The sequence below is a fragment of the Urocampus carinirostris genome, chromosome 3 (genome assembly GCF_059441175.1).
Source record: "Urocampus carinirostris isolate Australia breed hairy pipefish chromosome 3, RoL_Ucar_1.0, whole genome shotgun sequence".
NCBI classification, from domain to species: domain Eukaryota; kingdom Metazoa; phylum Chordata; class Actinopteri; order Syngnathiformes; family Syngnathidae; genus Urocampus; species Urocampus carinirostris.
Genome location: NC_142351.1, coordinates 53,364,616 through 53,415,908, shown reverse-complemented (window position 1 = coordinate 53,415,908; position 51,293 = coordinate 53,364,616). Strand labels below are relative to the sequence as shown.

At 41.0% G+C, this 51,293-nt stretch overlaps 2 protein-coding genes and 1 pseudogene across 3 annotated transcripts; 1 reads left to right on the top strand and 2 right to left on the bottom strand.

Moving 5' to 3' along the window:
• Nucleotides 1-22,777: 22,777 nt before the first annotated feature.
• LOC148370116 (putative G protein-coupled receptor 173) lies at nt 22,778-32,686 on the top strand. The gene is made up of 2 exons (XM_088332461.1): nt 22,778-23,714; nt 28,221-32,686. Exon 2 carries the CDS (start codon nt 28,358-28,360, stop codon nt 29,555-29,557), a length of 1,200 nt encoding a protein of 399 aa, XP_088188587.1. The 5' UTR covers nt 22,778-23,714; nt 28,221-28,357; the 3' UTR covers nt 29,558-32,686.
• A 1,701-nt stretch (nt 32,687-34,387) lies between these two features.
• Nucleotides 34,388-49,129, bottom strand: wdr13 (WD repeat domain 13). Of its 2 annotated transcripts, none has more exons than XM_088332459.1 (10): nt 49,068-49,129; nt 48,524-48,623; nt 46,261-46,492; nt 45,954-46,066; nt 45,568-45,698; nt 44,578-44,885; nt 38,816-38,996; nt 38,225-38,366; nt 37,752-37,870; nt 34,388-35,034 (listed from the first exon to the last, which is right to left on the bottom strand). In XM_088332459.1, exons 2-10 carry the CDS (start codon nt 48,562-48,564, stop codon nt 34,850-34,852), a joined length of 1,452 nt encoding a protein of 483 aa, XP_088188585.1. In that variant the 5' UTR covers nt 48,565-48,623; nt 49,068-49,129; the 3' UTR covers nt 34,388-34,849. The 2 variants fall into 2 exon arrangements, with proteins under 2 accessions (XP_088188585.1, XP_088188586.1); XM_088332460.1 differs by having other exon boundaries at nt 45,954-46,063.
• LOC148370115 (5.8S ribosomal RNA) lies at nt 39,213-39,375 on the bottom strand (annotated as a pseudogene).
• Nucleotides 49,130-51,293: the final 2,164 nt, after the last annotated feature.

Genomic DNA, 51,293 nt, shown 5'->3' with positions numbered 1-51,293 from the left:
GGAGTGCCGGTAGATCCAGGCTTCAAATCTACATGCTGAGCCGGACTTGTCCACCTTGGTGAACCACGTTCTTAGTTGTTGACCAGACTCCTTGATGGCAGCAGATTGTCTTAGAGTGGTGTCAAAAAGCTTCTCCAGGCTCTTAACTGGTTGTTTTGAGATTGTTAGCATCTATTTCAGAGTTTGAAGACCGGACAGAAATCATGTATACAGTGGGACCTCGCTACTTCGCGGTTCCACGTTTGCGGGTTCAGAGCTTCGCGGGTCTAAAAAATAATAATAATAGAATATATATTATATATATATATATATATATATATATATATATTTTTTTTTTTTAATATATTTTTTAAAGCATTTTAAAGGGGCGTCGCTCCTTTGCAGATTTTCGCTTTTCGCGGGTGGTTTTGGTCCCCATTAACCAGGTCTAAAAATAATAATAATAAAATAAAATAATTTAATTTTTTTTTTTCCTAAGCATTTTTGGTGGGGCGTCACTACTTCGCGGATTTTCGCTTTTCGCGGGTGGTTTTGGTCCCCATTAACTGCGATAACAGAGGGATTACTGTATGACAAATTATGCAACAAAATAAAATTTATTTTTATTGTCATTCTTTGTAACCATGCACACAGAACGAAATGTCGATACACCTGACCCGTACAGTTAAACTGTAGCGAGCCGATGCAGCCGCAGCCAAACAGGGCGCCGCCATTTTAGACTGCTGTGTTGGGAGTCATTAGGTGACCAAACCCCCCAATTCAAACCCTTAATGCCGAGCGCCAGGCAGGGAGGCAATGAGTACCAATGTTGTAAGTCTTAGGCATGACTCGGCCGAGGCGTGAACCAGCGACCTCCCAGTCTCGGAGCGGGTGCCCCACCATCTAGGCTACCAAGCTGGTATAACTACATGCACATGACAAAATACATTACAAAATACATAGGCAAATATACGACAAAATACAAGACAATATACAAAACAGCTTACATGACAAACTATATGACAAAATAAATTATAAAATACACAACATAATATGCAACGAAATGCAAGACGAATTACATGACAAAATGGACGACAAAATACATGACAAAATAATGACAACATTTACAACAAAATCCTCAACATAATACACAATAAAACACAACACAATACAGAACAATGCAAAACAGAATACACAGCAACATGACAAAATACATGAAAAAAATACTCAACAAAATTAAAAGCAAAGTAAGTATGTGACATAATACACGTCAAAATATGCAAACAAATAAATTACAAAATACATGACTGAATACCGTACACCACAAAATAAATACTGAAATAAATAGAAGACAAAAAGCATAAATGTATGAATACATTGCTATCGGGTCATATATTTAGGTATTTTGTTTATTTACATGGCGTATATTTGTAGGTATTTTTACATTTATTCATACATACGGAAAGATGGGTCCTCCATACCAAGTGGGATTCCGTCCCTCTTTCCGGTGCTGGAGCATTTTTTTCCAGTGGTTTTCGCTGTCACAGGTGCCTTGCTCCCCATGTTGTGGGCTGTCGTACCGGGTTTTGGGGGCTCAAACAGGGTCACAATTGATTCAGGGCTGATTGTCTTCAATGTTTAAACCCGTGACGAGCGTTCTGCCATGTACAGTTTTTCGAAGCCATACAGAAAGCGGCGCCTCGAACAAGTCTCCCAGCTGGAAACTTTTGGAGGTTTTCAAAGAGCTTGCATTCAGTGCTGCCTCGTCACAATAACACCGGAACCCCAAAGATCGTTTTGACCTCTCTCGCTCAGCATTCACGCAAACCTTTATTGATTAAGGGCACTTACAGTATTTCACTGGAGAAATTTCTTACAGGACACTTCCACACATGTCAACAGGAATACAGTAAACCCCAACCTCTGTTGTAGTTTTTGTACAGTAATTCATTCATTTTAATTGTGTAATTCACTTTATCAGCCGATGGATGCTGTGCATTGATGATATCACGGATATAGTTGCTGTCGTGAAGGAAAAACAACACGTCTCTATTTTGTTGTAAAATTACATTTTTGCCTTTCTGATCATGTGAAAAAGCATGTGCAACATAAACAATGTATAAGATATTCCTTATAATAAGAGTTTTTTTTCCAATTATATTTCCAATGATATATTGTAAGAATTATTATTTATTATAATTCTTGTTTTAAAGAATATTGTCACATTTCATATATATATATATATATATATATATATATATATATATATATATATATATATATATATAATGTTATTATTATTATACACATACTATCTAGTAATCAACACGGAAGAGTGCAGTCTTAGGGACAGCTAAGATGCAGTGTAGAACCCTCAAACTTCCAGAGGACCCTAGTCTGAGGAGCTATTTTTGTTTTTTCTATTTTAAAATTTTATTTTAATTTTACTTTTTATTTTAACCCCATAGTAATTTGGAAAATACATTTAAAAAAAAATTACCTGCCAACAATTTACTCAGATTGTATTGATCATTTTGCCACATTTCTTTTTCTAATATTCCATTACATTTTGCAGTTTACTCTTTTGACAAATTAGAGTGTAAAGATTACCAGAAGGCAAAATTGTAAAGAATTAACCCCAAAATTAGATGCTTTTTTTCACATGACAGCAACATGTATGTATGAATATATTTTGCTCCATTGGCAGATAATTATGCTCATTTTATACTTATATGTTGTATTTTAACATGTTGTCAAAAATAAAATAATACTCATTATATACATCTTTTGTAGCATTAATATAATGTATCTGATTATAATATATTTTAAATGTGTTTTTATGTAAAACACACACACACACACACAAAGGATACTTGCTACATGCAAGATTGTCTGATTAAAAAACTGGAGGTATGTTTTATTTTTAATTTTATTTTACCAAAAAAAATGCAAACATTTAGAAGAAAAAAAGATTCTGAGCAAAATTTTCTGTAAATGGTGCAAAAATGTTGCTTTTTGTACTGTCAGTTTGAAAGAACAAAATATATACAAGTATTCCATGTAATACTGTGCTTGAATTGAATGTCATCCTGCTTTTTTGCCTAGAGAAAGTGAGAGCTGATGCTTTGTCATATAATGCAAATATTTGGTAATGATTATTGATATATTATAAGATAACAGGTTGATTTATTATAATATATAATATATTATAATAAAAAAGTCTATTGCTCCTGCCCGGTCTTATTCCATACCATACATTTTTGTTATATTATGGTAATATAAAAGTGGGATTAAATACTTTAAAAGGAAGTGCCATATGTGATGGAAAAAAATATGCCTGGAAAATATAGGCTACTGCAATCCCTTGGTTATCCCGTTTAATGCGGACATGAACCCTGCGCTCACAGCAATAGTCGACCGGGGATAGTGGAACACGGCTGTTCCTGTGCTGTTCATTTTAGGCGGGAAGAACAAATAAAAGCTGCCTTGCACGACACAAATTTCCTCTCGGCCCCTGCTCTCAGAAATAGTCCACTACGGATACTGGATTACAGCTAAACCAGTGCAGATCACTTTTCCCAGCCCCTGCTCTCGGGAAAAGTTGACTTGGGATAATGGACCTCGCACATACCTGTGCTGTTCATGGGTGGAAAGAATGGAATAAAGAGCTGCCACGCATGACACAAATTTGTTCTCTCTGCCCTTGCTATCAGCAATAGTCGACTGGCGAAAATGAATTGCAGCAAAAGCTGAGCAGTTTATTCTAGGCGTGATACAATTGCATCAGCGACCGGACAAAAAAGTCCTTTGTCAGCCCCTGCTCTGAGCAAAAGTCGACTAGAGATAATGGATAGAGGCCACAACCATTCATTGCGTTGTAGGTCGGCCAGAACAGCATACCATCCAACAAGAATGCCTTCTGCCGGTCCCCGCTTGCAGCAATGTGAGATTGGGGATAATGTACTGCGGTCAAACGAGTACAATTACTTTTAGCCAAACATACAGTGATGCCAAAAGAAAGACAAGCCGGGCCTAATAAAAGTGCGCAATGCCGGTTCCCGCTCGCAGCAATATGTACTCGGAGATAATGGACCATTATCATACCAGTGCAGTTCACTTTTTGGAGGACAGAACAACAAAAGACAGCTGTCAGGCCCAGCAAAAATGCGCTCAGAGCAATATGTAACAAGGGGTTACAGTATTTCTTAAATCTGGACTTTACCAATAACATGGAGTGATTTGGAACGTAACGCTTATAAGTGGAGTGATGATGGTCTAATTATTCTTTACTAGGTTGCTTCGTTATTTATAGTTTTGCTTTTTGAATGGCAGCAGTTAAAGTTGTCTGGCAGCCTTTGAGGGAAGTATCATTTTGTTTTGTCACTGGCGTAGCTTGACTAGCTTGATAAAAAAGACTGCATTATTTGAAGTGAAGCAAAAATGCTTTTCACATGAATGCAGTGAAAACTGATTGATGCAGTTGGGAAGCGCTGCGAAAACTTCCAACATTCTGTAAAGCGAGTTTTATTTGATCATTTTCATATTCTGTTGCAAAAGCGGCATGATAACGTGAACAGACAGAGGAAGCTGAGGATTCTTTCAGATGGACAGTCTGTACTATTTCACCCCTAGATGTGGCTGTATTGTGCTGTGCAACTGAAAAAGAGTGCTAAAAAGCACAAGGAAGAATTGAAAAGAGTAAAAACTATGGAGAATTGAATATGAGCAAACTCCGACAATTTTTTTTTTTTTTGGGTCAGCCTTTTGCATTTTTTTTTTTTTTTAGAAATTTGGGTACCCTCTAGGTGAGGCTCATGTTACGTAAAAAAAAATACAAATTTCTTGACCTACACCTTTTTTTAATGCACATTTATTTGATAAGGCATGAAAATATCTCACCTTCTGAGAAAATTTGCCATTTTGAAGTAAAAAAGGTGACCTAAATTATGTAGATCTGAGCAGAAAAGGTTTTGGGTAGGAAAGGGGGTCAACGTGAGATTTTACAGAGAGTGGATCAGCCGTTTGAGGTGGTGCGTTTGAATTCAAATCCACGTAGTTAGTGCAGGCGGGAGTACTGTATTTATTTGTGTATGACACCAAAAAAAGAACTTTGAGAGCGCGTTAAACATGAGGTTTTACAGTTGCATATTACCATATTTGTGCAATGGTTTAACCGTCAAAATATATCGCCGATCACAACCACGAATCAACAGGAATAGAAACCGTGTCTCAGCGATGAGCATGCCAACACCTAACCACAAAACCACCACATAGCCAAAGGCATTAGATTTGATCCCATTATGACACTATTTTTACTATGTTTCCAGGGACGAATGTTGAAGGATGTAGAAAACAGAATGTCGTCCTGGAAGATACAAATAAAAGCAAAAAAATTACGACAAGGGAAACCACCCCTTCTGTCTATCTGATGATGAATCGGACTTTGAGGGACATGAAATGAATACTCTGTTGTTATTGTGTTCATAATTTACGTTGTCAACATTTGTCACTTACGATGCTTAATTTGAGCTGAGAAAAAGTAAAACTGTTAGTGCGTGTTATTGACGAAGAAAAATGATAATACCTCCACGCCTTTCTCACCGTTTCAACCCCTGAACCATTTCCATGCCTGTATGATAGCTACTGAATGTTTGCTTATTTTTAATCGTATTTTTCTTACATATGCTGGTTTTTTTTACCATTAAGAGGTGCTAAGTAATACACATTTTCATTTTACATAACATGAGTCTCACTTACACGGAGATGCCATCTTGCTGCTACCGGAACCCCAAATCCTCAAAAAGGCTAGGCAAAATAAGACAAAGAAAAATGGTGCGCTTTGGTCACTTTGGCTAGGGTCACACTGCAGGGAAATCCATTTTTTTCCTAAATCTGATACAGTACATATCCAACCTTTAGGAATGCGATTGCTGTGTGAACGGTCAAGACGCATTCATGCGACCTGCACGTCATCAACAAGTGACAGACTACACTATTCTGTGTTCAACAAGGCGGGAGGAAGAGGAGGATTCAACAACCACGGCGGACAAAAACACCGAGTTTTATTAAATGACACATTCATTGAAGATGAACACTCGTTTATTTTGTGACTCATGGTACAGCCATTATCTTATAACGGTTTCACAACATGTCGCTCGAGTTCATTCTTAAAGTTATTGTATCGTCTAGTGTTAGGTAAAAATATTTGCATTCAAATCCCGCCTCATGGACAGCATTCAATGGGGGAAAATGAGGTTTTGGATTTAATTAATATTTTGGAGGGGGGACAACGCTCCGCTGTTAACATCCATGAGTACTTCCACAAATATAACTGTGTTGCGTGTGACGTCATGTGTCCTCATACGTGACAGTTGTAGCGTTCACACAGGATGATTATGTCCGGTACAAGTCGCATTCAGTTGGAAACAGGAACGATCTCACAAAAACATCGTATTTCACAAAAAATCGGAATTGACCATTTAGCTCTGCAATGCCAACCTGGCCTTTGAGTCTCAGTCGTTTGTATTCTACCTTGTGTTTTTATCGCATGTTTTCAGCTACGCAATTCAATACAGTGACATTGGTTGGTCAAATACTAAACACCGTCCATTACATGGCAACAACTCTTGCAAACAAAAAAAAAAAAAACACGGTTTTGAAAAAGCGAGGAGTTAATGTATGAGGTGTTTGCATGAGCCCCTCGCCCTTTATAGTGTCTCCCTTTTACCCTCAAACGTGACCGATTCAAATCCTTCGTCCTCCCCACACAACAACACCTTTATCTGCTCCGATTGTTTACTCTCGATAAGATGTTCTCAGACTTGTCTGTATTTGTAGAAATACTGTGTAGATGAAAAAAAGCATTGCTACATGCACAAACACGTTGATAATAAAGGCTGGTGATTTGGATCACATCTCCCCAGTATAGTTGAGTTTCTGCTTTGTTTTTTGTTGAATTTATATACATTTTCGAGCTCTTTTTACAAGAATGCTCGGTAAAAGAAAATAGGAGCTGCTGTTACCTGTTTATACATGCTATTTGTTCTTACCTTGGCTTATCTCTCCACATCCACCTTGATGAGGATGACTTCTGCTTTAATAGTAGGGACACTAAAACAGCAGTTAAACCTTTTCTGTACTATGGACCATTTTAATGGCATTAAAGGGACAGTATGTAGGATTAAGTGACTCCTAGTGGTAAAAAACTTAATTTAAATTAGATTTAAGGTTCAAAGCTTTGGGGGGCTGAGAATGTCAAATTGTCTTAATGGTTATTTTTTTCATTTCACTTAAAGGGATTTAGGAGAATGTATCACCATGCAGGAGTGTCACCATATAAAGTATATATTAGGAGGATGCTTTGTGTATTTCTTTATAGTTACTGTGGGTGATAGACTCTCAGCTGAGCATGGCGCTTCTTTACAGAAAAAAAACAGCTCATGACAACAGTCATGATATCCAGTGGTAAAATAGTTGTTCACATAACCACTGGATAACGCACTCTCACCGTAAAACTCCTGATCCCCCACGGACTCTTTAGCTATGCCGCAAGTGACATTAGCCGAGCGAAAGAGGAGCGAGGGGGAGAGGGTTGTAGTAGCTGTGCTAGGAATCAAATACCGTATTTTCCGCACTATAAGGCGCACCGGGTTATAGGGCGCACCCCGAAAAAATAGTTTTTGGTCCTATTTTTGACATACATAAGACGCACCGGATTATAAGGCGCTACAATGGGAACGTGGACAAAACAGTCAGATAGTTCAGTCCAACTTATTACCCCCTTAACATTCCCAAAGCTTGCAAAGACGCAAATACGTGTCGAGAACACGTGCGGATGCGGTGTCCGTAAGATGTCACTCAAATGCATCGTTCCATCATTCGGAAGGTTAAAGTCTTGGGATTCAATAAATGATAACCATTCCTTCGTATCTATTTTCTTTTTCGCTCGCAACTTTACTGTGCATATGACAATAAACACTTGGAATTGAGTTGAATTTAAAAATAGACACTGCATTCCATCCATTATCTGCACCGCTTATCACAGAAACATCGAGTTCAGTCTGAAACAAGATACAGGGATAATATAGAAAGCCGGAGTAGCTCACCGAAGTCGTTGTGTTCATAATAATGTGCAGGCAATGTCCTCTTATATCCGTGAGGGTAGTAAATCCAGGAGAATACAATATTTACAAATACAGAATAGAAAAAAATGCTTTCTCTATGCCGTCAGCCACATGCTATACGCATACGTATTTTTGGCCAATTGCAGGCTTTGTTTCGCTGTTTAAGCCAATGGCAGCCTGTAAATTATAAAAAGGATCCGCCTCTTGACCTCCGAATAACTTTAGCCAATAGTGATCGTTTCAACTGATGATTGACACGTCTTTTTCGGCCAATTGCAGGCTTTGTTTGCCGTTTGAGCCAATGGCAGTCTGTAAATGATAAAAAGGATCCGCCTCTTGACCCCTGAATAACTTTAGCCAATAAAGATCAATTCAAATGATGATTGACACATTGGTTAGCCAATGAAACGCCGGTAAATAAATCCCAGCATCCACCGCGTACTACTTGGCGTTCGGGTGAAAATCGAGTCGGCGGCTGCAAGTTAGTTGGAAAACTTAATGTTGATCCATAAATAAGGCGCACTGTATTATAAGGCGCATGGTCAGCTTTTGAAAAAAATAAAGGCTTTTAGGTGTGCCTTATAGTGCGGAAACTACGGTAGATTAAAAATGCTATAGTATTTACTCGTATGATGCGGCAGGGGTAAACCAGAGAAAGCTGTCGGGCCCTGTTGTTGAACAGAAGAAGGTATTGTGTCACCCTGACCCGAGTGACATGGCCGCTTTCTTGTGTCCCGTTTCATCTGGAGGGACGAAAGCTTGACCGACTTGGGTGCCGAGGTGCTTAACTTGTTCGGGTGTTTGGGCATTTGGGTTGGCCATGGTCCAAAAATGTTTGTGTGGGTTTTTTGCTACTTTTTCCGTTTTTTATTTTCTTTACTTTTGTATGCGTTGGTCTTGATGTCGGTCACCCCTCTCGATAGATATGGCCAGGGTAGATAGATAGATAGATAGAAAAATGCTATAATTTCGGTGGGTCCTTGGCTGGAATTTGGGGGTGCTTGAGTGCCCCCCATAACGGGCTGGTTATGCCCGTGTTGTACAGCAGAGTTAGTTGTCCAACCTTTCTCTATATGAGAGGTACTTTTTGTTACTAATTAGCGCAAAGGGTGCCCAGTTTGATATGTTTAAAATAACAATTTATCATGTTATTACTATGTTGTTACTATGTTATTACCAGGTAATTTATTAAAAATGGGCTTAAAAAGACTAAGTCAACCAATACAAAAATAATTTTACTACAAAATCACAATGACCCAGCAATGGTTGAGCTATTTTCAGAACAGGGCACCTTAGCTGTCTTCAGGCGGCACAACATTGGAGACACTTATTGAAGTGATATCAGCATTTATTTTACATAACATGAGACTCACCTACAGGGAGCTGACATAGTTGTCCGACATCTTGCTGTTCCAGGTACCCAAAAACCTCAAAAAGCCTGGGCATTTAAAATGAGAATTAAAACGTTGCGATTCGTTCACTTTAAATCTCTGTAGTTTGCATTGTTACTTCTGCTTTATAGCACTTTTTTTTGATTGCACCACACAGTGACGCAATATCTATTGGTCAAATAGTACACACTGTCGTTTTAAAAAGGTTTGAACTTTTTCTACAATAATAACAATAATAAGAAACAATGATAACATTAAGAATAATATAAGCATCAGAGCCTTACGCACACTTGGTAATTATGAAAAAAGCTACTGCTAAATTAAAAAAAAAGACAGTTTTGATCCTGATATAATAATTTTCTTTGTTTTGTGATTACATTAAGTATACAATTACGTACTTGATAATTTTTTTTGCCACCAAAGCACATATTTTGTTAGTGTCAACATGCATAAGGCAATTCAAGTCAAGTCATGTTTATTTATATCGCCCTTAATCACCAAAAGTCTCAAAGGGGTTGTACTGACAAGACATACCTTATTTTATCGTATTTTGTACAATGATTTGCCCTAGTATTTTGATACAACTGTATTCAAGATACCATTTTTTTGCCTATCTTGAGTGAAAAAAAAATGGTTTCATCAAAGGTTATTTTCCTTGCCCTAAATAGATAGATAGATAGATAGATAGATACTTTATTCATCCCCGAAGGGAAATTCACTTTTCCAGCAGCATCCCTAAGCTGAGAACAATCGAAAATAACTGAGAACAATCGAAAATAACACGGGAGCTGCTGGAGTGGCTGCCATTCGTGACGGCGCCAGAGAAACGATTCAATTTGAATCATGTACAAACAAACAAACAATTGAATCATGTACAAGAAACGATTCAATCTGAATCATGTACAAACAAACAAACAATTGAATCATGTACAACAAATGACAATAACTTTTGAACCATGCATGCTAGAATCATAAATCTTGCTTTCCTGGGTTGGAAATCTTCTGAATTTTCTATATTTAGTGCAGATTTGGTGAAAAAAGCTCAACTTTTTGAGTTATGCAAGTTTTCATAAAAGTGTGACTTGCAGGCTGGAAAGCCCATTTTTAAGCTTATCTGCGCCTGAAACGTCCGAAAAAGCAATCATTTAATAATGACAATAACTTTTGAACCATGCATGCTAGAATCATAAATCTTGCTCTCCTGGGTTGGAAATCTTCTGAATTTTCTATATTTAGTGCAGATTTGGTGAAAAAAGCTCAACTTTTTGAGTTATGCAAGTTTTCATAAAAGTGTGACTTGCAGGCTGGAAAGCCCATTTTTAAGCTGTAAATCATGCATAATTTGCGTGATTTACATGGTTACTCCTGGATCCGATGAGGACATCTTGGTATAAAATGAGGAGTGGAAGAGAAATATACTGTAATTTTCAGCTGGCAAACTCTTTAGTGTTGTTCTACAGGAAGTATTTTTTCATTTGTTTAATAAAATTCCCAAAGGAGGAAAACAAAACATTGCAGCCTGGTCATTCTGGAAGGGGGATTACCACATGTGCGGTCCCTTCTCAAAGTTTCTTCATTTTCCTCAATGTTGAGCTTTTTGAGTTTTTCCTTGCCCTCATGTAGGTTTTAGATCAGGGGATGGTGTAATAATTGTCTGTAATAATAGTCTGTGGTTTGCAATAAACTATGCGGGAAAGGTCAAGGCCGACTTTACTTCCTCAGAAGGCTGGCGTCCTTCAACATCTGCAAAAAGCTCCTGCAAATGTTCTATGAAACTGTTGTGGCAAGCGCCCTCTTCTATGCGGCAGCATGTTGGGGAGGCAGCGCTAAGAAGAAGGAATTAATAAATTGGTGAGGAAAGCGGGCTCTGTTGCGGGCACAGAGCTGGACAACCTGACAACTGTAGCTGAGAGACGGGCACTGAAAAAGCTGCGGTCAATCATGGACAATTCATCACATCCACTACACAGCATCATCTCTAAACAGAAGAGCAGCTTCAGCGACAGACTGCTGTCACAGTCTTATTCCACGGACAGACTGAGGAGATTCTTCCTCATGACATGAGGCTCTTTAACTCCACCCGGGGGAGCAAAAGCCCACATTAAACCTCACCCCCACATTTGCATATCACCCTATTTTTATTACAGCGTGTATTTTATGTAGCACTATTTAAATACTCTATATAAACACGCTATATTGGGTATTTATGTATTCTATTTCTTTTATTTTATCATTATTATATTTTCAACACTGCTGGAAGTGTGAATTTCCCTACGGGGATGAATAAAGTATCTATCTATCTATCTGCAACGCTTTGAGACTATTTGTGATTAAGGGCTATACAAATAAACATGACTTGACAAGAAAAATTTAACGGTTTTGGCTTGAGCTTTACACATTCTAGTCGCTCAGGGTTGAAAAACACAAAGCGGAAAACAATAAAAGGAGAAAAAAAGGAAAAGGGGGACAAAAGAAAGAAAAAATGAAAATAGAAAGAAAGCCAGACAAAAAAAGAAGAAAAGGAAGATGAAAAGGAATAAAATAAAACATCATAAAAAGAATATAAAAAAGGAAAAACCACAAGCAAAAACTATTGCATTTTCACTATGTTCTGAATTCTTTAGATTTTTTGGGGGAGACAAAGAGATGATTAAAATTAAGTACAAAAGAAAGAAAAGAAGGAAAAAAAGGTTTTGAGGGTAGCGTTGGCAGCAAGATGTCAGCTCTCTCTGGGTAAGGATTAGCTTATGTCAAATATATGCTTATTTTTCGAGTGTTTTTTAAAAAATTATGACAGTTCATATATTTTTCCTTATTATTTAAATTCATATCTTTTTTGTTCTTTCAAATAAGGTTGATTTTACCACCAGGAGGCACTAAATAATACATATTATCCCTTTAACAAGGGTTTCTTTTGATATATGTGACTCCCTTAATGACTGGAAAATCCCACCTTAGAAACTTTTTGTTTCGTTTTAGTCAATCCACGCCCCTTTCCTATAAAAACCGTGGGCAGCCATTTCTCGGTGCGTTTAAGGAGGCATATGTCCTGATCACAAGCCCAGAATATTCTGTGTATTTCCTATTTTGTTTCTTTGGAATAAAACTCTTTGAAAGAACTGATCTCGTCAGCTCTTGTTTCTTCATGCATATACTCGTCAGAAACCAGGAATTGAACACGCAGCGGGACACGGACTGGCTACGCCAACATTTGGCATTCAATGGAAGAATTTAAAGGGCCTCCAAAATCAAGATTGATGGAAAACCTCACTAGGGCCCTCACTAGTGGCCTGCTATTCAAATGCAATTACATGCAAGAAATTCAGATAATTGAAGTTTTTAACAACTGCTACGTCATCTTATCGGGTTTAGAGCAATAGAGAGTCGTGTAAATTGTACTTTAGTAACAAGCCTCCCAAAAAACACATGGAGATTATTTTGTTTTCGCCCATCTTGCCAGAAAGTATTAGCATGAAATCAAATCTATTCCTCTAATGTGCAACATAAATCACTGGCCTTTGTCTTTCTCCAGTGCTGACTGTCAACTGTGGTTTCACTCTTGCATGTTAACAGATTGCACCTCATCCATCTGCTCCCTCTGACCAAGCGCCTCCATCTGTTGCTAAGAGAGGCGGACAATCTCCTTCCATGTCTCCTGAAACCTCACACTCACTTAGCCTTCATACATAGGTAATGTTTCCGGCAGTGAAGTGACTTGCAGCTCCTTTTCGGAGTGTAAAACCCACGCTGATATGCTGCTCCTGAAAGCAGCATTTTGGAAGCTAGCCTACTAAATATATATTTACATTAGAATTATATAGTAACAGAGTCACTAAAGACCTCCCAAAATGCTTTACAACCTGTTCACACTGAAGGATTTTATACATTTGACTATGAAGGATTTTATACGATTGAGTGCAAGTTACATTTATTGAGTTTAATGTCGTAGTTATTTACTGACTGTACCTTTATTCAATGAGCAGTGAAAGTTCAGGGCACCCTGCTAGGAAATATTGTTTACAGGAATGGCGGGAACGGGACGTAAGGCTGATAAGATAATCAGCACATCCGACGACGCAGAAAGGCCCTGATGACGGAGCATGGCATTGTTTGAGAAACGCTCTCCGCTGTTTTGAGTTTTCCAGACACCGCGGCGAGGTGGTGGAGCTCACGTCTGGCTCCATTGACACGCCCATGGGAGGAGCCGGCACACCATCTTGGAGCGAGGCGTGGGCCGAGAGGAGAGGTGAGAGGACTTGAAGAGGGGGTTTCCCAGAGACTCAGACGACACTAATTTGACTAATTCGGCCATTTACGATGGAGTTCACTTAGTTCTATTGTTAAAGAAATTAAATCTGCCCCCGTGTGAAAATGTCGTCTTTTCTTGATCATCTTTTCCATCAAGAAATGAGCGCGCATTGTTGGGTGAATGTGGGTTGTGTTTAGTTAATGGAGTCAGATAACTAATTCGAAAAACTTGGTGAACGATACATGTTAATATTTAATTCCCAACAATTCCTACCCATTCACACACACACCGATAGCGGCGTCAGCCGTGCAAGGGGCCTACCTGCTTATCGGAAACATTGGGGGTTCAGTGTCGTGCCCAAGGACATTTCGACATTAAACCCAGAGGAGCCAAGAATCAAACCTGCGACCCCTTGGTCCTGAGCCACTGCCGGCCTACTGCTGTGGTTCAACTCATTACTGATAAATTCAAATGTGTAGCACATCTAGAGAGTACTGCACTTACAAAATGGTCGGCAACCACTGGGCCGTGGACCAGTACTGGACCATGGGTTGTTTGGTACCGGGCCGCACAGATTGAAAATAAGAAAATTGGATTATATTTTTATTTATACTATTTCAATCTTGTATACATGCATTTATTTTTTACCCTCCAAAAAACTCAAAAGTTCAGGTGCACTTTATCCCGAGGTTTTACGGTAGAATATCACCGTCATCAAGCAATTATTGATTGGTCGACCAATATCTGGACAGTGAGGCCACTAGGATTGTAGATGACAAAAGAAAATGCATTACATTTGATCTAATTTTTACACTAGCTTTACTTATGGTGCCACATTGTACAAGGCTGTAATTGAGCATTATGGGAAATAGTTCAGCCAAATCAATGTGGTAAAATGTGGTACAGTGAATAAAATACGGTTTCGTCTAGATCACTAGTAGTCAGCATTTCAATAGTAGGTGGAGAAGCAAGTATTAAGTCAAAAAACACTTTAAAAACACTTTATTCCTCTATTACTTCTTTAAGTTGATTAACAACCAACTCAAAAGAATAAGTCTTTTAGGTTTAGCATCAGGTAACATCTGACTTACAACTTACTAGACTTACATCCACCCATACTTCTGACTAAGGTCAGCACATGCTAATTTTTTTTGTCGAGCAGATGTTCCTTTCTCTAGCAGATACTCATTTCTTAATTCAATGTCTCGTACTGCAGCACATAGCAACCTGGCAGCACGTCTGGCGGCCAGCAGACACAGAATTCAAAATAGATACGGAACCTGCAGCAACTAGCGGCATTGTAATGGATTTATAACCGATCGATCCGTCATGGTTTCGTGCCTACAGTTCCTCTCCTTCTTCGAGAGATGACAGCATTACTCCATTTCCAGTCCCCCTCACTATTCCTTTCCCCAGGTGATTCCAATTACACAATTAGCCACCTGTACCATAAATACTCCAGGCTCCCACTTCACATTGCTCAAATGTTTTGAATCCTCAACACTCGTGATGGAGACACCGAAGCTTACTGAATCTGTGAATCAATATGAACCAATGTGCCAAAATGTTTCAGTGTTATGAAGCATTTGCCACAAATCGCTGTGGTGAGTCAAGACACCACTTTACCAATGCATTGTGTTTCAAGCAAATATATGAAACTGTCACTGACCAGGGACGGAGACAGGACCCAATAGCGTTCGTTTTACTCAGTTTTTATTAAGAAAGAGAGCTGTACATGCACAATCCGATGATCGTTGGTCACAGGTAGCAGATGGCAGGAACGCAGAAGTGGCACTTCCGTGTCGAGCGAGGGTAGTCGTTGACAGCGAGAAAACAGGTCAATGGCCGGGACGGAGGAGCAAGAGCAGAAATGGGTCCAGAAAAAGGTTGGCATCAGGTATCAGGCAGGAAAACAGGGAAGGATAATGTCTGAGACTACAAAAGCTTGCCTGGCTGAGAGCATAGGTCTGCAGACGGTCTGACGGGTTCCTTTCGGAAGACGGGAGTTTAAAAAGAGTCCAACAGCCAATCAGGTGCCGCGGCTGCCGGCGCCAACGGGGCAGCCGCAGGTGCCCCGAATCAGTAATAATGACAAAAACTGGTTCAATGCTTTAAGAAATTTTAAACATTTCGGTGCGATAACCTCTGCTGGGCAAAATCATTGAATTTACATCCATGCAAAAGGCACAGTTTTGTCACACTGACTGTGGATGGCAAAGTGGTTACCTGATTTGCCTGCAATGTAAGTGCCGGTGGGTTCAACTTCAGTCCTGACGTGAATTGCCCCCCATTGCCACCCAGGTCCATTAAAAAGAAGAGCTGTTGTGTTACTTTTAAACAAAAACTGAAATGATTTGTAAATGATGTGTAATGGAAACTCATGATGGTAGGTGTAGAGAATCCTAGTGACACGGGAACAGGATTTACGTGTTTCACACAATTTAAATATCATATCTGAAGCACTTGGTTTTATCTGCTTCCTCTTTTGCAAATGACTTCTCTTTCAGGTGGGACAGAGGTGGCAGGCATAAGTGAATAACTCCTTGACAACACTGCAAGATGGAGATAAATGGCTGCCCTGGAGTTCCAAGTAGATAGATAGATAGATAGATAGATAGATAGATAGATAGATAGATAGATAGATAGATAGATAGATAGATAGATAGATAGATAGATAGATAGATAGATAGATAGATAGATAGATAGATAGATAGATAGATAGATAGATAGATAGATAGATAGATAGATAGATAGATAGATAGATAGATAGATAGATAGATAGATAGATAGATAGATAGATAGATAGATAGATCTACAGTATATCTTGTTTGACCATTTGCTGACATTGCAACAGGTACATTTGTATAGGTTCTGCCCTTGTGTGAAATCAGCTGAAGTGTTTCATCATTGTATTCCAGCTGGAGGAGGGGGCAGGAGGGAGAAGGAGAGGGAGAGGAGGGTGGAAGCGAATGGTGGTGGGGCAGCTCGTCTCCCCGAAAGAACTATACTGTCCCAAAGTTGAGTCCTTATCTACACAAATACACAGCAAACTGATCTTCTGCAATTAAGTAACAAGCATAAAAAAGCATAAATAAATACCATCCATTAATATATGTTTCTCTGCATTTTGTATTCAATCACTACTTGCTAAAATGGTTCTATCACCTAACTCATCAAGGGAAACTCAAGGTGAGCATTTCATTGCAGTACCATATTTTTGCCTCCACACACCTCAACTCAGTGTTGTGGTTATTTTTTAAGATGAAGATGAATCCATCACTTCCTCCATATGACTTCCTGCAAGGAGCTTTGCTCAAGTGACAATTACATTCAGTATTCTACTAAGAGCATCACATCTCACCTGTTTGCTTTGTTCGGCCACGTCAAAAGCCATAGCAGCAAAAGTGCTTCGTTGCACTTTGAAACTTGTTTAAAAATGACAAATCTTTACCCTGTCTTGCTTCCAAATCTACAATTTTATACGAAGACACAGTGAGTAAAACAGGCACACCAATTTTTTTTTTTATAAAAGAAAAACATATCTTGAAAAATACGACTTAAAGGGACAATGTGTATTATTGAGTTTACAAAAAAAAACATTATTGAGTTAGATAATAAGCATGAACTATCATATAAATGTGCATTTAAAAAAAATACTTGTAGGTCCAGAAATTAGCATTTATTTGACATAACGCGAGCCTCACCTGAAGAGAGCTGATATAATTGTCTGCCATCTTATAAAGGCTGGGTAAAATAATGAGAAGCAAAATGATGCGTTTTGGTCTCTCTGAGGGTCCATAGTTTGTATTCTTCCTCATACTTTTTAGCAATGATTGTTGCAGTACACTATACAACCACATCTAGTGGTCCAAAAATACACAATGTTCCTTTAATGTAAATATTTTGCAAGCTTTTAGAGCAAAAACTGATATGTTCATGGGTCTCTTTGTAGAGATGACCAGGTATCTCTTGTGACATGTCTAACAAAAACAAATATTAACTCTTGCGCATAAGTTTAAAACTTTTAGTTAAAAAAGGCAGACTAATTTTGCTTAATGTAACCACTTTACACTTCATAATAGAGGAATTATTACAATATCATAACTTTAAAATGATTCTTTTCTTGCCTCCAAGAATACAACTTGTGTTTCATGAGATTCTGACACTTTCTTGAGGGTTAAAGTGACCTTCTCCTCAAAATCCTTCGACTATTTCTTCCTATTTTGTCTTTCACAAAACAAAACCTAGTACAGCTTGACATTTTCAAAGAGACGGAAGTTTTTACAAGGGCTTCCATTTTTGAACAGGCCCATCTATCCCGAGCTTACACAAAGGAGAAAATGAGTTTTCAACCTTTTCATCGCGGCAGATCGCAAAGCCTTTCAAGGAATCTTGCAGCATGAAAGTTACATGGGCACTTTGAGCGAACGGCCTCCGGAGAGCGTTCAGCTTCGCTTGATGTGCAAATAGGCAACGACACGCTTGCGGGGCTCATGTGTGTCTCTGATGTCGTCTTGTCACGCTGGTGGGAGTTGCTCGTCTTATCGGACACACGACACTGCAAACGTGGGCGAATGAAAGTCAAATCAAGTCAAGTCATGTTTATTTGTATAGCCCTTAATCACAAGGAGTCTCAAAGGGCGGCACAGACTTACAGACCATCATTACACCATCCCCTGATCTAAAACCTACATGAGGGCATAGAAAAACTCAAAAACCTCAACATGAGGAAAGTGAAGAAACCTTGAAAAGGGACAACAACAATCTTTCATCTTGTACAGCGGTAAATCCAAAATTTTCAACTTGATATGCACCCAAACTTCGGTCCAAATAGTGACCTAAGATATAAAGGCCTGTATTTCAAAAGCCACATCAGACAAACACGAAAACAATGGTGACCACCCTTGGTGGCAGATTTGAAATTAATTCTTCCATTCCAAATAAATTCAGCAGATAGTTTGTGATACCATTATCCTCGATCAAAATATAAGCCCTGGTGCATATTCAAATATTCAAAGGGACATTGTGTGTTAGGCCTGACCAGAATAAGCAACCAAATGCGCCAGTTACCCAAGGAACAGACCCAAAGAGCATGATGTCACAGGACAAAATTTATTAAGGGTGAGCGCAGGGCTAGAGACACTGGCTATCAGAGCGGAGGGAGCCTAGAAGGGAAGTTGAAAAAGCAGCGGGTTAGCAGAAGAAAACAGGCTTCAATCAAGAAAGGAATTGAAAAAAATATATAGTGAAGAAAATAAGTATTTGAACACCCTGTTTCTCCCACTTATAAATCATAGAGGGTTCTAAAATTTTCATTGTAGGTGCATGTGCACTGTGAGACAGATAAACAAAAAAGAAAAATCAAAAAATTACAATTCATGATTTTTTTTAAACAATTTATTTGTGTGATACAGCTGCAAATTAGTATTTGAACCCGTGTGTATCATCTAGAATTCTGACCCTGAAAGACCTGTTAGTCCAAATGCACTCCATGTATCATCCTGAATCGGATGCACCTGTTTGGGGTCGTTTGCTTCATAAAGACACCTGTCCACCCCATACAATCAGTAAGACTTTATCTTGTAACACCAAGACCAAAGAGCTGTCCAAAGACACTAGAGACATAATTGTACACCTCCACAAGGCAGGGAAGGGCTATGGAGCAATTGCCAAGCAGCTTGGTGAAAAAATGTCCACTGTTGGAGCAATCATTAGAAAATGTGAGAAGCTAAGGGCCGTGTGTTGGGAGATTATGGGGAACAACCTCCTTCCCTCTGTCAGAGCATCTAAGTTGGGTCGTGGCTGGGTCTTCCAACACAATGACCTGAAGCACCCAGCCAGTAAAACCAAGGAATGGCTCCATAAGAAGCATATCAAGGTTCTAGCAAGGCCCAGCCAGTCTCGAGACTTGAACCCAATCAAAAATCTTTGGAGGAGCTCAAACTCTGTGTTTCCCAGTGACAGCCCAGAAACCTAACTGATCTTGAAAAGATCTGTGTGGAGGAGTGGGCCAAGATCCATCCTGCAGTGTGTGCAAACCTGGTGAAAGACTACAGGAAACATTTGACCTCTGTAATAGTAAACAAAGGCTAATGTACCAAATATCAACATTAATTTTCTCATGTGCACAAATACTTATTTTCAGCTAAATCACACAAATAAATCGTTACAAAAATCATGCATTGTGATTTCTGGATTTTTCTTTTTAGTTTATCTCTCTCACAGCGGACATGCACCTATGATGAAAATTTCAGACCCATCCGTGGTTTCTAGGTGGAAGAAATGGCAAAATAGTAGGGTGTTCAAACACTTATTTTCTTCACTGTATATAAGTTCAAAAATTGAGTGAAAACCCAGGTCAGCTTCAAATACCACAATGGTCAACGTTCCAGCACCGGTTGCTTGTCTTCAATCTTGATCAAAAGCGGCTGTGATTGTGATCCTCCCCACCTGTTTTGGCAGAAGTAGAAGGCTGGCCCAGAAGTGAGGAGGAACTGGGATCTTGCAGAGCATTGTGTATCATTTACTGCTTCCTCGTAGTAGAAAAACTTCATTTATTAAAAAAACAAAACGTTATGGATTTGAATATTAAAGGAGCCGCGTGGAATTTGGAACTGTTTTACCATTGGCCGCCATCTCGTGGTGTATGTCATCATTGTAGCCTCTGTAAGCTCATTCATAATGTGCGTACAAGTACTTGCATTTTGTAGACCTACTCGAACAAAGTCTTATTTTTTTCATCTTTCTAGGGGTTTGTGTTGGCATTTGGACTATACTTGAGGAAGCCTTTTCTTACATTCACCATTTTTACACGACACTAACAAATAGAAACAATGTTTTTAACAACAGAGAAAGTATTGAGTCACTCTCCAGCACTCCCTTGGCTCCCCATTCTTCCTACCTAATGTGTTCCCCCCTGAACAGCTTTTTCTAAAATCAAACTAAAAGCAGATAGGCACAGTGGAAAATAAAGTGTAAGGCTCCTTTTATTTCAGTTCGACATTGTTAACGTATACAGTATGTCACAAAATTGAGTACGCCTCTCACATGTCTGCAGAGATTTATTTATAATGTTTAATAGAACATCAGTGAAGAAAATAAGTCTGTCAACATAGGCCATGGCTTACTGGAAAGATGTAGTCTGGTCTGATGAGACAAAGATTATTTTTTGGCTCAGATGGAGCTAGCCATCCAGGTGAGGAGTACAAACATGTTTGTGACGTGCCTAAAGTCAAGCATGGTATTGGGAATGTCATGGTTTGGGGTTGCATGAGTGCAACTGGAATTGTAGGGTTGCATTTCAATGAGGAAAACTCAAGCCCGTACAAGTATGTACTGTGAAATACTGGAGCAGAGAATTATCCTCTCACTCCAGAAACTGGGTCCCAGGGCAATGTTCTGGCCAGACAATGACCCAAAATACATTTCTGAGATGACCAAGGCTTTTCTAAAGGGGCTAAGGTAAAGGGGATGGACAGGCCAAGCATGTCTTCAAATGTAAATCCAATAGTAGGTGGCGAAGCAAAAGATCTCGAATTTCCCCCAGCTCAGTCATGTTGTTATGGAGGAGTGGAAGAGTATTCCAGTGGCAGTTAGTGAGGCTCTGGTAAAATCCATGGCAAGGAGGATTAAGGTGGTTCTGTAAAATCATGGTGGCCACACAAAATATTGAACTTCAGGAAATCTTACTTTAGAGTGTACTCCCTTTTGTTACCAGGGGTTTAGCTACTAATGGCTATATTTTGAGTTTTTTGAGGGGGGGGATGAATTGACACTGCTATACTGTATAAGCTTTACACAGACTACCTTTCATTGTGTCAAAGTGATGTTTCTTTAGTGTGGTTCGATGAAACCCAATGTGGAAATCTCTGCAGAAATGTGAGGGGTCTACTCACTTATGTGACAAAAATAGAATAACCCTCATGTAAATGTGATCTTATCTTTAAGTACATGTAGGTCAAGAAATTTGCATTTATTTTACACAAAATAAGCCTCACTTAGAGGGCAGTTACATCATTGTTTGTCATCTTGTTGATGTGGTTAACCGAAAAGGTCAAAAAACTTGTGAAAGGCTGGGTAAAAAAATGGGAAGAAATTTGTGCTGTTTGGTCACTTTGAGTCTCTAGTTTGTATTCTTTGTTGTACTTTGTAGCACTCATTTCTGGTTGCACCATGCAATACAGTGACATCTAGTGGTAAAATATAACACACTTCCCCAACCACTTGTGGGTCAACCACCGGTGGGCATCGAAAGCAAAGCACTGCATTTCAAAATTATTTTGAGAATATGAGAAAGATTCCCTCACTTATTTAGATATATATTGCACATGGTAAAATGAGCTGTACGAAATGTTTAGCTTTGTTATCGCCATCTTCTGGCGTAAAGTCATGATCACAGCCTTAGTCAGCTCCTTCATGGTGCGCATTGACTAGGCACACTCGAAACTTTGTTTTCATGTTTCTTGGGGTTTGGGTTGGCTTTGGGGCTGTACTTAAAATAGGCATTTTCCTACTTTCACATTTTTCATGCTACACAACAAATATGAACAACTAAAAAGGGGCAGGGGCGAGCATGACGTCACTCTCCAGCAACCCCTTTCTGGTCCCTTTCCTCGAACATGACATGTTCCACCCCGGTCAGCTTTGCTAAAATTAACCTAAAACTATAGGCGCGGTGGGAAATAAGGCATAAGTATGTGAATACAATGAGCCCTTAATGGAAAACATATTTAACTTTCGGGTTTTTAAGGACACATCTAACGACGCACCCCATCTTAAAAAAGTGGCTTGATTGATTGATTTGTTTCATCATCAGAACATGTCACTAGTTTTGCACTCAAACAGAATATGAATAATGAAACACAAATTTCAGGGACATATTTGTTAAAAATGTGACCTTCTTATTTGAGATAAAAGCGATTACACAAACGCCCCAAGCAATCCGCGATGATGACAACCGCAAATAAACGGGGGGTCAACACAACCAAGCTACCCACCCCATTCAATCCCCCTCCCTCCTCGATGTGTCCGCTCTCCGAAAGGAACCGAGTGATTCCGCAGATCTCCGAGCTGCGTCCGAGAGAGCAGCCATAATAGGGAGTATTTGGGAAGAATTCGCTCAAGCCAACCGCTTTTTCTTCTCTTTTCTTTTTTTTAAATGTTCATTTCTTTGGCCCGCCACCATCAGGCCCAGTGACTTCAGATCACGGGTGCCGTGCATCTCTAGGCTGGTGACGCCGTCATGGAGGTTTTTCTTTCGGATTCGGATGGGGCTCTTCCCTCGCAAGCGTCCACCTTTGCTGGACAGCGACACAAAGGCTCCGCTTAATTCGTCGCGAGGAAAGCCTTCATTATTTCTTTTCGCAACATCCCCCCTCGCCGAAAGATGGAGAATGAGATTTATGGAGACGCTCTTGCTCGCGGACCGCTTGTTCCGGTGCCAGTCGCCCAAAACCAAATCAAGAGCATCGGCGGGGCCGCGTTGCCGTTTTCCACCGCCTGTGGGAGGATTTCAAATTGTTGAAAATCTGACATAATTTGGAGAAATGAGCGCAACAAGGTCCATTTTTCCTTTATTTTCGTTTTTCCTCTGAAAAGCCTTCGACGTGATGCAGCAGCGACTGTGATGACACGACTGATGCTCAAACAGAAACACGTCTGGTTTGGATTTTTTTCCATTTCGCTTTTCTATTTGCTGTCGCGTCAATAGAAGGCTCAGCATCTTCTTCATCTTGGGCTCGTCTGATCCGATGCTGAGTCTTCCGTGGGGCCAACAGGGGTGTTCCGTGTTTTTCATATGTTCCCCTTTGATTGTCCTCTTGGATGGATTTATGCATAACAGGTGTTGTACACAACACGGGCATGATGCTTCGTTGTATCTTTTTCCTTTTCTCTTCCTTCAAGTGACAGTGAGACAAAGAGACGGGACCTGGATATTTTTGGGTTTATTTTGCAAAAGGACGGAAATGAAAGGTACGTTAGAGATGATTTCACGCTCACGCACGCACAGAGGCGGGTTGGGGAAGAATAGAGCCGTGACACCTGTTTGTGTATTTTCCTGGGCCCGGCAGGCCTCGCGTAATATTCTATAGTCAAGGTGGCGAAGGGCTGCGATTTTTGCTCAACATGAGCTTAGTGCTTGTGTGCATGGCCTACATCGACGAGGAAGGCCCACCCTGGCGAGCACATTTGATGAAAAGGCCTCCCATTGCCCCATCGTCATTGCACTCGCCGTGCACATATACGTGCGCTGCAGGAAAGGGTGCGGTGGTGGCGATAGAGGGTGGGGGGCGAGGGGGGGGGTGAGGTTTTCCTCCACTGACACTCAAAGCATACGGTGTGTTCGTTGCACATGCACAAACTCTTCTATCACCACCTATCAACAGTGTGGACGCATTACTGAAAGAAAGGATTTAGTCATTTAAAACGTAAGTTCACTTCACGCTTCACAGAACCCTTACCCACCTGGGTTGAAGGGGCACTACTTCCTGTGGTGTGTCATGCGGCCATCCCTCACCAGGCTATTTTTGGGTAGGCGTTTTTCCCCTACATGAAATAGATGATACTGGTTTCCATGGTGAGCAATAGCAAGCGAAGCCTCCTGATCTGACTCATGTACAGCACCTTCATCTCTTCATCTGGTCACTTTTGTTGTTTGGTGTAAAGCAGATCTTGACACACATGTCCTGCATGATTTTGGAGGTTTCTCTTCTCAACTCAGATCAGTGTCATTCCACTCTTCAGAGATGAGACCTGCTCTGTCGAAACGTCCTGTCGTAGGCTGATCCGACAGCAATTTTGTTTTCTTAACAATCACGTAAAATCATGCGGGGGAACAAATCTCTAACCTCAAAAAGGCCCAGCCTCTGTACTTGCCAAAGACACATCCCGGGAAGTGGTGCCCCGACATCCCAGGCGTTTAAGGGATCCATGAACCATGAAAACCAGCCTAAACTCAAAAGTCCTGTCACTGATCATATAAAACGAGGGTTGGCATGTATTCATGCACTGCACGATAACTATGGTCAACAAACACCATGCTTATAAGCCACCACAGAAAAACACCCCAGGCTTAAAAGCTACATCAGTAAATTGTATTCTGAAGCAGTGAAAGGGTCAGAAAAGACTAAATAAAAGAGAAAAATGTAAGTTCTCAACTCATTGTATCTTCACTTTCAATGGCACAAATTATAGGTATGATGAAAACACGCACATTTACCGGGAAATCACTATCAGCGTTACTGGGTATTGGTGGGATGTCTCGATAGGTAGGAAGGAAAACTGTCCTACCCTCTAGTGATGTCCTACCTTGTACTGATCTGACAGCAGCAATTTTGATTTCTTTATAATCAAGTAAAACTATCAACACTGAAACACGGAATTGTTGCAAACATAACTTTTATTGATGATACAAAACGGGGGTTGGCATACACTCCGTGATGACTGTAGTCAACAAACACATGATAGAATGGTACCACAGAAAAATATACAAGGCTTAAAAGCCTAGTCATAAATCTGTGTTTTGAATGAGTGAAAATTAAATAAGAAAATCATAAATACTCACCGTTTTCAGAGGCACAAATCCATACCTGTCAACCTCCAGGGCTCCATGCCCGTACAAACTGTCGTATTTTCCCGTATAAAATACAAAATAATCGTACACCATTTTTTTTTTTCGGAATGATGCATGATGGGAAATTCCCAGGTGGCAGACACATGTGATTGACAAATTTGCGTTTTTCCGTACAGATTTCCTTGTACGTCGTACTCGTCTTAAAATGCATAAAAAACGTACTTTGTACGGCAAAACCATACAGGTTAACAGGTATGCAAATCTCTATTAGCGTTCTGCTTGAAAATGCGCACTGGGCATTGTTATGACGGCTCAAAGGGGGGTAGGAAAAAAATCCATAGCGCCAGACTTTGGCTTTGACGGGCAGTGGCGTGTGACAATACGGATACTAGATCCTAAATCACTGAGGAAAAAAAATCCTTTCATTCCGAAATTTAGAGTAGCATATAATGAACTGACCGATAACGGATAATGGATAATGAATAACGAAGATAGATCAATAACCCTTAAAAATCCCAAAACCCCAAAACCCTGTTTTGTTCACATTCCCATCATACAATAGGCATTGCATGATTTGTGGATTTCTTATTCTACTAGGAAATATAAGTGATATGTGTTTCGATGATGTTACTTCCTTTGCTTTTGTAACAAATTAAAGGGTCTTTGTCCGGTAAAGGACTTTGCAAGTATAAATCTATCAAAAATTATAATATATTCAAAACGTTTTCTAGCATACAGTCATCATTATTTATGTCGCAATGGGTAGGAACATAGGACAGTTGCTAACCTGAGCCAAGCTAAGCAAAACAACTGCTAGCAAAGGAGTCCAAATCGCTGCCTGCTCAGGTTTTAAATGTTGGGTTTTCTTATAGGGGGATAGTAAAAGCTGATTAAGCCTCAAAAGCCTTGCTAATATTAATAATAATGATAATAATTATAATAACAATGATAATGTAACCCAGTCATGTTCTGAAGATTTTACATTCACCAAGAAGCATTTTCTTTAGAGAATTTGGATTAAAAAAGACTAGATGATATCCACCTACACAATAAGCCGAAACGTATTTAAGTTTGTCTGTAAAAGAAACTGGAAACGTTTACGAGTTCTATATTTGACTAAATCATCCACCTGTCCTCTGACAAAAGCAGATGCCAGTCAGTCCATAAATGGCCGACAATGGAAGATTTATTAATCAGTCTTCATTCTTAATATTTACTGACACCAAAAAGAAGCAAGTTACACCGAAAGTAACCAGTTACAAATTACCATACATACTCACATACGGCCGACCCCCCCAAACTGCTTATCAACCTAATAAAAGAAAGAAAATGTGTACACCAACCAGTCAAAGCGGTAGAAGCTTTTATATTTCTTGTGTAATCTTGACAGCATGAAAACGAACACTTAGCAGAGATACTCCATATCAATTTTATCTATGGGCTATCTAACCCTTCAAAGAGTTCCACCTCCATTGCAGAAAACTGTAGTTTTTTTTCCAGGCATGGTGTATTGAGAACATACATTTACAAAGTAGAATACCAAAATTCACACTTCTACCGTAAATTCTGCCCATTGATTTAGTTGTTCCATTGTAAGCCATGCCCCCTCCCCAGGCCCTGGCTACAGTTCGCTACCGGTGACACAACAAAATTTAAACTGACCCGAATTTCAGCATTTTATTATATAATTGTTGTAAATACAGCTTTTATACAATCATATACAATACAATCATATATATATATATATATATATATATATATATATATATATATATATATCTCATCTCATCTCATTAGCCGTACCGCTTATCCTCATTAGGGTCACGGGGGGGCTGGAGCCCATCCCAGCCATCTCCGGGCAGTGGGCAGGGGACACCCTGAACTGGTTGCCAGCCAATCGCAGGGCATATATATATATATATATATATATATATATATATATATATATATATATATATATATATATATAATGTATGAAAATAAAATGTATTAATAATAGGGAGAATATTAGTCAGGAGAAATTCTTATACTTTGTGCTTATAACAGTGCCACCGTAACTGTACTGAGTTGTACTTTCTATGGCCTTATAAACATGGCAACTCCACAAAATAATATCCATCCATACATTATCAGCACTGATAATCCTTAGTAGAGTCGCGGGGGTGCTGGATCCCATCCCAGCCATCTTCGGGCAGTGGGCAGGGGATACCCTGAACTGGTCGCCAGCCAGTCGCAGGGCACTCGCTCGCTCATTCACACCTAGGGACAATTTGAATCGGCCAATTAACCTGACATGCATATTTTAGGAATGCGGGAAGAAACTGGAGTGCCTGGGGGAAACCCATGCAAGCATGGGGAAAACATGCAAACTCCACACAGGAAGGTTCGATCTCATGACCTCAGTGTGCCGCCGTTCTGCCCCAAAAATAATATATTCTGAGCAAATGAGGAACAGGTACTGATTAGATGCCATTGAGCTTCGGGAACTATTTTAATAAGTAAGCACACTATCTTGTAACGACATTTGAGTAACATTTTTTTAAATAATGCGTTAAAGTACTTGTTACAGAGACGATTGATCAAGGAACATGTTACTTTGTAATGCATTACTCCCAACATTGCCTATCATCCCCCATCACTCACCCACCCACCTATGCATTCACTCAAACACCCACACTTGCACAAAGTATGCGAGCTGTTGTATCTTAGCAACGGGATAGGTAATTACTGAGAGAGCTGAGAAGCTGGCATGCTGTCGAGCTGCTGATCTGATCCCAGCCTTAAGAGGAGCGGGAAAGATTTCTGTGGCGGTTCGTCTCTTACTGCGGGAGGAGGATGACCTGGGGGGAGCATCGGCAAGGAGCGCAGGCGGACCTTCATGAAATCGTGCGTCTGTGTGTTCACAGGTGGCGAGCTTGCAGACAAAAGGGGAGAGATGACGTGTAGAAAAGGCCTCTCCCTGTAAAGCAGACGACGGCGCTAAGAGGATCAGTGGAGCTTACACCAGTCAGGGACGCCCGTGCGCAGGCAGAAGGGCGGCACGATGGCCAACCAAAGCTTCGCCATGGAAGGGCCCGGCAGCTTACTGGCCGGGCTGGCCTCGCAGAGTGGCCCGGCCCGAGGAGGAAGCGGTGGCCATGGCGCAGGAGGCAGCGATGGCATGTCTGCCTCAGATGTCTCGGCCTACTTCAAGCTGGTCTTCTTGGGCCTCATCATCTGCATCAGCCTGGCGGGCAACCTTCTGGTCTCCCTGCTGGTTCTCCGAGACCGGACACTGCACAAAGCGCCATACTTCTTTTTGCTGGATCTTTGCCTGGCCGACGCGGTCCGCTCAGCTGCCTGCTTCCCTTTTGTGCTGGTGTCGGTACACAATAGCTCGGCGTGGACCTACAGCGCCTTAAGCTGCAAAGTGGTGGCCTTTATGGCTGTGCTTTTTTGTTTCCACGCTGCCTTCATGCTTTTCTGCGTGGCAGTTACCCGCTACCTCGCCATTGCCCACCACCGCTTCTACGCCAAGCGCATGACCATCTGGACCTGCGCTGCCATCATTTGCATGGTTTGGACCTTGGCGGTGGCTATGGCCTTCCCGCCTGTCTTTGACGTGGGGACGTACAAGTTCATCCGGGATGAGGACCAGTGTATTTTCGAGCACCGCTACCTGAAGACCAACGACACGTTGGGCTTCATGCTCATGCTGGCCGTTGTGGTTTTGGCCACGCACGGCTTCTATGCCAAGCTTCTGCTCTTCGAGTACAGGCACCGCAAGATGAAACCGGTCCAGCTGGTGCCAGCCATCAGCCAGAACTGGACCTTCCACGGTCCCGGCGCCACTGGACAGGCGGCAGCCAACTGGATAGCAGGTTTCGGACGGGGCCCTATGCCGCCCACTCTGCTGGGAATAAGGCAGAACCTCCACAACCAGCACCGACGGCTGCTGGGGATGGACGAGGTGCGCTCTGAGAGGAGGCTGGGCCGCATGTTCTACACCATCACACTGCTTTTCCTGGTCCTGTGGGCTCCCTACATCGTGGCCTGCTTCTGGAGGGTCTTCGTCAAGTCATGCAGCATCCCCCACAAGTATCTTTCCGTCACCGTGTGGATGAGCTTTGCCCAGGCAGGGGTCAACCCCATTTTCTGCCTTCTGCTCAACGAAGATCTTAGAAAAGTGATGCGAGCCCACCTGCCCACCTACTGGAGGACTAAACAACATCTGCCCCAGGATGAGGCATACTGCATTATGTGAGGAAGGGAAGACGTGAGTAACTTTACGAGGAGACCATGTTTTTGAACCAACCAGCGCAGGCGGAGTGCCAATTCCAGAAAGAATGTCAATATTTGTGCCAGGGGTTTTGGGGACAGGCGCAAGACACCTGCTCGCCCACAACTGAACGTTTTATGTACCTCATGATGGAATAATAGGCAAGATCAGCCTGGATAAGTGGGACAGATGCCATTTTTAATATCATGTTGCCTTACTTCATAGAGACACACGTTGATGTCGGTGTCACTCGAGGCACAGAACTGAGCTTTACAACTGCAGGACAAACTGTTTTGGTTGCAACATTAAAGACTTGAAAGAATGGGGGAGACTTTTAAGACTTTAAGGGAATGAGTCACAACCCAGCACTCTTGCGTGCTAAGGGAAGGAAACGATTTCAAATCAAAAAGACCATTTCAATAGCCGTTACAAACTTCTACATGCTTGTCCTTTTCAAGGACATCTGTTCCGGTGCGTTCCATTTGTTTGTATCATAAGACAAAAAAAAAATGCCTGTTTTCTTTTATTTGTAAACAAAACCTGTTAAGCAGATGACACTATTTTGAAATATGACTTGATTTCGTACTGTTTAGGCTGGACAGGAAGGCTAATTTCTGCTTGTGTGTTTTTATATCGCATTTGTGTGTAGGTGTGTGAGGGGACGCCTGCTGTCATGTTGCCATGTCTCTTCTCCTGCTGTGTAATACGTAGTAGGCGTGGTGCACCCATTGGGATTTTAAAAAATATGTCTTAAGCGATCTTTTATGAACACAGCCCACTCATCATCATGACAGATCTGGCATTTTAACAGTTTTGATTGTAGATATTGTGACATGCGGAAAACTCAGCAGAGCACATCAGATAACCAAAGATTCTGTAGTGTTCCCCACCTGTCTAGAATTCCCTACCCCAAAGACGGGAACCTCAAGTGATGAAACAAAAAAGAAGATGAAAAATAGCAACAAGCAAAAGAAACTTGACGCGAGATTGAAAAAGGAGAAAAGCAAGGAGGCATTGATAGCAGTCTTGGGACTTTTTTAAATAAATAAAAATCATGAACTGAACTAAACTGAACTACCGATAGTACGAAAACAAACTGATTGAGCTAAAGGTTAGTCCGTGAATGAAGATGAAGAACAGGAAACATCCCTTGTTTCTAAATTGGGTCGCTTCTTAATTGTCTACATTTCTACTTGGGGTTTTTAAGGGTTATTGTTCTATCTTCGTTATTCATTATCCATTATCCGTTATCGATCAGTTCATAATACGCTACAAAGCCTAGGAGCCGGGACACTTACTCTCAGCCAAAAGGCCAAGCTAAGCTCCTAGATCGAAGTTCACAAGTCAGGATTCCAGTGTGTCGGTTTTCCCCGCACAAGATACATTTGATTTGTAAATGTTGAACATGTTTCACAATTAAGGTTACTGGCTTGAACCGCATTGGACCCTCTTAAGGGAGCAAATGAACTGTTGATACACTTGATCACATGATCATCTTACAGGATGATCTTGTTTGTTGTCCTCAATCGATTGGTCAAGGCAAGATTGGGGCAAAGAAGTATGTTTTGATGTGTTGACCAATGCAGTCATATTCAGAAAATGAGGGGGGATAAAAGATGCCTAGAAAACTGACCACAAGTCTTTAAAATGGATTCCCAAACCACAAAAAACATTATTTTTTTTAACATTTAGGGGAATTGAACTCAAATGGTTGGAAAGCAAGAAAAATGTGCTGTGGCTTGTATGTAGATCAATACTGTATTGTGTTCATGGATTAATACTGTAAAAAGATGAAAGGTCTGTTTGTCGGGAAAAATCATGTGCAGTCATGAAACAAAAGCTGCGACTGATGGACATTATGTAAGGGTGATAAGTGAGTGGTCACAGCACATGTAAATTTAACCAATTCATTGTGACAAGTATTGCTTGAGAGAAAATCTGTAAAACTCTGCCTCTTCCCTCACAGAAACCATCTATCGTGATTGAGACGGATTATTGTTTTTTGTTTTCTACAGTCCAATATAATACAAACAGGTTAAAGTAGTTAGGTAAAGGGTTTATACATTTGAGCACATATTTTCAAAATGAATCTCTTCACTTAAAAGTAAATGTTGCAGCGCTAAAGCAAAAGTCAACAAAACGCTTTGACAACATAATGTAAGGAAATGCTACTTATTGTTTTTTGTCACAAGAAGCGGCCATTTTTCTTCTTGTTGTTCAACAAAAAAAATGTCACTGTGCCATGCTAACTCAGCTTGTGAATGTCTGCAAACAAGTGAGGTTTAATGGTCATCCCCTTAGATGACTTTTTGAGGAGAAGCAAGTGAGAAATTGTCCGCCCTTTGAGGTGAATAAAATGTCGTGTATTTTGCTTCTCAATTTCTATTCTTCAAACTCAATATTCATCAGAATATTACATTTAGGCTTCCGGGGGAACATACAAATTCTTCTTCAAGAATATTCTATGAGTTGGCTTTCCCTTTAAAGAGCTGATTTCTGGCATCGATAAATGTTTCGAAGTCCGTTTATAACCAATACACAACATTTAATACAAATTAAATCTTGGGCTTGATTTTCTCCCAAAATATCATAAAAAATGTGAAATATTGGTAAATGATAAAAAGTACAATTTGAATAGGTAATGGATGTACATTAATGCAAAAAAATGCAAATACTGTATTTGCAGATGTGTGATGTTGGGGAATGTTTTTTAGGTGTAATGCAAAATTCTGAATGATAAATCGCAGTGAGAAAGTGAAAACTGAATGTTAGCGGGTCCATTCATGTTTCTCTCACACTTGAAAGTCTGGATTAAAGACTTTCAGCCTAGGACTTGTTGCAGCGGGTCACCAAATTAAGTCTCGAGGTCATTCTCCTGTCATTTTAGTCGATTTTGAATGTGGCATTAGCATGCATTCCATTTCAGATGTGAGACTGGTTGGTCGGCGGGGGTCAGATTTGTACAGATGTTGCCATGGGAAGTCCAAGTGAAATGTAATCTTAGGTCTGTAATTTTTACATCTGACGTTGCTTTGCAAGATTATCTTGTGAAAACTGTACAGTCAAGCTGAGGTGGCTCTTTTGCCTACACGTCAATAAAGACTCTACTTTTGATGCATTCTCGCTTCTTTGCTGCTGAGGAGGCCCGAAGTGATGCTGAGGGCTTCACTTCAGGGGAAAACAACAAATTAGAACTATTATGCTACATTAATGATTGCAAAGTAGAATAATGTTATCTCTGATAGAAGTGACCAAATTGGGTGTTTACTGATTTAAAGTGAGCTAGGTTTTCTTTTCTGTTTTTCTACTTGTAAAGGCAGACTCGAGACATGTTTTCTTTATCTTAGTCTGTGTTCCTCAAGCCAGATTTCTAAAGCCCACGCCCCCAATAAAGGAGAAAATGCCATGTTTAATGTCACTAATTGGAGTTTTTTGTCACTTCTAAATATTTTGAAAAAAAACAACCCCACACCTTTGCGTTAAAACCAACCAAACAACTTCAGCAGTTTAATGCTAACATGCCACGGAAATTTTCATGGAGTTGCTAATACAATTAAAAATGCATTTGGGAAAATAGTGGGATATTTTTTGTCGAAATCTGACTAAAAACATAAATGTTGAATAACAAAACTGGGTACGTACATCAGCAGTAAACAGGTCCTATTTTCTTCGTTTGTGTGTTTGGCTTATATACAACCTTCTAGTGGTCATGGAACATTAACAGATATTGCATATACGTCATCACGTTCGATTTCATTGTGCAAATAATGGAGTGATATTTTTTGTTATGGTGTTTTTGTGTGTTTAGGTGGTTAAAGATAGTAGGATAAATGCAGTTATGACAAATGTGTTAATTTCATTGTGGGAAATCTAGTTTTAGGAACAAGGGCAGTAACTGAGTCAAAAATGTGAGATTTCAGAGGAACAGTGCGTTTTTGTCTAAGGCGTGGTCGCGTGGACCAGGTCCACATTATTGACCGGGTCCTTTGGGTTTGGTCCATCACGGTGCGCATGGGCAGAACTTTTCGAGGGCAAACTGTTTTTTAGGTTTACCTCCTCTAACACAGCTGATTCAAATGGCCAGTATTATAATCAAGCTACCAGAGAACTTAAAGCCCGTGTGTAATATTTGACCTTTAGATGGCACAATATTGTCTGGAACAAGAAGGCCAGTGTGGCGGCAGGATGCAGGACAAACATGGTGCTGACGTAAGTGGGGATTCCGCAGTACAAAAGAAATACAAATTTCTCGACTTTTTATAAAAAATAATATTGGTATGTTTGAACATGTATTTTTGCCTAGTGTTCAAAAGTTTTTTTTACTGGATGAAAGGCACTAAATATTACACACTATCCTTTTATTAAAAAGCTGAATCTCATAAATATGTTGGAGAGAGAAGAAACTTGAAGACTGCAATCATTGTAGCCTGGATTTGCCGAATTCTGGTCCAACCAATCTGTACCTTTGCAAGATTTGCAAGCGTTATTTGACTTACACTAAAGGGTTGTTTGTAGTTGCCACTGGAAAAGTATAATTACATCCCATCCCTCTATAGCAAACAGCAGTCTGGTGTTTATTTGTAGCCAGTGAGTTATGTACATTCTCAAAGCTGGCTCATGTAATTGATTTTAATCATTAACTTTATGATTTCAATGGATTTAAAAGAAGCACCACTTCCAAATGAGACCAAATGCTTAATATTTATTCAGTGTGAAGACTTTCAAGTGAAGCTGCTTCAAAAGCAACTCTGGATTTTACATTTTAACTAGAAAAATGATCAAGTTTAGTACTCTGTTGGAAAAAAATAGTCAAAGTCAGTTAGTTACAGTAGTTTATTCTGGGATGCACATATTTTAGTCATGAGAATTATCAATAAATACATACATACATGAACAAACAAGCACAGAGACACTTCAAAACGTGCATTTGCCCGTTGCCTCAAACACAAAAAGGACACATCACACCTGAAGAGCAAGTAAGGCCTTTAGACAACACGCATCGCATGACACCACAAGCAGACAAAACGACAGCGTTGGAAGTGTTTCTGCAGGTGCTCAGTCACACCTCGGGAAACAAACATTGGAATGTTTTCAAGCGGATGAGCGCATTCGCTTGCACTCAATAACATCAGACATTTTCTGAACACCTCCCACGCAGGCAGCCCGCAGTTGTTATTGCACTTGACAGGATGACACTAAGAGTTAGAAAGCAGCCTTTGACAATGAAAACAAATCCACATAGAGTTGGGAAGGACCATCCATTTGATTCTTCTTATGTTACTTTTGCTCTCGCCTCCAAACGATGACCATGCCGGTGGAGTCGGCGGAAGCCAGCAGACTCTCGTCGCAGTTGAAACTGACATCCAGCACAGGTCCGCCGTGACCTTGCAGCTTGTTGACGATGGCTTTGGTGTTGCGTTCAACATCGAAGAAGTAAACGCAGGCGTCTTCGCTGCCCGTCACTGGCAACGAAAATAGTGGTCACTTTTTCAGGAATGTGTTTAACAAGCACAGGGGTAGGGCTGCACGATTTTGGAAAATACCTACTTGTGATTTTTCCAACATGGATTGCGATTTCCGATTGTTAAAGAAAAATGTATTTTCAGTGCTAGTTTGGTTGTTAGAACTTAATCATGGAAACTTGCCTCGAGATGACGTCATTACCCAACGAGAGTATACAACTAACAAAATAACTATAGATCTGAAAATGAAAACAGAATTGCAGTTAAATAAATGGTCTTTATTATCATTATACAAAAGTACAACAAAATTAGAAGGCTACTCCTTTCAGTGTAAGAAAGCTATTTAGAGAGCAGCTGGCAATCTGCACACTAGCATCTGGTAACTGCGACTTGATGAATCAATACAAGAGTCCCGAATTAAGCTAGTTGCCACACGTTTTAGCTCCAAGTTATCCGTTTCATGGATAATATATAGCAGGGGTAGGTTGAGAGAATTGTTGCTCTAACCGTAGCAGTAGGCCAAGACAGTGGCCCCGCTCTTGCCTTCTCTGCCTCCGTCCCCCCGGACGCGATAACCTATGGACCACTCGCTGTTGATCAGCATTTTTTTGCGCTCTTCTGACTTTCCTCAGAGTCCAATTAAATTGATGAATTTATTTTCAATGTACCGAGCCACTGAAACTCTAGCTGTGCGGCGCAGTTTGTTTTGGGGGCACATTGACTTATGCACCTATCAGTCCAATGTTAGACTGACAGCATATACCAGCCTATTGCAGACGCGCACACACTGCTTGCAAACTTTCCCTACCCTTTATCGACTAGTGACATCAAAGCTTGCCTTGGATCGGCTGGCACTGTTAAAACCCGAATTGTGACAATTCCGTTTGGCCAAACAGTCCATCACTCAAATAACAAACTCAGAACTAAAAATCCTTGAAACTTATTGTCTTACGATAACAAAACAGCACTAGATTACCATGCAATATCGATTATATTATAGTTAATCGTGCAGCCCCTACACACCAGTACTGAGATGACATTTGATTAGAAAAATCAAACCATTTTGTCGCACTGCAGTAATTAAGAACAGTGGTACCTCTTTATATGAGCACATCTGAATTTCCCTACGGGGATGAATAAATATCTATCTATCTAAACACGAGAGTTTCGGTATATTAGTTTTTTTTAACAACAATCTACCTCACTAAAATCCAGCTCACAAGCAGTCTCAGAGGCTACCACTAGAGACAACTCACCATCAAAATTAGCCCATCCAGTTTGCACATGAAAACTACTATATGCAAATAAAAAATTGTGTTGTAAAAAAGTGTGTTTATTTAAAGTTACATTAACTTAAATCTTAAGTGTGCAATAAGTGTATACGTATCATCAACATTCTCTCTATCTCAAACCTTCCTCTTATGAACAATTGCCAAACCTTCTTTTTCAGTGATAATAAACCTTGCACAACGAGCCATTTACTCACAGCAAGACAGATTATGTATAATGCCGCAATCTACAATGACATCGTTTGCTCCCAGTGATAGAAACAGGCACGATGAAAAACATTTTTTCGCTGTACATAAATTGTTATATGGTGTAGATAATGTGAAATGTTCAAGAAACATAAAATATAATAACAACATATAAGTATCTGTAAGAAGGGCGATCTCTGTGACTCCTTGAAACCACCTTCCCCCGCATCACGCGCACACATTTATTAAAGAATAAACCTGAATTTTATTTTGTTAATATCATCTAACTTATCTTATCACTGATTTTTTTACGTTTAATTACGATTTTAATTTGTTTTAGTGATTAGGAGGATGTGTTTTACAGTTATTTGTGGTTTACTTGTATGCTTTGGGAGGACGGGGTGGACCAATTAGTTTTTGATTGTATTTGATTAAATAAGGAAAATTCGCTCATTACACAAGCAATTCGGGCTACGGGCACAATCCTGGAACGAATTAAGCTCGTAAAAAGGTTACACTGTAACAATAATGTTAGCCGTCTTGGAGAAATGACAAAAAGTATATATTTGAAAAGAATAAAACTCCGTGATATGGGGGAAAAAAGTACATATCTTGTCTGGTATGGATTTATATATATAAATATATATGAAAAATGAACTAATAAAAGATTGGTGTTTTGGTGCCACTATCACATTGTCCATTTCTGTATTTACCCCACCCATTAAAATATTTTTCATGAAGCATTAATCTGTACAGATAGCTGGCAACATTTTTCTCTATTTTTTTTTTAAATCATGCACTGTATTTATTTATCAAAGTGTTTATCAAATTACACGCGAGGAAAAAACATTTCTGAGCTAGCTATATTGCATTGAGTTTTTCACTGTATGCTATCAAACCAATTTCTTTAACCAAGAAGGCCAGCGACTGAAAAAGTTTGCCCACACTTCTTCTAAAGCTACACTTAATTCCTACATGAAATAATATAAAAAGATGAAAGCTAGTGATAACATGTTGCCAAGTTCCAATCTACTTTTGAGAATAACATATTAGGTTGGTGCGATGCATTTGGCAATTTTGAGCAAAACTTAAGACATGTATGTTTTAACACAAAGATACAAACTGACTGCTACAAGTAGTTGATATTTGAAAAATAAAGAAGTACAAATATTTTTAACGCGGCATTCATAAAAAGAAGGTACTGAAAGACATTTTGTGTGTCTCCTCAAATCGTCAACTTACCTACACAGGCGCCCTGTCTGAAGGACATTAGGGGGCAAAAGATGCTGTGAACGAGCTGCGAGCCGTGCTGGATGGGGAAGCTTCTCTTCAGCTGCAAGCCGCCTTCGTTGTCTACAACCCTAAAAACGTGATAAAAAGCAACAGATAAGACAGAACAGGAAACAATGATGACTAAAATGAGACTAAGAAGGGGTGGATTATTTTGGATTGCACCCTTTCATATCTTCAAAAATCATGTTAAGGTTCAATTTTGATTCTTTGGCTTTTGAATAATTTTGACAATCAGCAGTTTCGGGTGTATTTTGTCGTGTTCACTGCTTTTATGTGATTAATTTATTGTTGTTGTTGTTGCTCCATGTGCAGCCCTTTTTATGGGCTGGTCATAAGTCCTCAACAAAGGGAACAGAACTTAATTCGCAACAAATAAAGACTTCTGCAAGGTGTTTGTGCATGAATGTGTAAGGCAAACATACCTGTAGAACAGCAGTTTATTGATATTGGCATTGACCAACAGGGAGGGGTCTCGAGCCTCCCGACTGATCCAAGATCGAGCAGAAATGCTGCAGATCGAGCTGCCTTCGCTCACCACCAAACGCTTGGCCTTGGTCAGCTTTCCTGGAACAACATCATACAGTTTGTGTGTGTCAACAGCGATCCAGCAGCTGCACTCATCTATCTTCGCAATGACACTTTTTAGCCACGGGCAGATATACTGTCCCCCTGGATGAAACAAAGATACCCTAAAGTCACCCAGCCACAATAATTAATTTGTCAAATAATTGCTATGGCAATAAAACTTGGTCGGTTATCCAGTCCAACTCAATAAACTGAGTTATCCACTTCCTACCTACCAAACATCCTATAAAAATAAGACATCACACGTAGTGCATTTTCTTAACATCTCATGTCAGCTCTAGATCAAAGTGTAGGAACTCATTATATTTCACGACTCATTAACATATGTGAATTTGTACCATAGTTAGCCATATATTCCCGTTTTAAGTTGCAAAATAAAGTGCTGTTAGACAGAGAACTTGGACAACACAAAGTAGCTACAAAGCTACCTGTGGCCATGTCGAAAAGGAAAGAGAAGATGCTTCCCCTGTCATCGCCTGCCCAGAGAATTTTTCCTGGTGAGTCAAAGGACAGTGACAGCACCCGTCCTGTCAGTTTGCTGGATCCGCCCTTCACCTTTTTGCCTGTGGAGATGTTTACCACTTGCAGGTGGTGCTTGCTGTTGCCCACCTGTGTACACAAACAGGACAATTTTCATTGTCTATGCAGCAAACAATGATAATGTACAAACACCTTTCTGATATACAGTGGGACCTCGGTTATCGCGGTTAATGGGGACCAAAACCACCCGCGATAAGTGAAAATCCGCGAAGTAGTGGCGCACCTTCCAATTAAAAAAAAAAAAAAAAAAAAAAAAAAAAAATCTCATCTTATTATCTGCACCGCTTATCCTTATTAGGGTTGTGGGGGGGCTGGAGCCCATCCCAGCAGTGGGCAGGGGACACCCTGAACTGGTTGCCAGCCAATCGCAGCTGCAAATCACATTAGTTCTCGCAGCTAGCTGCGTTCTTCATCGACGCACGAGCCGAGTGATCCACCGCTAAGAGTCGTACAGTTGGGCAATTTTACGTCCGCCCGGGAAGATCGGAGACAAATTCACGACAGGGTTTTTACTTGCCCCGCACCGCGGGTTCCGTTTGGTTGCTCCCGCAAGCGAGCCCCTAGCCCGCGGCGCGGGTACTTTCGGCTGCGATACGCCTGACACCGACACAGTAACGGGGGTCCAGCGCACGTCTGCCGCCTTTCCCCCCCCCTTGCGCGGACGGCCGCCTGTCATCACGCCGCGCTACTGGGGTCATCGGATGAGCGGGCTCCCCCCAGTTACGGGGGTAGCCCGATCACGCCCGCCGCCTTTTCTCGCGTCGCGCCGTGTGACGCCGCGTCCGCCGGACTCGCTCCATCGCGCGGCCCGGGAGTGATCCCCACAGCAGGTGGGGGGGGCAACTTTCTCCACTGTTGACTGTAAATGGCCTGTTTTTGGGTTGTGGCAAAGTTGGGAGTTCTATCGCTTAATGCTGTCTGCCCAGGTCTTCCTCTCTCCGGCCCCCTTGGACCGTGCCCTGGAGATTAATCTTGGCCAGTCCTGATGATCTTGTTAGGTGACCATACCATTGACATTTCTGTCTGCGCACAGTTGCCAACAGTCCTTTGTAGGGTCCATCGGCCCTCTGATGGCGTTTCATTTGTCACATGGGCTAAGTAGCTTATGCCAAGAAGTTTTTTTTTTTAAGTTTCAAATTTTGCAGTGAGAGTCCATGTCTCGCAATCGTAGGGGAAGATGAAAGTAACCAGCGCTTGCATCAGTCTGGTATTTGATTCCACTGCTGTTTTGATCCCTCCAGATGGGTTTAAGTCTGGCAAGTGCGGCTGTGGTTTGACTTATCCTGGCCATTTCTGGTTCTGACCCCTCTTCTAATATGACAGCTTCAAGATATTTAAATTTCGACAGATTCTAGCTCTTTCTACTTAATGGTGATTTTTGTGGTGATATGTAGGGGATTGTTGGTCATAACTTTTTTTTTCTGTGTGCTAATTTCCATCCCATATTGGATTGATGCTTTGTCCAGGCGATTGACCAGTACACGTTATGATTACACACGCACCAGGAAGTATAAGCCAGATTTTATTCTTCGGTGTCGATGCTGGGTGACCTCTCACAGCGCCACGCGGCGGGAAGAGGCACTACAGTACTGTCCTCTACTTGGAAAAAGGTGCACACAATACAAAAGCTAACTTACAGCTATGTCCGGATATTTTTTGACATCCACAAAAAAATGATCGTATCTGCCGGAATCCCTAAGTCGAATGTACGTAAGTCGGGAGGCATCTGTACTTGAAACTTCTCACCTGGGAAGCTCCGGTTAAAAATAGGTTCTGTAGTGTTCCTTCCATCCTTGAAGCCTGCCCGTTTCTCGGCTAGGATTTTTTTTCAGCCTGTGGTTTCAGTCTGTTTAGTAGGAACTTTAGCATAACTTTACTTGCATGGCTGATGAGACTGATAGGATGCGCTAAATAGTCCCATTAAAAGATAGATAGATAGATAGATAGATAGATAGATACTTTATTCATCCCCTAAGGGAAATTCACATTTCCAGCAGCATCCCTGAGCTGAGAACAATACAATAATAAAGCCAAAAGAAAACAATATACAAATACCCAGTGTGACGTGCAAATGCCCACTTTAGCATGTTATATAGATTAACTAAATAGTGCTACACATAATGCAGTAAGATCCAATGTAGGTGGTGTGGTTTAATGTGGGCCTTTACTCTGCCGGGTGGAGTTAAAGAGCCTCATGGCATGAGGAAGAAAAGAACTCTTCAGTCTGTCCGTAGTACAAGACAGTGACAGCAGTCTGTCACTGAAACTGCTCTTCTGTCCGGAGATAATGCTGTGAAGCGGATGCGATGGATTGTCCATGATTGACCTCAGCTTTTTCAGTGCCTGTCTCTCAGCTGCTGTTGTTAGGCTGTCCAGCTCTTTGCCCACAACAGAGCTCGCTTTCCTAGCCAGTTTATTGAGACGAGAGGCATCCTTCTTCTTGACGCTGCCTCCCCAACACGCTGCCGCATAGAAGAGGGCGCTTGCCACTACTGTCTCATAGAATATTTTCAGGAGCTTTTTGCAGATGTTGAAGGAGGCCAGCCTTCTGAGGAAGTAAAGTCGGCTTTGCCCTTTCCTACATAGAGCTTCTGTGTTGGCAGTCCAGTCCAGTTTGTTGTCCAGCTGCACACCCAGGTATTTGTAGGTCTGGACAAATTCTACACATTCTCCCTTGATGGTTACAGGAACCGGGTGAGTTCTGGTTCTCCTGAAGTCCACCACCATCTCTCTGGTCTTGGTGGTGTTTAGGTGCAGGTGGTTTGCGTCGCTCCATCGGACAAAGTCCTGAATCAATTTCCTGTACTCCTCCTCCTGCCCGTTTCTGATACATCCCACGATCGCAGTGTCATCGGCAAACTTTTGCACATGGCAGGACTCAGAGTTGTACTTAAAGTCCGATGTATATAGAATGAATAGGAACGGAGAGAGAACGGTCCCCTGCGGAGATCCTGTGCTGCTAACCACGGTGTCCGATGTACAGCCCCCCTGTTTCACATACTGCGGTCTGCCTGTCAGGTAGTCAGTAATCCATTCTACAAGGTGTGAGCTAACTCCCATCTCTGTCAATTTCCTACTCAGTAGCAGAGGCTGTATGGTATTGAAGGCACTAGAGAAGTCCAAAAATGTAATCCTCACAGCCCCCTTCGCCCTATCCAGGTGAGAGAGGGATCGGTGTAACATGTATAATATAGCATCCTCCACTCCCACCTTCTCCTGGTAAGCAAATTGCAGTGGGTCGATGGCGTGACGGACCTGTAGCCTCAGGTGGTGCAGCAGCAGCCGCTCCATGGTCTTCATCACATGTGATGTCAGGGCGACTGGCCTGAAGTCGTTGAGTTCCTCTGGTCTTGATTTCTTTGGGACTGGGATGATGCAGGATGTTTTCCACAGCTGAGGGACCCTCCCCTGTTCAAGGCTCAGGTTGAAGATGCGCTGTAGAGGGTCTCCCAGCTCAGACGCACAGGCTTTCAGCAGTCGGGGGGATATTCCATCCGGACCAGCTGCCTTGCTGGTTCGTAGCCTTCTCAGCTCCCCACACACCTGGGCTGAAGTTATTTTTAGTGGGGGGATGTCTTCCATGCTAGTGTGCAGAGGGGGAGGGGGAAGGACAGCTGCACAACTCAGGGGTGAGGATGAGGCGGAGTGGTCAAACCTGTTGAAAAAGTTGTTCAACTGGTTGACTCGCCCCACATCTATATCCACAGCCACTCCCTGCTTGGTGCTGCAGCCAGTAATTGTTTTCATCCCTTCCCACACCTCCTTCATGTTGTTGTTCAGCAGCTTTTTCTCCAACTTCCTCCTGTACTGCTCCTTCCCTTTCCGGAGCTGGACTTTGAGCTCCTTCTGTACTCGTTTTAGCTCCTGATGATCACCATTTTTAAAGGCCCTCTTCTTTTGGTTCAGAAGGCACTTGATGTCTCTCGTGATCCAGGGCTTGTTGTTGGCATAGCAGTGTACAGTCTTTATAGGAACAACATTGTCCATGCAGAACTTAATGTAGTCAGTAGTGCAGTTTGCCATCTCCTCAATGTCACCACTGCTGGACCCTAGCAGGACATCCCAGTCCGTACATCCAAAGCAGTCTCTCAGAGCCTGCTCTGCCTCGGTGGACCATTTTCTAAATGAGCGTGTAGTTGTTGGTAGCCTCCTCACTCTTGGTTTGTACTGTGGTTTAAGCAGAATGAGGTTGTGGTCTCCTTTTCCAAGGGCAGGCAGTGGTTTAGCGCTGTATGCATTTTTTATATTCGCATACAGAAGGTCAATAGTCCTATTTCCCCTGGTCTTGCAGTTCACATACTGGACGAAAGAGGGCAGTGTCTTATCAAGAGTCACGTGGTTGAAGTCCCCTGAGATTAACATTGCAGCCTCCGGGTGTTGTGTCTGGAGTTTTGCCACCGCGGAGTGGATGACGTCACACGCTACTTCCGCATCAGCGCGCGGTGGGATGTAAACAATGACAGCAATGGCGTGTCCAAACTCTCTGGGCATGTAATAGGGACGGAGACTTACAGCCAAAAGTTCGACATCACGGCAGCAGATAGAAATCTTGGTTTTTACATGCCCGGGGTTACACCACCTCGAGTTCACGTAGATAGCCAGTCCCCCTCCTTTGCGCTTCCCACTGACTTTTGTCCCTCTGTCAGCCCGAACAGCGCAGAAGCCGTTTAGCGCAATGTTAGCGTCCGTGATGCTAGGCGTGAGCCACGTTTCCGTAAAGCAAAGCAAGCTGCACTCCCTGTATGCTTTGATGTCTTTCACAAGCACAGCCAGTTCGTCGATCTTATTCGGTAGGGAGTTGACATTCCCCATGATTATGGACGGTACCGTGGGCTTATATCGCCACTTCGCCGCTAGCCGCTTAGCCTTTACTTTAGCACCGGCTCTGCAACCCCGGTAGGGTCGCCTTACCTCGTTAGGTAAAAAAGGGACCGTGCCGGCTCGAGAGTTCCTCAGGTCGAGGAGTAGGTTTCTTGAATATACGTATTTTTGCGAGTTGAAACCCATATCCATAGGATAGAAAGTAATCCAAGTGTTGCAAGGCACTGATAAAGTAAGCAAAAATAACTAAACAAATAAATAAATCAAAAAAGTAGCGAAAATACACGGGAGCTGCTGGAGTGGCTGCCATTCGTGACGGCGCCGGAAGTAAGAGATACAGTGCAAAATCCATAAACTGTTTTAACACAACTGCCGCCTAAGTGGAAAGGTAATGAAAGAAAACTGTTTGATAATTTTCGTAGATATTTAGGCCTGGAGGCCAGCTAGAGAGCGCTCCCTCATTTTTGTCAAATTAAGAACACTAAGTCCAGAACTATTTCTTTTTTTTTCTTTAATAATCAGTCATGCTTTTGATTTTTTTCTCAATGCATTGATGCATCTAATTTTTACAGATTCTTATTAAGATCAAAAAGGTCATTTAAAATGAAGATGCCCAAAATATATCCAATTACAGGCTCTACAAACACTACAAAAACAAACGGCTTTTCTCTGTTTTTGATGAATTTGACATGTTTTCCATCAATAAATGTATGGTTTCAACAAGAAAAATACCCAAAACATTATAAGGGCAAGAAGAGTATATTGAAGGATCACCAAGACAATGAATTGAATGCATGACAGGGATAAAACGTAGAAAGTCAAGACTCACCACAGTGAGGTTGTTATTCATCGGCTGGAAAGTGCAACAGAGTAACTCGCTCGACTCTGGGTCTTGCACCTCTCTGATGCATCGTCCGTCTTCGGTGTTCCAAATCCGCAAGGTCCCATCCAGTGAAGTCGACACGATAACATCATTGCTGAGGGACCAAGCAAAGTCTGTAACAGGGCCTCCATGACCTTTCAGAATCACCTTGACCCTGGGCGGGGGCGGGGACAGTGTCATGATGGACAAGGTCCCGTCCAGTGAGCAGCAAGCCAGGAGGTGTTTGTCGTCGTTGGCAAACTGCAATCGCGGAACTGCAGGAAGAAAGCATGAAAGCCAGCTCATCATAATCAGGAACATATAGTGACAGACACAGAACACAATCGGAGAAAAACCTGGCGGTGCGGCGTTCGTTTCTCAACAATTTTCACTTATTTCGAATGGAATTGGGCTTGCAACATTAAGAAATGTGCAGAAAAACAGTCTAATGCAAAATATTTGCCGAAGCTCTTACATCCTAAATGTCATCATTGGAAAGAGAAGAAACATCTACAATGTAGAGCTAGGTGGCATTGTGTAAAAATAAGGCTTTAGGGTACAGAAAAGTACTGGTTTCCATGGTTACCAGTAGCAGCCTCCTGATCTGACGCAGATACAGCACGTTCATCTGGTCGGTGTAAATCATTCTTCAGCTATTCAAAAATGAGCTTGGGATCCAAAATTACATTGTACAATCAGAATTGAATCACTTGATTTTACGTTTAAGGTTAGATGGTGAAGGTGCTGTATCTGTAACAGATCAGGAGGTTTCTTCTGTTGAACCAAAAACAGCCTGGAGAGAGAGATGGGCGCTGCCAGGTCTTACTTGCCCAAGATACACAACAGGAAGGGATGCCCCGACGATTAGGGCAGTTGAGGGATCCGTGAACCGTGATACCAGCCCAAAATGAGCTAAAAAAAAATACATCCTTTACAAAGAAAAGAAAAGGTTCTAACCTGCAGAATCGACATGTTGGTCAAATATGTGGTGCATTCCAGCAAAAGCATAATTTTCACTTAAAGTTGTGTCCCCAGCCATAGCTCGACTTGCTTCTGCTACAGAGGTCGGCACCAAACTGCCAGGAGGCCTTCAGAGTCCAACGAAAATAATCATGTCAGTATAGAACTGCACTACACACCAAATTGTTTTATTGTATATAGTTACAACCAAAATTAACAAGGACAGACATTTAGGAATCCTCACTGAGTGGAATTTAGGACAAACGGATGCCTTATTACAGGTAAAATAATGATTCCAAAAACTGCAATCATAGAATCACACTCATCTATCAATGACCTACAATTTGTTTTAAGGGATCATAATCCCTATAAAGCAGGTGTACCTCTCATCGTGAACAGCTCTGTTCATCTGGGCCTGTAGCTGGTAGGAGCCTCTGCTGATGGAGCGCCGATGGCTGCGGGCCCCTTGGGCTCGGGGGTCTTCCTCAAAATCCTGCTTGTGATTAGAAGAAAGGGAGCGAATGAAACATTTGTGAAACAATTTTGATTTCATGAATTAGATTAATTAGTAGAGAAAGACTGGAACAAGCAAAGTCTCATTATCAGAACTGTACCACAGTTGGCTGGAATTGGGCAAGGAAAACAGTCATTTTATTCATGATTCCCATCTCTTTTGTTGACTTGACTGACCTCCATGCGGTCCAGCGTGGTGCGGGAACTGCGCACACTGCTGGCCCTGAAGCTGCTCTGTTCAGACAGTGGCCCGTAGCGTAGGGCCAGCAGTTGACCGCGCAGCCTCAGATACTGTCTGCGCAGCCCCGGCTCAAAGCCACACTTGGCGTTTTCTCGGAGCAGCTGGCTGCGGCGGCGAATGTACTGAGTTCGGAACTGTGGGAAAGTGGGCGTGCGGTAAGCATTGTACCTGGGACGAGGGGAAAAAAAAAATCAGAAAAGGTGCACTCATGAGAAACGGAAATACATGTTTTTTTTTAAATTCTAAATATCCATCATAAGACCAAAATTTTCTTTAACAGTTTAATTTACAACAGCACTGGATCGATTAAGGTTGGCTGCAACTTCAGTTGAATAGATTTCTCAAATCAGTCTGACCGTGTAAGATTTAAAATTTTGTTTTCAAAACACAAGGCTCTTGAAATCAAGTGAATTTATGTAACTGGGATTATAACGACACAAGTAAATAAGGGATTAATCTATAAATCCATTTTTACTGCTAAAAAAGGTCAGGTCAATGAGTTAACGTTTAGCAGGGCACCAGACATTCCCATGAATTCATATGGCAACACCTAGTTTGTAGTACAGTGGAACCTCGGTTCTCGACCATAATCCGTTCCATTTCTTTGTACGAAAACCGATTTGTTCGATCACCGAAGTAGTTTTTTCCCATTAAAAGTAATGTAAAATCGTTTTAATCCGTTCCAACACCCTGAATTTTCACAACGAACGTAAACATGAAGCTAACCCAGGCTAATCGTACGTTCGCGTTAGCGTAATCTTCCGTACGAAAGATTACGCTAACATGAACGTGTAAAAATAAAAAAAATCAGGTCGTTTACATGTCATTTAGCACCCGAGTCTCCACAAAAAGTGGTGAGCGGTTAAAGGATAAAGAAAAGAATTATGAATAGGATTTCTTACCGGTCGGCAGAAGCCATGCTCTATTCCTGAAAGAAGGGAAACTCGCACACCTTCTTCATATTTTGCTATTATTTCTTTCTTAAGTGCAATAGTTGTACGCACTACTCCTCACTTTTTCACCTGTAGCAACTTTGCTGCTTGCACCAACCTTCTTCCGAGGCATAATTAGGAGTTAAAACACTCTCTTCACCGCTTTTTGAAACAAAAGCAGAAAAGGAGTGCACGTTGCCGTGACAACAGTTCTTCACGAGGGGTGGGGGCAATCTACACTCGTACGCCGCTCAGCATCGCCCCTAGCATACCGGCGTTCGAACTCCGATTTTTTGAACGAAAAACGAAGCAAGAATTTCTCTAAATTTTGGGTCGAGAACCGATTTGTTCGAACTGAGAGGCGTTCGAAAACCGAGGTTCCACTGTATTTTAAAATGACCTATGTCACTGCCTATAGTTAGTCATGACTGCATGAATTATTAATTTATCACTTCATTATTTTAGTAATTTATAACTTCATTTATTTAATGGTAATTATATAACTTCATAGATTTACTCAAGATTATACATTCTTCATAACTGTAGTTGTGCTTTATTTTGTAACCAGGAGTAATTCACCCTGGTCATCCTGAAAGGGGATACCACTTGTGAGGTCCCTTCTCAAGGTTTCTTTTTCCTCACGCTGAGGTTTTGAGTTGTTCCTTGCCCGCATGTTATTTAAGATCAGGTAATTGAGTCATTGTAATCCTGTGCAGTCCTTTGAGACATTTTTGTGATTAAGGACTATATAAATAAATTTGACTTGACGTGGCCTTGAACGTTACTATACCAATATTGGTTAAGACTAAGGCTAACTGAGCAAGTGCTTATGTTTCATTGAGTGAGAAACTTATAATTTTGGTTCTTTTCAGCACTGCCCTTGTTAGGATAAGGACATTATAGGACTTTTTTTTCTGCGCGCTTGTGAATTGCTACAGCCATTGTCTGTATCTCACTCGTGCATATAATACTGTATTCTGTGAATAACACATTTGAAAGAACTGGTCAAGATCTCCAGCCTTTATGTTAATAACCTATCCAAATTCAACGAAAACGCAGAATAAGAATACGGCAATTACAACAGTATACAGTATTTAGTTACTTTGGGCTCCGGGAAATATACAAATCATGTTTTTTTTTAAACTAAGATTGATGTTGTGGGACAGGGCTTCAATTTGCTGGACGTGTAAATTGAACGTGCTGCACAATTTGGACACCCGAAAGAAAGACATGAAGGAAAACTTAAGAGTTGCACTCATGTTCTAACCTTGCGTCCACTGCCAAAACCTGCTGCCAAACTGCTGCCATGAGCCAAACACCTAGGCAATGAGGAAGCCACTGCCACGGCAGCTCCTTCACAAATAAACCTTTGAAAGAAAAGTAGTAAGGATCAGTGTCGAATGGGCATCAGGGAATAAGCTGGAACAGAAAACATGAAATGGCCGTTGACGTTACGCTCGTGTTATATTCCTTCCTTAACACGACAGAAAGGTGGGAAAGCAAAGGTCCTGCTCTTTCTGCGTTCCTTTCCCCGTTGTCCTGCTCACATAAGCAAGTACACTGGGACTGTTGAACTCTTTTCCGGGGTTCGTTTTTTTCTTGTTTTGGCCTTATTGCTCTAGTTTGTGGGTATGTACTAGCATGGCTAACAAGTCATTAGCAGACGAGTCATAAGAGTGTGATGACGCATTACAACCAACGAACTCGAACGACCTTCCGTTAAACTCATTTATATTGCGTGTGCCTAATGCACACATCGGAAAAATCCACTAAATAGATGCTGCGGAGAAAAACATTAGAAAAAGACGTACCTTCAGCTTCTCTTCATCGTCTCGCTTCCGCTAAAGTCACGTGACATGGCTGTCACACCAAAACCCGGATTCTTTGAAAAGAAAAGGCTCTGGTTCTCAAAAAATAGCCAATAAAGCATCTTTTAGAAAATGTTAGGGGCTAAAAATTTTAATAGATTTTTAACTTTATAATCTTATCTTTTAATTGGCAGTTTGTTGTTTTGATTTACAGTAGTTATGGATCATTTGGGCATTTGTTGCAATTTATTGTGTTTAAGTCATGCATCCATCCATTATCTGCACTGTCTATCCTCAGTAGGGCCGCAGGGATGCTGGAGCCCATCCCACCTATCTTCGGGCAGTGGGCAGGGGCATACCTGTCAACCTCCACGGCTCCATGCCCTTACAAAATGTATTTTTCCTTACAAAATGCAAAATAATCTTACACCATTTTTTTCAAACGTGTTTATTTATGTAGTTTAGCATTTTATATTATAAATGAGTTTCGTTATATCATATATACTGTTAATTAACTTTTTGTTGTGAGATCCTGAGTTGCTCGACATGAATGAGGTTTGTTATAAGAAAAGTTCAAAAAATGAAGTAGCTTGGACGTTCACTGTAGAAGGAAAAAATACATGCAATATAATTCAGTAGAATAATACATTTTCTTATTCAAATTATTAATTCATTTTCTGCATTAAATTATTGTTGATAATATACTGATTAAAGGGATAACCACAAACCTGTTTTTTTCATTTTCTCCTTTTATACTTCCCTTTTTCTTAACTTCTTTATACAACAATAATGATTCCTAATATAATGCATCAAAGTTAGTGAGCCGTTTGAGAGTTGAGCCGAAAAAGCCCGTTCTCTAAAAAAAGACGGACTTCCTTTCACTACATAACTACCACATGAAATCCGAGGCGGCAGATGCATGCGCACAGTAGCATCAAATTGCTCGCTTTGTTTGCAACGAAAAAAACCCGATACCGAGATAGAGGATACTGCGGCGAACAAGTTTGACTTGATTGATTAGGCGTTTTGTGATAGTCGGTGTATACCGAATGGTACCCATAATTGACAAATTAGCGTTTTTCCGTACAGATTTTCTTGTACGTCGTACACGTCTTAAAATACATAATAAACGTACTTTGTAAGGCAAAAACGTACAGGTTGACAGGTATGCAGGTGACAGCCTGAACTGGTTGCCAGCCAGTCGCAGGGCACACAGAGACGGACAACACCCTCACTCATTAACACCTAGGGACATTTTGGACCAGCCAATTAACCTAAAATGCATATTTTTGGAGTGTGGGAGGAAACCAGAGTGCCCAAAGGAAACACACGGAAGCACAGGGAGAACATGCAAACTCCACACAGCAAGGTTTGATCTCATGATCTCAGAACTGTGCCGCGAACGCGCTAACCACTCAGCTGCCGTGCCACCTGTGTTTAAGTCAATTAAGTTGTATTTGTATAGCCCTTAATCACAAGAAGTCTCAAAGGGCTGCACAGACCACAGACTATTGTAAACTACAGACTATTATTACACCACTCCCTGATCTAAAACCTACACGAGGGCAAGGAAAAACTCAAAAACCTCAATATGAGGAAAATCAAGAAACCTGGAGAAAGGACCGCACACGCGGTAATCCCCCTTCGGCAAGAGTTTCGTTGGATGTTTGATTGTTACCAAAGCAAGTCAGACCGGGTCAATTTGGGTTTGGTAATAAACAAAATTCTAATTTATTAAAATGAAAATGATTGGCTGCATAATACGAGGTTTAAAGGGACATTGTGCATTTTTTGTGCCTCCTACAGAAAATATTTTTTAAAACTCGTTATTTTACATAGGCTCACCTAGTAGAAGGTTGATTGTCCGTCATCTTGTTCCTACGGGTACCCAAAACATAAAAATAAAACAGTAAAGGCTGGGCAAGATAATTATGAGAAAAACGGTGCAGTTTGGTCACTTTGAGTCTCAGGAATTTGTAATCCTCCTTGTGCTTTTTAGCACTCTTTTTTAGTTGCTTGACACAATAAAGCACCATCTAGTGGTTAAATAATACACACTGTCTCTTTGACATGTACTTCAAACACCAATATAGTATATATTCCATAAACTAATGAGTTGCTCATTGTATGAATTGTGCTGTAGAAAAAAAAGGAAAATAAGGCGTTGTCTAAATATTGAATGAATGAATGATTTTGTTTTATTTTGAACATAAGTCAAGAGAAAAACAA

Coding starts and splice junctions, on each gene's coding strand:
- LOC148370116 (XM_088332461.1), top strand. CDS start 28,358: ATGGCCAACCAAAGCTTCGCCATGGAAGGGCCCGGCAGCTTACTGGCC.
- wdr13 (XM_088332459.1), bottom strand. CDS start 48,564: ATGGCAGCAGTTTGGCAGCAGGTTTTGGCAGTGGACGCAAG. Junction 38,367..38,815: donor CCTTTTCGACATGGCCACAG/GTAGCTTTGTAG, acceptor ATGTTGTTCCAG/GAAAGCTGACCAAGGCCAAG. Junction 37,871..38,224: donor AATAAACTGCTGTTCTACAG/GTATGTTTGCCT, acceptor TCACGTTTTTAG/GGTTGTAGACAACGAAGGCG.